This window comes from Strix aluco, chromosome 23, assembly GCF_031877795.1.
Source record: "Strix aluco isolate bStrAlu1 chromosome 23, bStrAlu1.hap1, whole genome shotgun sequence".
Classification (NCBI taxonomy): Eukaryota; Metazoa; Chordata; class Aves; order Strigiformes; family Strigidae; genus Strix; species Strix aluco.
In genome coordinates, this window is record NC_133953.1 from 1,477,864 (window position 1) to 1,545,007 (window position 67,144).

Below are 67,144 nucleotides of genomic sequence, written 5' to 3' on the forward strand. Positions count from 1 at the left end.
GCCAGCACCACCACCCCCAGTCACTTTGAAAGTGTATTTTCATCCTTTCTCTTCCTCTGGAGTACCACAGCAATCACTGTTCTCTACCCCAGGATCAGTGGTTGCAGTGGTGCAGAGCGACTTCCAGACAGAGAGCGAAGGGCCACGGTTTACACCCGGCCGGCAGCCAAACACCCCGCAGCCGCTCGCTCGCCCTCCCCTGCCTGGGGCACGGGGGAGAGAATCGGAGGGGTAAAGGAAGGGAGACTCGTAAGTTAAGGTAAAACCAGTTTAATAATTGAAATAAAGTAAAACAACAATAGAAAGTACAAATGGGTAATGCACAATGTGATTGTTCACCACCTGCCGACTCATATCCAGCCTATTCCTGGGCAGCGATCGCAGAAAAGGGAAGATCCCGAAACCACAATCCTGGCAGTGAGAGAGAACCCCCCCTCCTTCCCAGCCACCCCTCCTCTACACGCTGAGCATGGCGTGACATGATCTGGAATATTCCCTTGGCCAGTCTGGGTCTGGTGCTCTGGCCGTGCTCCCTCCCAGCTTCTTGTGCACCTGCACCCAGGCAGGACACAGGGAGTCGGAGAGTCCCTGTTCTCTTAGCAACAATGGAAAACACCACTGTATTATCAACATTCTTCTCATACCAAATCCCATACTGAATCCAAAGCGCAGCACTACTCCAGCTATTAGGAAAAAAAATAAGATCCATCCCAGCCAAAACCAGGACACAAAGAAAGAGAAAATTAAGTCTTATTCATGCTCAACACCATTCACAATCCAGAATGCTATTAGCTTCAAGGTGGCAATTTAGCTTCGCACCAGAGATCTGGCCAGGATCTAGGCCGCTCCTTGCAAAGGAGTTGCAGTTGAAGGAAAACATTTTGCAGAAAACATGAGTCATTCATTTCCACAAAGAACTGGAGGGATGTATTATTGGTGAAAGAGGAACAAAGCCACTTCCTCTACACCGCATATCCCACCAACATCCTTTCTCAGGAGTTTTGGTTGGGAGAGACACCGTGTCAGCAGGAAGCACAAGCTTTTTAAATATTACTTTATAGTAGACAGGAGAAAAATGTATTTCTTTATCTGGAGACCCAGGTCTACAGCTAAGCTGCTTTGCAGTCAGGAACTTCAACATACCTGTAACTGGCAGCCGTCACAGAGCTGCTAAAGGGGGACTCGGCACACGTTGCCTTTGGAGTTAAAGCTCTTCCTGAAACACCTTTACCCATCGTCATATGACAATTTCTATAGCTAAGCAACAACTCAGGATGGCACTTTTATGAGTTCAACTATATTTAGTCATGTTTAGCCAAATAAAAAAATGCACAGCCCAGAATGGAACAAAGCATTTTATTGGTAATGGCACCAAATCAACAGTAAACTTGTAACACATATAAAAGGAGACTATTTGACCAATGCCGCATACAGAAAGGAAGCAGGAAACAGCAGCTGTTTAGGTATCGGGCAGACATGATCCCACTGCTCTCTGCCATCCACTACTGGACTCGGCTGGTGAAAGAGAAAGCACTCTTTCTTACCGGGCAGTAATGAGGCACGTTTAGCTGCTTCCCTAGAACGGTAGAAGAGAGGAGGAACATGGCTGTCGTTCCAAACACGGATCATTCCTTTGGATACTGCTTGACTCAATGGTTGAGGTAGATGGGGTTAATGTTTCCCCAGATACAGAGTCCCCATTTGCATTTCTGCTTTTAAAAAATTAGTTTTATAAGAATTGTGCTTCACTCCTACAAATAGAAGGAGATGTACCTAGTACTGCAGCTGTTGGACAAATAATAAAAGAAAGAAGGAAAGATAAAACTCAACAATGTAAGGTAACACTACCGCGCAGTCGGTGACTTCAAAACAGAATCAGAAAACAGGAGGAACAAAATTAAGTGGCAGATTCAACCAAGAAATAGTTAAAAAGCAGTAGGTTCTCTTCACTCCAAGACAAAGGATGCCACATACCAACTTAATCAAACAGTTTTAAGTCCTTAGAAGTATGTTCCAAAAAAAATTGAGAAGAAAACATTGTCAATGCCCAATGATGATCACCTTAGAGAGCAGATGTCACTCTGGAGTAGCCTGTGCTTCAGGCAATTCGAATTCAAGGGCTCAGGAAAGGTGGGATGTCACCAATAATAAAGGAAACAAATTTACAAGACAACTAAGAAACAGGCAGTGTCAGACTGCTGGTAGGAAACAGGCTGTACAGCTGTAGGCACTGAGGTTTCTGTAGGCACTGGAGAAGTGAGGTTAAGACATAATTTTTTTCCAATAAATTAGAAAGATTTCCAGAATCATGATTTTGTGCTTAAATAAAAGTGAATTATCCCATTGGCATTATTCTTCCAATCTACCAAGATCTGAGCAGGTCCTTCAATCTGCACTGGTTATCCAGCAGCCTTCATACACCTATCTAGCCAACATTTTCAGTGCTGTAATTTTGTTCTTTATCCATAGCTTTAGTGTTTCATCAGTATGGGTCTTCCTCATCCGTGTCCTAAACAGGGAGCATGGAGAGAGAAATGGAGACTGTGTATGAAGATACAAGTTATGAGTTCAATGAAATGTTGAGCCTGCTAGGCTTCTGACAAGAGCATAAACGCTTTCCAAAATGCTGCTCTGCTCGCATAAGCCATGGGACTTGCAGTCATGTAAGCACTGGCAGGTAAATCTGTTTGACTTATCACAGACACACAGATGAACTGCCACTGGATAACCAACACGAGAAGTGTGTTTTAAGCCAAGTAGCAGCTAAAACTCAAGTAAAACACAAACCATAAAGTGCAGACAGCCATCTTTTTAAAAAGCACCACCAACCCCTACAGAGAAGGTCCGGTGCAGCACAAGTTGTTGTTTTTCAGCTACAACCAACCACATACTTTCAGATCCCCATTGTCTATTGTTTTAGCCACAGGAACCATTTGAGAGCATCCCCACAACCCAGCTCTGCAGCTCTCAACTTGAAAGAAACTCAAACGTAGCAGCTCTGTAAGGGAAATCTCACTAACTTTCCAGCCATTTTAAGTCCAAACTGGCTTTGCAACTTTCATTATTTGGTAATATATTAAGCATGAAAAAGTCCATTACAGAAACCTCAAAAATGTAGAATCAGTGAAGTGAGTGAGACACGATGTTCAGAGACTTGGTAAGCTAAATATTTCAGTATCAGAGAGCAAAGTATCAAACAGCTGACAAAACGCTCAGTATGAAAGCAGCAGGATTATAGCATTCAGATTTGCCTTCTCTCAAAGGATGAGAAGAACTTTTACAATTTTTACAATCTCCACTGTCTGACAGCACTGGTCTGACCGAACTGGGGCTGCCAGCCTTTCCCCACCTCTCCACCTGCAGTAAAGCAATGGTGCCTCCCTGCTCCCCAGCACGCCAGCAGCCTTTCCAGCTCCCACGGCAACTCTCTCTCTTGCGTAAAGCATTGTCTGCTTGCTGCACCTCTCAAAACTCTCTTTCCCCTATACTGCTGCATTGTAACTGCTGTGTCTTATGTGGAATTGTCAATATTTCATACGTAACTTGCATAATTGCTCGTTTTTCATTCTGTATCTAATAAAGTGTAAAACCATCAGCACACACCTGTCTGCATTCAGTACATTTTAAATCACTGGCATTAGAATAGTCTATCAAGCAAGACATTTAAACCCTCCTTACATACTTCCTGACCATCTATAAAAGATGTAAAGGTGTGTCTGAGGTAAGCTTGCTCTGTAGCACATCAGGAAAAAATGAATATACTCTCAAGTTAGGCATATTAGTGAGTTTACTCCAGAATGTGCCACACTTATGGCTGTGGCTGCTAATGCCAGCACAGAGAACTTAAGAGACACATTTTACAAAACAAGTACAGCAGGCGGCAAAAACATTCAGTAGTTCCAGCACAACACATCCCACTAACAGAAGCTTGCTGATAGGGTAGCAAGTGAACAAGCAGGATTAGAAGACAACCACCAGCTCACCAAACAAAACAAACAAAAAGCCAGCAAAAAACAAACCACAAGAGTTTAGCAGGATTATGTTGTGACGAAAACAGCGTAAGTAGGAAGATGTCCAAAAAGGAGGGAAGGCTGCACACTACCATCTTTGCAAGAAACATAGCGGATTGAGGTATCACTCCTGCCCTGCCCCACTGTAGCACTGTCAAACCCCAAGTAGGTTTTGCAGAGCCTTTAAAGAAACTACACAGCACAGTAGCCAGCACTTCAAATTCCGATCTTTCATCTTAAAATGTCAGCTTTGATTTCAATAAAGTCAAATGAAAAATCAATTTGGTGGATCTGAAGACAACCTCCCCTACCAGTAGTGCAGTATTTCTTAGCAACACACCCCATAGTTCTCAGCCCCTATAGCCCATATGTGGAAAACACCAAGGAGCAGAAACCTGACCACGTGGGGCGCCTCTCTGATATCCGAGGTGTTATGACAAGCTCTACCTGCTGCTCTTAGCACCTCCTCTGCGCACCAAAGTTGACAAAACCACTTATGAAAACACCAGCCTTCACTTACCACACAGTTCAGACACCAGCTTCTCAGTTTCCCCAAGCAGTTGTCTGTCTCTGTATGTTCAGGCCTGCAGAAAAAGCACAGGATTAGGTTGGACTTTTCTCGCAACACACATACGAGTATCTCCTACGGACCGTGAACGCTACTTCTACCACACTGAATTGAAGATTTCATTGTGATGAAAAGCCTTCGACTCTGTCCAGCAAACCCAAAAAGAACAGAGTGTCAGGTCCCTTATTCTGAAGGCAGACATTTCACCTAAGTGCCACGAAGAATACAACAAGAGTTGCTATTTGGCTGGCAAATCTTACACCGCTAATCAGAACACTGATTAAAAACCCATTCTGCAAGAAATTATAGTACTGAATTCCTTGCAAAACCAGGTGCAGCTCCAGCAGTAGCAGTGTTACCTTGTTGTTCTCACCACTGAACCCTTCCAGAACAGAATCCTCTCCAGTTCAGAAGGGAATTCAGTCTCCAAGGCTCATTCAGTACCTGGCATCTCTGCGCAGGCCACGGGGGAACCAGTTAGCATTATTCAGTTTGCTTTGCTGTTATGGGTACTTCACCCCAAAATGCAACACATAAAGCCCGCATCAGCAAAATCTCTTGCTGACTTAGGCTGAAATAAATCCGATTACAGAAGTGAAAGACTGTCTAAACCTGAACTGCTTCAGTTCCATGACCTCACACGAATGGCAGAAAAAGAGGGATGTACAGCACTGAGTTTATGCTCCAACGCAGGGATTTTCCAAAGCTTTCTGACCGCTGGCTAAATTAAGCTCATGGAGAAGTAGATTTCAGTGACTGAACTGCAGATGCTGAGAGCTATGAAATGAAGAACAGCGGAGAATCTGTCCTTTGGCCTGTATCAACAGGCCAAAGTAGAAATACAGGCTTTAGGTTCCAGCCAGAACTTACTCATCAGACACTTCGATGGAGGATTTCTTACAGCCAGATTTTTTTTTCTCCTTTAGCACACCAAATTTCCTTCCCATCCTTACCAACAGCAGAACAACCACAATGATGGAAGGGAGAAATACTAAAATGGACAGCAGCACCGCTGACGTTAGCTGGAAGGAAAGGCCTGCAGGAAAGACAAAGAACAGCCCAGCTGTACCACTAGTAAAATATGGCTTTCTGTGACAAATATTCATCCAGGACACAGGTTGCCAGTCTTTTCCTATAAAGCACAGAGCTGGCAGATTTGAAACAGCTTGTCACTGAATCCGTAGGACTCCTATCACATATCCAGCACAGTAGGGTGTTTTATATGCAAAAAATACAAAGGAAGGCAGGTCACGACACAGTTCTATCAGCATGTCTGAGCTGCAAATCTGGGGCAGGTCTCACACGCAGGGCAGATGAGGAAATTAAATATTACTGAGAACATGTGTTTGTGATGTGACAGTTATTTTTGGACCAGTATTTTGTAAATGTTTAACTTGTTCTACTGCCGCAGTACGTGGAGACCGGAATCCCTGAACAAATGCACACTTTTGATTTCTGTTATCACCACAGCTTCCTCTGTTCCTTCCTGCCCTCAATAAATTCAATAGCTCTCAATGTATTTAGCTCACAAAGAAGGGCTGAGGTAAGTTGCAGAAATTCTAACGTGGAACTCCAGGGAAGCCATTTCACATGTGATGCTCAGACTTTTAAGATTCTGAGAAAGCTGCAGCGCAGCTGCACCACCTAGACGAGGACACGCTGTTGAAATGGCGGCTTACCCCTCTCCGTAACGATCAGCACCGTCTGGGGAATGTTATGGTACACGTCTGGAGGGTTCTTCACGCTGCAGATGAACGTCCCGTTGTCACTCATCACTGGGCTTTCGATAGCAACAGAAGCATCACCCCTGGCAACATTCCCAATCCAGGATATCCTGTCTTTGAACTTTCCCACTGTTGCTGGGTACGGAACAGACTGATAGTGAAAAATCTGAAAGGAGGCAAAGACAATAATTGCACCAATAAAACACTTGTCTAAGAAAGTAAAGTAAAGTAAACTGCTTTTTGGGCTGCAAACATAAGGGAATACACATTAAGAAGTGAGAAGGAGTACTTCTTATACAGGAGACCATTTCAAGTTCCTATTTGATAATTCTGAGTCAGTCCCATCTCATTAGATCTCCAACGCTTTTATCTACCAGGCTCCGCTCTCAGACGTCACCATCACCATTCTGACCAACTTGTTCCCTTCTGCAGTTCTTCCGCTTTTGTTTCTTCCACCTTTGCTCTTGCTGTCCTATGAGTAGAGACTTAGCAGACCTCACTTCATAGAAGCACCAACCACCCTTGTGTTCCAGATACAAGGACACTCCTAAGAATTCAAACTCATCAGGCAGCAGAAGTTACTGATAATCCGTGAAGATGTGCATTTTCTGTTTCCACCTTGAATGAGAGATTTCCACTGGGCTTTCAGACATACGTATTTATGCTCAGACTTCAAAATGCTGCCAACAAAACAGCAAGTAGCAGCCCACAAACCTTAGAGGCTGTCATCGCTGTCTTCAGACTGTCATTGCACACATGTTCTTACCACTCCAAGGTGTATCAGCAGTAGACTGCATGACAGAACTACTAGGGTACAGCTGCCTTCAAGAAAGCTACCAATCAAATGCTTTACAGTTGTTCCACACATAGCTACAGAATACAATGCAGCACTTGGGTCAAGCCCCAAAGTTTATCTACTTTAACATCATCATGCTATTATGTATTTACAGAGAGTATTTTTTGCCCAAAGAATACTAATGCAATTTCACATGGGAAAGGCAGCAATGATGAGAGTCCCGAACCCCAAAGCGATGAAGAAGCACAGCAAGGCAAACAGAAAACATATCATCAGATTTTCAGCATGCACAGAGGCCTGGGCAATCTCCTCTAGAAAAGGACTCCCTGTTCCACTTACTGTTTCCATCTGACCACCCGCGAGCGGCCGGTATGTCCAGTCTACCGTCAGGCTCTCAGTGATGGGAGAACTGGATTTGAATGAGCATTTCAGCGATACCTGTTCACCAATGAAAGCTTGCACTTTAGGACTGGCTTTAATTTCCAGGGAGAGAGCATTGCAGACACCTGATGGAAGAGGCACAAAAGGCACGGATTAGACTCTTGTTAGCTGTGAGGTGCAGGAGTGATGATGTCCCAAAGGTATCGATGCATGTACAGCTCAACCACAGTCCAAAGACTGAAGCACAGCAGTGACTACCTCTCCCCTAATGAAATGTAAAGAAACGCAGACAACTTCCCTAACCTATTCTCTGTGGGATTTGAAGTAGCCCCAATTAAAGTATTTATCTGGAAAATACCACCAAGAGCCTACAGATATTTAAATATGGAAATAAAGAGATGAAAAACCAAATCAGCTGTCTCTGACAAAGTGCCAGCTTTAGACTACTTCTAGGCAGTTCTGGCTCTGCGTGTCTTGCCCCAAGTGATACAGCCAGTGACTAGCACACGCAGCGGGTCGAGTCACCCTGCAGCAGCAAGCACTCTTACTTCTTGTTTTCCATGTGTGCAACAACTTCTGTCTCATTTGCCTACTGCGATGCTCCAGCCAGGAATGAGGTCAGCCTGCCCGGCGTTCAGCAGGAGCATCGTTCCGGTCCTCCCTTTCAGGAATCTCCTAGCTTATGAAGATTTATTACGGTGATACTCCGCATGAAGTTCTGCTCTAATTGTCACAGCTGACTCCTCTGCTGTTTCTATTCAGATTCGCCAGCTCCCGTGCAAGTTTCTGGCGCTGCACACCTGCCCCGCAGCTACCAGTGCAAAATGTAGGAGTCTCGACAACACACTTTTTGCTACCACCTGAAAGTCCTAAAACCTGGCGCGCAGCTGAGGTCTCTGCAAAGCAGAGCTGGGACAAAGGTACCCGCGGCCCGAGGGCGAGCGGAGCGAGGGAAGGCGCACGGCCAGCTGCCCGCCGTGCCCGGCTGAAGGGGCTCCCTGCGGCCCCCCCAGCACACCCCCAGCACACCCCTGCTTCTCCTGCTCCTTCTCACAGACCCGCTCCGCGCAGCGAGCTCGCCGCGGCGCCCGCACAGCGAGGCCGGGGCCCGGAGCGGCCCGCGGCCGGCCGGCCGCCCCCCCGGCCCCGCTCCGGAACGGCCCTTCCCGGAGCCTCCGAGCCCGCTGCCTCCCCGCGGACCATCTCCGCTGCGGGGGCCGCCGGCCCCGGAGCCGCCTCCCGGGCGCCCACAGCCCAGCTCCCGTGCGGGACAACAGCCGGACCCACCGCAAGCGGAGCGGGGCACGGCCGGGCCGCTCCCGTCCCACCCCTCCCCACCGCCGCGGCGGCCCCCCGAGGCGGGCAGTTCCACACCCGGAGCCCCCCCCACCCCATTACCGAGCAGCAGCAGGACCCCCCGCGGAAGGAGGAGACCGCCGCCGGCCGCCGCCCCGCCGTCCCGCATCCCGGCTCCGCTCAGGGCCGCAACATGGCGGCTCACCTGCGGGCAGCGCAGGTGAGGGCGGGGGCAGCCCCAAGATGGCCGCCGCAAGATGGCCGCCCCGCGCCGCCCTCGCGACGGGTCGCCTCGTACCTGGGGCAGCCGCGGAGGCCCCGGCGGGTCGTGGCCCGGTCACCGCGGGGCTCCGGCCCTCCTGCCACCCCGGCCCTCCCGGCGTCCAGCAATCGCACCCCAAAAACCCTGGGCGGCTCGTTTCTGGGCCAGCCCGTTGGCTGCGGTTTGGGTAATTTCCGAGCAGAAAAGCCCCTCGTTTGAGGCGTCGAGGGCGCAGCAGGCCCGTGCGTGTACCGTGTCACAGCGCTTGTATAACACCCTCACTGCTCTCCACCAGGCATGTTTATTTGTGACACACATGATAAGAAATGAAACCATACAAACAGATAACGTGGCCAGCACATTACAGGTAGAGTTATAAAGTCATAAAGATACTCTTTAAACAAGCAGGCTGATGTTTTGATTTGGTGCTGGTTAAATACTGTAACACCTCTGCCGTTTCAATGATTTAAGGCTTCGTTTGCCTTGGAGAGATTAAGTCTATGGAAGGACGGGGCATGTGCCAAGCGAGCGCGTGGAACAGGGCGAGATGCCCCGCTGGCGGCCTGGGCAGCGATCGGCACCGGAGAGAAGCGGGATGTTGCTGCTCTTGGTGGAAGGCCGACACACGCCGCTGCCATGCCAGACGGCAGCGGGACAGCGCACCGGGGCTCGGGGCGGCCTCTCGGCTCCAACTGCAGCAGCCGCTGCCGGCCTAAGTTTCAGGGTACCTGCAAGTGCCTGGCAGCGGTGAGCTCCCTCGGAGGGACGGGGAGCGCGGCAGGAGAGCTGAGGGGGAAGGAGGCAGCGCCGGGACGCCCCGGCAGAGCGGGAGTGGGGAAAGGAGAGGAGCTGCCAAAGCGCGTGGCCGCGCTCCGCAGCAGAAGGCGGTGGTGTCCTCAGCTACCGCAGTTACAAAGCTACTGAAGGTGCAAGAGATCAATATGAAAAACACACCCACTGGTAAAGGTTTTCCCTAATAAGAAACAGCATCCATTCCCCAACTGTAATACTTCCCATTTAAAGTAGCGAAGAGATATAAAGCACGTTGTAGCAACCAGCTGCTCCTCTGATCCCTCACGTAGTCAGTCTTCCTTTTCGTGATGTCAAAGAGGAGTTTGAGGGAGGAAAAATATGGCAACACATATGCACCTTGTGGCTTTTAAGGTGCAAGAGTGCATCTGCTCAAATATCTCTCTTCAGTCAGCTATCTTTGCATTTTGTTCAAGTCTTTTGGCATTTTTTCATCTTCAGAGCAGCTTCTTCACATTCAGCAGGTGTGAAGATTAAGGCAAGTTCCTTGTTCATGGGGCAAGTTCCTCCTGCTTTGCTTCAATGAAGGAAATACACAACTTATGCTAATGTCATCCTTTTTCCTTGCAGGAATTTCAGGTTGAGCGGGGATACCACACTCACAGCATGAGGCGTCTGTAATTCAGCTTTGTTCTAGCATACAAAATTACAAGCTTTCACCATCTGCTTTAGAAGTACCTAAGAAGAAAGATTATAAGAAAAACAAAACAGATTCATTACTGAGAATTATTGTTGAAAACACAAACAGCAGAGGCAACTGCTGACCTCAGAAATTGAGCGACTAAAAATTATGCTGAAGCATGTCAGCAAAGCCAGCAAATCTGGAAACAGTTTCAGTCTTCCTGTAGCAATTTTAAAACAATAATGAGTCAAAAAGCAGATTCAAAACTGGTGAAAGGAAATGAATTCATTCCTCTATCCACAAAGCAGGCACGTCATGGAAAGCAGCAACAACGGCTTTCCTACCAATGACGCTCAATACTAGGGTGGAGAAATCTCTTCCGCAGTTAAGAGGCAGTTCTGTCTCCACTGCCTGTTCAGTTGGCAGTCCGTCTGAAGGCTCCTCAAGAGCAAAGTGTGACTGTGGTCTCCGTTTCCGTTTATGGCCCCCATGGCCGTAGAAATGAAATACCTAAGTAAAACTGTCTTGGAAAGTCTGCAGTAATTACAGAACGTTTGAATGGATACCTGCATTGTATAGACCATTGAAAACCTCTAGTCTTCTAATGGACTGGCTTCCTTTTCTTCTCTAATCTTCAGATTCTCCTTTTCTCTACTGTTACGAAAAAGGAAAAAAAAAAAAAAAGAAAAAAAGCCCAAATCAGCATCAGATATTCTGAGCAGCAGAGTCACCTTCTGAGTTACATCTAACATACATAACATATAAAAAGAAGTTATATGATAATAAGCGTGCTACATGCATGGTGACCACAGTGTCAGGTTCAGGGAGAAAAGAACAGAGTGATCATCTGCCAACTACCACCACAACAACTGGATCCTTCTCTGAGTGAGGAGCCACTGTGAAGGGCAAGAGCAAAATGAGGACTCCAAAGCTTGTTCATCCTGGGGCTCTGTTCTGACTGCAAGTAAGCAGCCAATTATTGCTAATTGCGCTGGCAGTTTTGCATTGTAGACACTTAGTGTAGGGTCCAAGCCAATGAATCAGAGTAGCTACAAAGACACATTTGACAAGCTTTCCCAGAAGCCTTTCTCTCTCTCCTTCTGTCCTTACAGTTCAGTGTCTGCCACCTCGATCTTCTTCGCTTGCACTTTCTTCCGATGGTGTCGACAGATAATCACAACTGTCACCACAATGATCATCAGAACACAAGCAGACCCAATGGCCACTGCCAGGAAATGGATTTCTGAAAAATGCACTGCATGGAGAGAAACAGATAAATGAATAAGAGGGACACACAGAAGGCTCTTGGTATGAGGCTGGGAACCTGTATCCGTGAATATAACCTTTCCTCAGGCTCCTTTTTAACTTGTATCCATTAACTACCCTCATGCTTTCTCTTTATAATCCCTTTTCAACCATATATTTTCCCAAATGTGGAGGAAGACCTGCCAATGCTTCACACTGGCTAAATTCACATGACCTCTGGTGGGGTTCTTGGCCTCTCACCTTTCTGCACAACTCTGAGTCGCACTTCACCAATTGTGCCATCAACATCTGGTGGGTTCTTCACCTGGCAGGTGAATGTCCCGTTGTCAGTGGGCTGCAAATTCCAGATAACGATGGAAACATCATTACGCTCAATATTCCCATCCCAGGTGACTCGCTCTTTAAACCGTCCAGCAGACAGCTTGTAGGGCTCCTTCAGATAATAAAATACCTACAAGAAAGAGAGGGAGCTGTCATTCCTACGCGCTGGGCAGTCGTTGTGATAGAAGCAGCGTGTGAAAGTGGAGTGGCACCAGCTGAGGCACATGGCCTAAGCTGGGGAGGGCTGTGTTGGCCCAGTCGCTCTCAGATGAACTCTGAGGCCATTTCAAAAGACAGTGCCTTGTGCATTTCAGCTGTGCCCATACCCACACCTGGAATTTCTGCAGTCACTGGGCTTACCCAGTGCTGGGCCTTGGGACTGGTTTGTTTGGGCAAGTGTGCATCAGTGAAATGGAGCGTGAAGGTCTCACTCACCGGCTCATGAGAGCTCAGGTCCTCAGGCTGGAAGTTCCAAGTCACTGATAGGTGCTGGCTAATAGGGCTGCTGCTGGAAAAGGTGCATTTTAACCGCAGGTTAGTGCCGTTCACAGCATCCACCTCCCCGGAAGTGTGAACTTCCACGGCTGCTGCAGGCCACAGTGCTGCAGGGAAAACAGCAGGGGTTAGAGGTAAAGAAAACTACTGTCTAGGAGTAAGCTCATCACTTCTCCTGATCTGCATTTAGTCTATGCAGGAGCCTGCCTTATCTATCCCTGTCAATGTTTAAGCCACAGTCACAGGCACAGAGTTGTAATTATTGAGGGGGCTGATCCTGCGTATCCAGAATCCAAGAGATCCCCTGTGCTTCACAGATGTTGTCAGTTGATGTGCAAGCTGCACACTGTTGGTTTCAAGGGAGTTTGCCTTGATCTGAACTGCTGGTACAATGCTTTCTTTGTGGTTTTGTGGCTGAGCAGTTAAATGCTTACAGATCTGAGAAAGGACCACTGAGAAGGACTTGCCTGTAGGGACAATAGACTTTGTCTGGGGAGGGGGGGGGAAATGTCTCCCTTCAGCCATGAGCAAACATGACATCTAGGAGCTGCAATGCTGTTGTAGATGCAGCCCCTCCTTAAATACACACTTGCTCCTGATTGGCACTAAAGATGCCATATAACTTTTCATGTGCTTGTCCTGGTCACATTTTCACAAGTGACCACACTCTACTGCACTCAATTCCCCAAGCAGATTTCTTCAGAAAAGCAGTCCTGCCCTTTCAAGTAGGACTGCTGAACCTCAATAAACAATTGCTATTGCCCATGCTAGAACTTTCCTATATATACATTTTGTATTATAAGCCTGAGTGTCATGCACACCGTGGTGAAAACTGCTCTTACTGATATAAGTGTCTGCAACAAGGTTAATAGCCCAGCTGGACAGCTACAGTCAAATATAGTCAGGTCGAGGATCTCTGCAGGAAATCCTCAAGATAAAGCTGTAAGCATTTGTTTGCCAAAGAAACATCCTCTGTTAACCAAACCACCACAGCTGCCGCTTTAAAAATAAGTTAGCATCACTAACTTGATGCTACCCTGAGAGAGAGACAATCAGCAAGAGAGCAAGCATCAAGGCACAGAAAGAAGAAACATGAAAAATAGGAGACCCGAAGGGTTGCTGGTGAGGACGACTCTCGTGCCTGAGCCCCAGTTGTCCTCTGGCTTGCCCTGCCATTCCAGACAGCGTTCAATTGTTCTGGCAGATTGGTGCTACCAAGACGGTGCCGCTCTTAAGTTCTCGCTTTTTTTCCCCTGCAATCACTGTGGCGCTTGCCTGACTGCTTTAGCTCTCTGAGGTAGTGGGTTAGTTTCTGCAAAACAGCAGTGCTGAGCTAAAAATCTTGCTGCTGCTGAAAGGGGCAGTCTTCCCTGTTCCTGATCATGTGCTCCCACTATTTTCCTTTCCTCACTGGTCAAACTAACCCAGCAGAAGAAGAAAATATTAATAATTTCCTTTCACTTTAGGAAGATGAGTTAACTCACCCCACTGCGAGTCAAGCAAAAAAAAGCTTATCTGGGGTTGTAAAATATGGCTTTATAACAAAGACAATCAATACATTTCCTGTATTTGAAAATAATTTATAACCAGAGACTTCCTTGCCAAATCATTTCACAAAGGAGAAAATATTTCAAATGCCAAAACATTGAAGGTGTTCACATTTCAGAAACTTCATTGGCAGAAATCAGGTTTCTCATCCAAAGACTGTGTCAAATCTTTTCATTTTAAACTCCTTTAAAAGAACAACTGTGGGAAATAAGTGTAAAATACTTTTTTCAAGACAGATTACCGAGCGTGGCCGTGTGCTGATGTATTTGGGAAAGGAGGACATGGTGTTCTTGGATTCCAGCTATATTGATATAAACCACTGAGAATTCAAGTGAGTTTATTGTCAGTCTGGAATCGCTGCTGTGTAAAGGATCTAAACCCGGTGCTGCTTAACAATCTCTGATTGTCTAGTAACAAAGATAGTGAAAAAAACATCTAGGAGTAAAGTCCAGATTCCTGGCAGGAGAGGAAAAGATGTGTAACCAGAGCTCAGAATGAGATCAGTGTTCTTCCTCCGCCTGAACACACCTAAACCTGTTTGTCGAAGAAACTCAATCAATTCGTGTGACTTGCAGCAAACCCCGGACTGAAAGAATCACAGCAATCGTCCACACAAGTATCCGAGACTCCTATAAAGTCGCTGCCTTAATGAGGACGATAATTAAGGGATTAGAAGAGGAAAGTCAAGATGGCAACTGAGGCCAGACAGTACCTGGTTTCCTTACCTCGGAGCTGTACCCCAAGGAAGAGCACAGCGCCCAGCAAGTCGGGGCCATGCATCAGGAAGACAAGTCCGTACGCCACAGGTTGAGCAGTGCTGGAAAGAGAAATTTGCTTCAGGTTCTTGATAACCGGATGAAAGATGAGTTTCCCAAAGCCTTCCCAGCACAGTAGAGCAGATTCCTTTCTCTCAGCTTGGCCTGCAAGGCAATGTGCGTTCTTCCTGCTTGAGTCAGAGAGCACTGAAAGGCAAGGTGGGGCCAGCGCAGCTCACTTCTGTGTGTAAACCAGGGAGATTTTCAAGGTAAGATTAATTTCTTCTGCTTCCCATATTCCTTTGCTCTTTTGTGTTGCAATCATCCCTCCTCCCAGATTCCACCTGAAACCACTCCCCTCTTGTGGGAGGTAATTTTGCTCCTAAAAGAAAATTTGCCTGAAGGTGTCTATAAATAGCCTGAAGCAATGAGGGCCATTTGTTTGGCAACACCCTGCAAAGAATCCGAAAAAAGCAATGCAAAACAGACAGTCTGGAAGCAGTGCTGGCACACATCCAGAGGATGGAAATGTCCTAGTGAAACACCAACACCTACGGTACAATGAAGTGATCATTATAATGGAACTTGGTTGCAGCCATCCCGCAGAAGAACTGAGAGACTGCATTAGCTGGTGCTTGTAAAAGTCAAACGACAGTTACACTGGAGATGAGTCCAGCCTGGTTGTAGTCCAGGCCCAGCTGGGGAAACCCCACGGTGCTTAACAAGCAGCACAAGGTACTGGAGAAGCTCAGTGCGACACCAAATATTTTCCTGGTGGCACGTGGCAGTTGTGAGAGCATGAAACTGAGTTGTGCATGTGTGTTGGCAAAATAAGGAGGTTTGCATTTGAAGACCATAAATCACTTTAACACCAGAATCTGCTGCTGGCTGTGGCTGTGTTTGTGTCTGGTCCATGGTCTAGTTCCAAGAAGTCATCCCGGGTTATAAGCTTTCGTTGTGACTAATGCTAAATATTCTTGCAGTGGTGCTAAGGCAGGGACGGGGAGGATGCCCTAATCTCCAGGTGTTTTAAAGGGCTCCCTTCAGCTCTGAGCTGAGGAGCAGAGGGAGGGCACGCTGGCTGTGCAGCAATGTGGGCTCCGATTGGGATGGTTTGGATCACCTGGGACACACTGAGAGGATGTTAGAACTGGCCAGGACAAGGTTTTGGTGGAAAGAGGACAGCAGTGGGACTGTCAGACTTCCTGCTAACGAGCAACCATGTGGATGTGTCTCCTCCCATTTGCTGTTGTATCATCCTTGCAGCAATTTCTAAAGAGTGCTGAATTTATTTTTAACTTCTAAACTTCAAGGTACAAATTTGGCAATGTCAAAAAGCACCGAGGCCATCAGTCTCACGGATTGTCCACAGAACGGCACAGAGAATCTTGTCTCTGCTGATAGCTCTGAGATATCAGATATCTTTTTTCACAGGAATAATTTTGCCTTCTGTTAACCCTTCATCACTGCATCTCCCCAGATTTCCACTCAGTTACTATTCCAAAACATCATCACTGTTTCTTTCATTGCCACCATAAATATTTATCAGGCTGGGGGTTTTTGTTTGTTTGTTTTGCAAACAGAGGATACTTTTGCCTTTTCCAATTTTGTTTCAAGTATCTGTAAGGCAGTGCTCAGCAGTCATTTTTCTGCCACCTCCTAAGATTGTCTTTCTGCAGAGCAGCAACTTCTCCTCCGGCAGCCCGCGCAGAGTCCAGCAGGATGAGTGTGTTTCTTGCTGGAACCGCCCTTTGGCCGCTCTGGCCATGGAGTGACGCTACCGGCTCCCACTTAAGACCACGTGTGTGTAACGCACGGGCCTGGGACGAGGGTCTGTTCTGCTCTTTAATTGGAGACTTTTACTAACCTGCAATATCTTGTTTCAAAATAGGTTGACTCCAACTTTCAAGAGAAGACCATGTCCCTGACACCTTATTAGTAACATAAATTCTCTCATTTTCCATTTTGAAACAGAAATGAGTAAAAGAGAGGTCTGACAGCTAAGGAGAGCACCTCAACAAGTGAAATAAGAGCCCACAAGATTGTGCTTAGCCATGTCATTAGACGGTGGGCTCTTGGGAAGGAGCAAGAAGCCAGGTCCATCCCTCAGGTGGCTGGAGAGGAGTCCCTCAAGATGCGTGCGGCAGGTGCCAGAGGCTCTTGTGGAAGGAGGGAGCCTGGGCTGGCTCCGGACACGTGCCCTCGGTCCCCACCATCCTCACAGCCGCAGGAGCCGCTCTGCCACCCCGCAGGCTTCAGCGGAGGGAAGGGGAAAGGAAGGACGGTGTGTTCCCACTTCGCCCATGCCAGCAGCCCTGCGGGAAGCCAAGCCCGGCAAGTTGGCCCAGGCCCACGGAGGTGTGGAGACCTTTGCTCAAAGCCCCGGGGAGGCAGCGGGAAGGGCAGGAGCCCCCTCTAGTGGGGCCGGGCCATGGCCACTCGTGTCGGCAAACCCGGGGGGACAGGGTGCCCAGATGAGACCCTGCAAAGCCCCCGGGTGGGCCAGTGGCGGAGGGGTCTGGGCACAGGGTCTGGGCTCCTCCTGGCTGCGCCTGGAAGGGTGGCTCAGGCTGCGCCTGGCTTTGCTTCTCTGTGTTCCCTTCTGCTTTTGGCAGCTTGTGAGACAGAGGCTTTCTGCAAACAGCCTTCCCCCTAGCATCTGCCTCTTGGGACCGCTGCTGGGCTGGTGGGTAGACAGCCATAAATGTGACTTAGAGAAATAAAGCTGATTTTATTGTAGGTGCAATTCGTAACACGAGTACGGATGCTGCATGGAAATGTAGAATTGCTTTTGCAGTCTCGTCCTGAAACTGAAGAGAAACAGCAACACAGTTAAGCAAGTTCCCTCCTAACCGGGGAGCACGTCATCGCTCTGTCGGGAGCAGAGCAGCAGCTTCAGGTCAGGGGCTTGCAGCCGGGGTTGCTGTGCTCAGCCACTGCTTTCGCTGCCTTCCTCGCTTTCAGTATGGCTGTCTGGCAAATGCCACTTTTGAAGAGGCAGCAGGAATAAAGTGGTTGTGTTAGAGCAAAATAACAAAAGTAGACTCCAGGTTGCATCATCGGTGACTAAAACCCCCAGGTGTTACAGCCTGGAACTCACAGGCTCGTTTCTGCTGCTGTACAGTGTCTCGAGGTGTTCTTGGCGTGTTTCTGCTTCCTTTGTTTATTCCCTCCTAGGTTAAGTTGCTTGCAGTAGTTTGAACTTCAGAAACACTGGCTTTGAAAAGTTGTTAGAAAGGTCCTGATGGCAAATCTAATCCAGGCTCATTTATCTCTCCTGCTGCTCCTAGGACAGTTACAACAGGTCTGCTGAGACTTGGGCCGGGCTGGGGCAGTGCAGCCACCCCTTGCTGTCAGTGACGTTCTGTGAAGACGTTTGAGCCTTCGCACTTCCTGACATGGGCTTATTTTATCATACGTGTTCCGTGTCTTTCTTGGCTGCTTGCAGGTATCGCTGGAAACAGTGAGTCTCCCCAGCATGGCTCAGTTCGTTGCCGAACACAATTCTAGGAAAAAATCTTGGGCCTCTTTCTTGTAAGCGACAACTTGAACTGCCAATGTGTTCTTTCCTCCCTCGCAGCCAGCCTCACTGATGCCAGTCTGATGTGATAGAGAAGAGCAAGAGGAGGAGGAAGACAAGGATGAGGCTGGAGCAGGCCTTGCCTCTGCTGGGACTCCTGCTCTGTGGGGGTGAGTTCCGCTGGCCAGAAGCCCCGGGGACCAGAAGGGTCTGCAGAGGGGGAGGCACTGGGGTGCGCGACTGGGTTGCAGAGTACCGGCAGCCTCATCTTCTGTGGCTGGTGTGTACAGTGCCCACGGAGCGGTGCCATTCCGGGGTAAGCGTTCCCTTCAGAGTGCAGGCTGCAGGGACAGAGAAACGGGAATCCGACCCTCTCGAGCTGGAGAAAAGAACCTAAGGTCCCTCGTGAATGTTTGCTTACTGGCTGATTCACTAAGGCAGCTGGTCTCCAAACTTCATGCAGCAGGGTTGGAGCCTGATGCACTGTTTTCTGCAGCAGTGTAAACTATCAGGTTCTGTGGGTTTAATTTTATTTTTACGCTTTATTCCCACACTTTTCTTGAACTGTTTTGTGATCATGGGTGAATAACTTCAGATTCACTGTACTATCACGGGAATGTTAGCAATTTCCACGTTACCAGTGTGAACTGACCAGCATTTAGAAATCTGGTTTATGATAAAGTGCAGAGTATCTCTAAAGACTATGAAAAAGCTGATAACTATGAGATAAGTTTGAAAGATAATTAACAGATACTACAATAAGACTACAGCTACTCTGCCAATGTGCTGCAAATACCAACTGCTATTCTTTGAGAAGATTGAAAACATTTGGTTCAGCAATAGCCTTTTTTCAAATTTAAATTTATCTTATATAAGGAAATAAGCCTCAGATCACGTTCTCTCCAGCCAAGTCCTATGCCTGTGGAATTTCAAATCTACAATTTTGTTATAAGTAACTCTTACTGTAAAGCAAGCATTATCTGGGATGAGGCAATAGCGCTGAACACATGAATACAGGTAATTCCTTTATTTACCTATGTTACTTTTTATCGACAAATGTCTTTAAAGCAAATCACAAGTCTGATTCAGACCTCCTAAAAACTGTTTCTGTAATACTCCAGCTGCAGAGGCTTCAGTGGAGCTACTTGTTTGATACCAAGAGAGAAAAATCACAGGGATAAACTGCTCTACAGCGTTAAATCAAGCATCAGGGTCCAATCCTGCAGCGAGTACACTGTTGCAGAGGACCATGTTTCTTACTGCAGAAACCAGGCATGATTTTCCAGCAGTCTTTGGTCCATGATAATAAAGCAAAATTGTCGGGTGTACAGCTTGCAACAACCCTTTTTCTAAACTGGGTCAGAAAATTGTTCAATTTCCATTCCGCGTTAGTCTGTGTTAAAAATGGCTTCCAGAGGCAAAGACCTCATTTCAAAGCAACATCCTGTCTCCGCTAACAGACCGCTCTAATGCCTTCAGCACAAACACAGGAGTATGAACATCTCTCTCAAGCAGCCGAGTTCAGAAGGGACATCCTTGAAGTAGGAAAGGCGTCTGCTATCAGCAGCTAAATTACTTAACACTTATTCTTCTTTCTTTTGTAGTTGGCACCGCAGCTCAGCAGGGTAAGTGTATTTTACGAGCATTCTTAACTATTTAGTATGATAAAAAGACCAACTATGCCTCACAAGTGAGGACTAAAAGTCAAATAGAAATATTTGAATTTTGCAAATATTGCAGGATAGGAAAAATTCCCTGTTCATTTACTGTTTCTGATCTCACTGATTTGAAAATCTGGCTGTCAGGAATTGTCCCTAGTTATTGCTAGCGATCCCCAAGCAGAGCTGGGCATTTTCCAACAGCAACAAGCAGTAAGGTAATAGCAGGCTGAATTGTTAACATTTGTTGTTCTCCCCTTTGCAGATGATATCGAAGCACAGAAGGGTAAGTGTATTTTACTCTCATTCTTAACTATTTAGCAGGATATAAAGACTGCAGATGCCTCACAGGTGAGGACTAAAAGGCAAATAGAAATATTTGAGTTCAAGTGGTATTTTAGAAGGAAAAAATTTCCTGTTTATTAGTTGCAACTGTCATCACCAATCAGAAAAATCAGCTATGAGTTGCCCCTAATTAGTGTTAGTGGTCTCCAGCAGGGTTGGCCGTTTGCAGAGACCAGGAAGCAGAGGGATAAACAGAGCGATGAACGGCAGGTGGCCAGGCTCTCTGACATGAAGTCCAACACTGGGATGGTATTTTGATACTAGTTAGCATTGCAAAGTATCAGCGTAAAACACTAAAGGAAAACACGCGTGCAGAAGACACACACACAGGGAATTTACATTATACCATGAAATGAAAGATTTGACAGAGCAAATTGTGATGGTGGGATCCAGGCTGGGCAGGGAGCCTGCTCAGGAGCTGTTTGTAATGCTGGTTTCCCCTCTCGTTGGCCCATCTTCCAATAAAGAATTCCTGGTGGAGATTTCCGGAACCACGGTGACAATCACATGTCCCTTGACTGAAGGCAGCATAGCATGGGTGTTCAGAGATAAAAAACTGACCAGCGATGACAGGAAGTACATTATAGAGAATCACGACAGCTCTCCTGCCATCGTGAGTTGTTCATCAAGTGGTAAGAAGTATGAAATGCACCTGCATGCCAGAGGTGAGTGGAAAAGCGCTCTGTCTACGGGCTAAAGATAACGGCTACACATTTCAGTGACATATTAGGAGCTGAGACCTGATTTTTAGTGCTGCTGGGCTGCGTGGACGTGGGTCTGCTGAGGCCCTTCCTGATTTGTGTAGGCAGAAAAAGAATCCAAGAGCACATGTTTGGCAAAAGGAATCTCCCTGCACTCTATGCCTTTCCCTTCCGCTGTCCTCAAGCTGGTTGCATGTCAATGGTTCCCACATATACACTGCACAATCTTTTTTATGCCACTTCTGCCATGATACAGGGCAAGAGTAATGTCTCACAGAGGCCAGAGGCACTTCTTACCTTGCAGAGGGGAAACCTCCCATCTGGAGCACACAGCCTGGTTTCTGAGACCCATCCACGAGGAGGAGTTTAGCCCCACCCTGACAGAGTGATTTAAGCCTCTGAGCCATTTGAAATCGGGGCAGCTGCTCTGCATTCAGGACTTAAGAGTGCAGCATAGGCAGAGGGGGGCAATGATCTAGATGTTTTGCACGCTCAGGCCATGCAAACAACAGAGGGTAGTGAAGGAGGTTACACACACACCAGCCCCCTGGCCGTGTCTGCTTGCAGACCCAAATGGCAGGGCGGAGAGAATGGCCTGTGCTGTCCCCTTCCCTTTTGGTAGCTCTTTCCTCCTTCCCACCAGAAGTGTATCTTTTCTGCTAGCACCATGCAGATGGGTGAGGTGGACTTTCCTTGCTGGAAAGGAAGGGTGCCTGTCTCTGAGCGCCTTCATCTCTCCTCCTGGCAGTGTGTGCAAACTGTGAGGAGCTGGATGCCTTGGCAGTGACAGGGATCATCACTGCGGATCTTCTCATCACCTTCGGGGTGCTGATTCTGGTCTATTACTTCAGCAAAGACAGGAAGGGGAGAGCGAGCGCTAGTGCTGGCAGTCGGCCACGAGGTAAGAGCCGTTTCAGGCGTCTCTGCTCTCCACGATGTCTGCTAAGCACTAAATTCAGCACTTTCCCCTGTCGAGTGCCCTCTCTTCCCCCCAGATCTCCAAGATCTCACCAAACAATGCTCCTGCTTGCTGCATCTGTGGCTCTGGGCTGCTCTCTTATATGGGATGGGTGCGGCTGCCGTGTGGTGTCCGAGGCTTCCTGCCCATAGGAAACCATTTCACGGGCTGCTGTGGCGCAGCGCTGGGTCTGTGCTGAAGCAAACCCTCTATGACGGATGCTCACCTTGCAAGTGTAGCTGCAAACCCAGCCTGGCCCCGGCCCACTCAGCTGCTGTCTCAGGCAATAAAAGACCAAGAATTAGGCCCACACGCGGAACATGTGATTAGAAATCATGGTGTTATTAAAACTATAAATTTGAATTTCTGGCTTCTGAGGCCATGGTTTGGTGACCCAGTGGGTCCAGCAGTGGGGCTCATGGGTTATAAATGCCAGGGCAAAGTGAACGTCCCTCGTGCTGTGTTATGTGAATTATCACCTCTCTTTGCCTCTGTTGCAGGTCAGAAGATGCAGCGTCCTCCCCCCGTTCCAAACCCGGACTATGAGGTATGGAGCACCTGCATTTTTTCTATCTCTCTTTGCTGGCTGGGGAGGGATGGCCAGAGCTGGGGATCTGTAGCATTTACCCAATTTGCTCCTTTGGAGAAGTGTCCAGTCAACCTCCAAGCTTTTCCAGGAGCAGAGGAAAAAGGTGGCGAGGGTGGAGCCCCTTCTCCTGGTGCTGCCGCAGGGAGTCGGGAGCAGAACTGCAGCTTCCTGAGCCCTGCGCACCTGCCAGAGCAGCGCCGCGCCTGCTCCCTCTGTTGTGCTTTTCCCCACGTATTGTGGGGACTGGGACCCTGGTGTTATTTGAGGGTGTGTTAACAAGAATTCCCGAGCTAACATCTCTGCTGTTCCCACAGCCCATCCGGAAAGGCCAGCGGGAGGTGTATGCAGGCCTGGAACCGAGGGGCTTCTGAAATTCCCCTGGATGGCGGGCTGGAAAACAGCAGCAGAGGGGATAAGTGCTTGTGCCCAGCTCGGTACCGCTTCTCTGCAGGCCTGCCGAGGCCCAGGTGTTTTGGGGTAAGCCAGGTGGCTACACAGGACAGGCACCCCGCTTCCGTCCGCTGTCCCACCCCGATGCGTTCCTTCGGTTTGACATTAGGGAAAAGAAACAAATGAGCACACTGGCAAGAGCGGTTTTCCTTCTCATTAAAGGACTGCAGCCTCCCTTGTGGTTCCTGGCCTCCTGTTCCCTCGCACTTCTCTCTCTGCTCCAGTTGCATGCTCTGGTTTTCCCTCCCATTTAATTTCTGCCCTGAGTGGCTCCACGTGCTCCCTGTGCCTCCTTGGGTAGCTAGTGGGCAAAGAGTGGGTTCTTCTCAGAGTGACTGGCCTCTGACCTTGTCCTGCTCTCGTGGTCAGAGCCGATCTTCACTTTGCTGCCCAGAATCGTAACAAAAGGAACGGAGGTGGTCAGCATATCAAAAATAAAAATGGTACATTTTCATAAAAAACTACTGCTTTGAATGAAAATATTTAAGTCACAAAGAACAGTTTTCCTTTAAAAAATTGAGAAGCACTTCTACCAGCACATGCAGAGCGACGTGTCCATCCCCCAGCCCTTCTGTAGGAAATGAGTGGGGCCGAGTACCGCTGCGCATGCAGCGACCTTTATGTTTCAGACCTTCGGCAGAACATCCTCACAGGGACACGTGAGGATTTGGCACCTTCCCAAGCCATCTGAAAGCCTTCTCTTAGGAAATTTAAGTGCTTGGCTTAAATCTTTGTTGTTATTAAATAGGGGGCTCTTAGATATTTCAGCTAAGATTTGAACCCCCACTTAGCAATGAGTATCAGCTTTGCAGTCTGAGACAACACAACAGGGATTTTCATGTTTCCCAGCCTGGAACGGAGAGCCTTTGGCTCAGCCCCAGGACTAGCACTCTGCTCTGACACAGCTTGTTTGCTGGAATTGAAATTAATCCATTGGGGTCACAGAGATAAAGCCCAGGACCTACAAAATCCAAGAGAGCATCAAGCCCTTTTGCTAGGCTGCCCTCATCTCAGAGACATCGTGGACTCCATTTGTACTGATATGCTATAGTGTAGTCTGGGATGAACACATTTCTTTGGGTCTGTTGTACCCTAAGGGGTCTACAAGCACATTTGCTGGTGGAGTTTCATCTTCCAGAGCTATCGCTCTTAGAGATTCTTGTGATTTGTCCTTTGCTGCTGCCCTTTCTCTCCCCATTTCAGCTCTGTAACTTGAGTTCTGCCAAAGATGACGGGCTGCTTTGCCATTGGTAAAGATCCATTTTAACTTTTTTATATCCATTTAAAAACTGTAATATATTAATAAAATGGGAACAGCACCCCCAGGTATGCATTGGAAAATATTTCCCCTGTGTTTTTGTCTCTGTTAGAGAAAACCAGTTTTTGTTAAGGGGAGTTCCCAGGTCAGGAGTAGCCCGAGGCAGCGAGAGCTCCTGTGGGCCTGTGTTGACTCACCTTGCAGCAGCCTAGGAGGGGTTTGGGAGCAGACTGTACCAGGACAGGGGACAACTCCATGTACAGAAATACACCGCTGTGCCTAGGAGAGCGGGGCCTGAGAGCAGGGCAGGGGCCAACAGGAGCTGGGCAGTGGGGCTGGGGCTGCTGTCTGGGGCCAAGCGAAACAGCTGGGGCCCCACGCACTCAATATAGGGATTTGAAATCTGCCTGATGTTAAAAGCTGTGGTTTCCAAAGCAGCAGCAAGGGGACAGTAATAAGAAGGGCCCAAAAGATGCTGTGATGCCTGGGAACATTTCTGGTCTAACACTGGCTGAGCAAGCCACATTTCTGTTGCTCTTTGGAGCAGCAGAGCAACAGTTCTGAAGAAAGGAAACAGCAGCAGTGATGGGGGCCGGGGGTGGTTCAAGCCTTGAGTTTCAGCATGGGGAGATGAACACCCAGCAAGTTTCATGCTTCAGGTTGCTGTGCTTACCCTGCAGGATGTGGTTTTAAAGGCAGCACAGCTGGGTTTACCGTACAAGGTGCTAAACATGTAGGAGGGAGATTGCAAGATACAAAGAGCACTAACCCCTGGCAGCTCTAAAAAGACGCTGGGCCATGTTCTCAGCTTCTGCAAAACATCACTGCTGCAGGGGTGCTTGCTCGGGCCAGCCGTACAGCCCATTACCACGAATGGGATGCGAGAAACTCAGACCAGTCTGGGTGTACAAGGTCTAAAGTTTGGTTCAAGCTACACCCCGATGCTTCTGCCACCATTTACGGGGCTGCGTCTTTGCCTAGTGTTTGCCTCAGCCAGAGCCATCCCAGAGTCTCCTTAGCGCAGGGAGATCAGTGTCCATCCAGTGACAACACCTTTCTCCTCTGTGCTTAGCTGCGCTGTAGAAATATTTCTTTGTCCTCCCGAGGGTGAGATGCTGAGGAGCCTCTCACAAATAACCCAGATGTAAATGTTGCCCCTGCTGTGTCTTCGATTTGTGCAGAGCATACCCACCCACTCTGCTCCGGGTTTCTCCTGCTCTTTGCATGTGGTTACCCACCTTTGCTCCCTGCTTCGAGATCTGATGGTGATGAAAGCGCTCTGAACTGGGCAGTCTGCTGGTCACTTTTTTACAAGGTCCTACCCAGATCACTTTGCAGACCAGAGGCAGGTATTGGCATATTCTACCTGCAACAGCCATAGCGGGCTCACCCTTCACTGGAGCAGGTTAGGACAGAAGAACCACTAAGGTATTATTTTGCTCCTGTGAAGAGCAAAATGTCACATAAAGAGCTGACACGATAGGAAAGCAGGTCCCTTTCTTGTTCACCATCCGTAAGGCTGATCACACCCTGATTCCTGTAAGGGCACGTGGGGTGCACCCACAGCTCTGCACAGCCTCTGTGTTGTTTGCTGGGTCAGACGTGTCACAGATTTGCGGCCAGTTTTTACTGAGTGTTAACTCTTTTGGTGCTTACTTTATAGCAGAGTCACAAGGCAATTCACAGCCTGGTGCTCTCTAAAGCCTGCCACACAGATTCTTAGAAAAGCAGGAAAACACAACCTACAGGTGTGTGCAACTGGCACATGAAGGGTGACCTGGTTTCTGAGGTTTCTAACTGCTAGCTGATCCTGCCCGTTATCTGCCTCCCGTTTTGGCCAGTCAGACCACGTTACCTGTTTCTGCTCAGAGCTGGGGAGCGGGGACCTTGCCAGGAGGAGCTGGGTTGTTGTGGGGAGACCAAGTGCTCAGTGTCTGGAAAGGTGGTCGAGCTGGAAAACACTGCAAGTTAGCTTGACTGTGTCCTGTACTCAGCACACTGGGATGGCTAGTGAGCCTGAAAGAAGGGTTGCCAATGCCTGGTCACGAAGGCGAGTCACTGTCCAGTGGGCTGCAGAGGCAGAGGAGGGTGGGGGGAGCCTCCCAAGAACGTCGGAGGTGCGGGTTGTGGACTGCCTCCGGCCTTTGCTGCCTCACCAACCCTGCTACCACGTGTTTTGCAGAGTCTCTGCTGCAGTTTTTGTCCTCTCTGATGCTCCCATCTCCTCTTTGGGCCCAGCCCCCACGAGCTCTTCTGGGGAGCCAGCACAGCTCGCTGCTTTGCTCCCCGAAGCACAGAAGCAACCTGCAGGCTGGCTGGGTGCCAGGGACCCGGCAAGCCTCTGCAGTTTGGAGACTGCGATTAGATGCCAAGCCCTGCATGTGCAGAGAAAATGTCCTCCTGTCCTCCTTCCTGCCAGCCCCCCAGCTCTGTCCAGGGGACCAAGGCACACGGGCATTTTGCAAAGGTGACACAGACCCTGCTGAGTGTCGCTGGGCTCCTGGTGCCCCCGCTGCCCATTCTGGAAGGGGAGTTAAATGAGACAAAGGCTCTGCTAGCGTCAGGGGTGGCAGCCCTCTCCCTTCACAAGGTCCCCCATCCTCACCTTCAGCGACAACCTTTAGGTCCTGGCACAGAGAGGTGGCACAGATGTGGGTGCCTGCCTGCACTGGCAGAGTGGTGTCCCACCGGGACAGGCAGGAACCTTATGGCTCTGCGGGCACCCAGGCAGATCACACTCAGCGTGCACCTTCCCCAGGCCTCAACACAACCCATGGAGCAGCGAGGCTATGGGATTGGCTCGTCTTTAATGAGGAATACAAAAGTGCAAAAGGTCATGGCAAGAGCAGAGCGCTACAAGCAGCCCACCCTGGCAAGGAGCTGGAGGGCTTTCTAGGCAAAAACCTGCACTGTCTTCTGCCAGCAGTGAGCTTACGAAGGCAGTGCCAGGGCAGGGTACCGGAGCGCTTGGGCACTGGCAGTGGCTTTGCTGTAATATCACTCCTGATGTGAAGGAGTCACACGCCCCAGCATCTTCCCACTTCACTTGCGGGCCTTGGCAGGGGTCAGCCGGCTGTACTGTCCATCCTCCCGCTCGCCAAGGGGCTAGGAGGGAAAAAAAGGTGAGACGAGCTACAGCTGTGTCTGTCCAGCCCTGGGAGGGAGGGTGCAGGGGAAGCTGGCCCAGCCCTCTCCTTGCCAAGCTTTTGGCAAGCTTTCCCTCCCTGCCCACAGAGCTTGACAACCCCAAAGAGTAAGAGGCAGGGTGTCTGTGAATGCCCCAGCAGGGAGCAATCCTCACCTCGGCTCAGTGCCTTGAGGCACCGAGCATCCCCCAGCAGCCACCCCCCAGCACACAGAGGTGCTGGAGCCCCTGCACACACACACACACACACACACACACGTGCATGCCCACACTCACCTGGTAGAGCTGCTCGTTGGCAATCAGGTTCTGCCTGTCAGAAGCTAAATGAAGAAAGAAGGAGGTCAGGGATCAGGGGAGTTGTAGGCAGGGTGGTGAACGTTTGCAAACAAACCCAAGCAGCCGGCTGTTTTCAGCCCTCTGCTTTTACTTCCTCTGGGAGGCTTGGTGGAAAGCCCCCGCGAGGCCTCAGATGTCCCTGGGATGATGTTGTGGTTGACCTTGTGCATTCGCTGGCTTCTCCTGGGAAGCTGAGCTAGGGGCAGGAAGGGTACACACAGTGCCCACACATGGATCCCTACCCCAGACACGCTGTGTGCTGGCTGCTGCCTGCAGCTTGCAGCGACTGGGCTCTGCGGGCAGTGATGGAAAGTCCCCAAGTACACACAGCTCCTACAGATGCCCAGGTACTTCCCATCCCCACCCACGGGCAGCCAGTTCTCCCCTCACCTCGTGACATGCGTCCCTTGTCCTGGCCAGTGACGCAATACACAGCAACTGCCAGGAAGACGGTGGCGACAACATCTGCAATCACGATCCCTGAGATGGTGGGAGCGTCCACTTCGATGCAGTTCTGGCACACTGGAAGCCCAAAAGGACACAGACACTGAGAGCAGGGCCATGACCAGGACCCTGCCCCATGGCCACCTTCTCCAAACGCTCAGACAGCTCTGCCAGTCCAGGCAGGCTCCAGCCAGAGAAACCAGGGATTAAGTCTGGCTTGCTGCATGACCCAAGGCGGGGGCACAAGCTGCCACGTGTCCCCAGTGCTCAGGGCAGGCCACAGCAGGGCCAGCAATGAGGCAGTATGAGTGCCAGGTTATGGCACTAAATGAGGCTGGAGAGCTCTCACGGGGACGCCAGATGCAGGGGAACGCGCAGCTCGGCTGTTCCCAAGGACAACCCAGCACAGGGGCTGTCACGACTTTGCAAATCGGTGGAACCACCCTCAAACTCTGGGAAAACAGTAGTTCCCTCAAAAATTTGCTTCAGTGAAAACTCCGAGCAGTTCTGGCTCTAGAAACCAGTTTTGCAACACTTACTTCGATAGTGCACCTGGAGAGGGGGGCTTTCCTTTCCACCTTCCGGTCTACATGTATAGACACCTCTGGGGTCATCGTAAACTGCACCTAAGTCCAGCTGTGTTGTGTTTCCTATAGCATTCCCATCTTTCAGCCAAATGACTTGACCCTGGTTGGCTGCTTCACATTGCAGGAACACCTTCCCACTGGCTTCTTTCACGACTACGTTCTGTCCTGTAAAAAAAAAAAAAAGAGAGCAGAGAGCTTCACAGCTGAGTTCTCAACCCTCACAGTGGTGCAGAACTCGGAGATCTCATTCATGGAGATGGCTAGTGCAGACAGCATCCCGTAAGGCTGTCCCCTGAGCAGCAGAAGGGACACCACAAACAAAAACTCTGGGAAATGCAGACTACCCAGCGGAAAAGTACTCCAGAGTTCAACTGGTGGTTACATTAACACAGCTCTAGGTAGTTTAGAGATCCGAATTCTCTTAGAGTGAAAACTAACTGGAATCAGGCGTCTACCTGGACTCCATTCAGACTGTATGTGCGTGACCCTCATCCTGCACACAGATTGCAGATATTGAAGTGCAACTGCAGCGAGAGACGTTTCAACAGAAAGTGAAATGCTTCCACCAGCAGGGACAGGAGCTGGGCCCAAAGGGGGGGGCAAAAACCCATTTGGGTTTTTACCCAACAGTAAAAAACATTTTTAGTGAAAAGCATGCAAAAACCCACACAGAACTGCTTCCTTGGCCCAAAGGCATCACCTTCAGAGTCTGCACAGGGAGAGTAAATTCCCTGTCTTACTTGCTGAGTGCTGGAGCAGAGTATGGAACACAGCCCCTCCTGCTTGCGTCTCTGTGCCGGGCACGAAGCCTGTGGCTACCTTGGTCTACACCATGGTACTGCCAAGCCCAACTTCACAAGCTCTGCCATCGCAAGGCGGGTCTGAGCCACCACACGTAGCCACGGAGCATCGCGCGCCGCTCCAGACCGTCACAGCACCGGTCTCGGGCAGGCAAAGCCGTCAGAGCGATCCCGTCCCCGTGAACCATTGCCCTGACTCGCTCCCTCTTCCCCATCAGCATTTATGAACCTCACGTCGAGGTACCACGATGGACAATCCCAGCAAGCCGCAGGGCCCCGCTCCCCAGCCACCCGCCACCCCGCAGAGGTGACCGTGGCATTCAGCAACGCGGGCGGCAGGTGCCAGGGCCCGCGGCGAGCGCCCAGCGGGCACCGTTGCTGACCGGGCCCCACCTCGCCACCTGCACCGGGGCTCTCTGCGCCCCGTATGGTGCCGTCCCCTCTCCATGGCGAGGCTCAGCTCCGCGGGCAGCGGCGGGCCCCAAGGACTTACCTCGGACGCCCCAGCTGGCCAGGGCCAGGCCGGCGAGGAGCGCCCAGGCGCCCAGGGCCCTTCCCCTCCACATGGCGCACAGCGGCGGCTCTTCGCCGCGCTCGGAGCAGAGGACGAGGATGTGGGGAGCGCTCCTCACCCGCCCGCCCCAAGGCCTCTGCAGGTACCGGATGCCGGGGGCTGGAGCCTCCCTCCCGCAGCAGCTGGGGGATGTCTGAGGCGCCCCGGGCCTGGCTCCTCACCCCAGCCCCAGCACGACGCCCATGGAAAGGCAGCTGGGCCTGAGGCCGTGGGTCCTCCAGCAGCCACGGGCCCCCAACTCCAGTTGCCACTGGTCCCCCCGCAGCCATGGATTCCCCAGCATCCACGGTCACCCTGCAGCCACGGGCCCTCGGCATTCACGCCCCCCCTCCCCGCCGTGGGCCCCCAGCACCAAGGGTCCCCCTTCAGCCACAGCGTGACCCCACAACCCCCGCTCCCCGCACCCCTGGGTCCCCCCGCAGGCGCGGGAGCCGCCCCGAGCAAGTCTGTCCCTCGGCGGCCGCCGTAGCGGCACCGCGCCGGCGCCGTCCCGTGGTGCTGCGCGGCGGCGGGCGGGCGGCGGCGGCCATGGCGGCACCGGCCATGGCGGCGCCCGCGGGGTCGCTGGTGGCGGCCGTGCTGGCGCACTCGGGCCGCCTCGACAAGGAGGACCTGGGCACCCGCATCGGGCGGCTCTCCCGCCGCGTGGAGGAGCTGAAGGCAGGGCCGGGAACGGCGGCGGGAGGGAGAGGAGCTTTGGGGAGAGCTGGCGGGGGGGCCGTGGCGGCCCCGAGCTGCGCGGCTGGCGGCAGGGCCACGGCCCCGGGCTGGGCGGAGCGGCTGCCCCGGGCGCGGCTCTCCGGCCGCTCTTGGCGGGGCTCCGTGCCGGCAGCCCGGCTGCCTCCTCCGGGCGGCGTTGCCCAGGCCCCGAGGGACCCCTCGCCTCTGCCCGTGGAGGGGCGGCGGCGTCCCAACGCTCCCTCTCCCGCAGGGCGAAGTCTGCACCATGATTAACAAGAAGTACCACGAGTTCCTGCCCAGCATGCAGAGCGCCGAGGACTTGGTGTCGCAGGTGGACGGGCTCTCCAGCAACATCGACCTGCTGAAAGCGGGCATTGAAACCGAGGTGAGAGCGTGGCCTTCCGCGGGGGCGGCGGGCGGCCCCCTCAGCTTCGCCCCACACCCGTAGGGCCCCCGTCTTGGGGTGGTGCGAGGGGACGGACTGGGAACCCTGGATGATGTCACCCCTCAGAAGCGCCTGTAGGTGACACATGCTGCAGAGGTGTGTGTGGCGTCGGGGGTGTAAGGAACCGTCATTAAGGGATCGGCTGTGGTTCGCTCCCTGTGGGGCAGCTGGAAAGCGCCACACGTCTCCTTCAGGAGAGAGGGATCAGCCGTGTGTGTTGGGGTGAGTGTGACCAGCGGAGCGTTGGTCCCGCAGTGATTTCGGGCAGAACGGGAGCCTAAAGCACAGCTGTGCACAGTCCCCGAAGTCTTCACGGAGAATGTGAGCAGCTCCTGCAGGCCGATTGCAGACCCACGCTGGTTTTTGCTTCTCTGATTGATTTTCCAACATCTGGGGTTTTGTAGCAGTATTATTGGAGAATTAACTTCTGGCTAAGTTCAAGCATTCTTGCATTTTAAATGGCTGTCTAAAAGGAACACTGAAGTCCTTCTGACTGCCTTTGGAGACTAAATTGCCTTACACTGCCTTTAAAAAACCCTGTAACATATTAAAAGAGAAGCCAGTTTATAACCATTTCAAATGCTTATAAGGATCTTCCTAGCAAGGAGTAAAATGGATGGAGCCTTTTTCCACCTCACCAGATTATTTTAGTACAGAAATACTTTAAATCTCACATTGTTATCACTTTTAAGAGGAAATGTGTCTGATAACATTTGCTTGTTGTAAATGAACTGAAAAGTTTATTACTTTAGGTTCAGCGAGATCTAAATGTGGCTGTTGCCGAATTTACTGAATTGAAGCAGCAGTTGGAGCGGGACACACTGGTTCTGAGTATTCTGAAAAAGCTGCAGGAGGTGAGGAGGGGAGGTGGAGCAGTGGCTTAAAGTCATCCTCTCTGCCTCTCAGTCTATGGCATTATTCTGGGCTTCGCTTTTGAATAACTGTCTAGTTATTAGAGAGCTGCCCAGCCTCTAGCTGTGTTGTTTAAAAAATTGTAGTCTAATAGCAGATATACAGTGACACGTGAATCTGTTTGGTTGTTGCAGTTTGATACAGCTATGAAAGAGTACAACAGTGCATTGCTGGAAAAGAAGTATGTTGCAGCAGCTCAGCAACTGGAAAAGGTAATAATGACTTCTTGAGCGTATGACAATGTCGTTCATATATTTCCCAAAGATGCTTTTCATTAGCAGGGGCAGCAGTTACCCATGTTTTGTGTTTGGTCTTTACCACCAGGCACGAAGCAGCCTGAAAATGCTGGAGTCCCGCCAGGGCTTTGAGCTGAAGATCCTGAAAGCACTGGGCACAGAGCTCACAGTGCAGACACAGAACATGCTCTACCATCTAGGAGAAGAGTGGCAGAAATTGGCTGTGTGGAAGCTTCCTCCTTCAAAAGGTACTCACGACTCTAGTTGGCTTCACTGGTTTTGCTTCGCTGTTTGAAATGCCTGGGTTCAAGCACCTACAAGATAAGAAATACAGCAATACTGTTGAACTGAGGTTGGTTTGAGGAGCTCTTTCTGCCGTTTGCATAACCTGGTGAGTGGGAGGGATGAGTGGCAGTGTTCTTTGGATATCACTCCACTCCTGGAGTATTTGGGTGCTACCACAAGCAATCCGGTGTAGTCAGATTTTAAACAGAGTTTTGAAGGTTCATCTGCCTCATGTGTGGTATTTCTTAGAAAATGTTGAAGCAGAGATCAAAACAGTTACCAGCCTCGGAGTAGTTTTTGAGTTGTGTGAAACACCAGAAAAGGGATGCTCTCTTGCCGAGTTTCTGCTCCTGAGGAAATCAGCTGGGCCAAAATTTCAGGTTACTTATTACAGAATGCCCGATGCAGCATAGTAGCTGGAAGGGTTTTATGAAATTCTTGTTCAGCCTGAACATGTCTCCCCACTAGGTTAGTTTTAAGGATACTTTTACCTTCTCTGGTAGGTTTTCAGGTTGCCACTTTTGTTGCAGGCAGCTAACTGCAAGAACTGCTCGAGAGTCTGTACATTGGTGTCTTCAGTGAAACACAAACTCTTCCTTTGGAAAAGGAAAAACCTTTTCCTTTGGCTTTGACTTGAAATGGGGAGAAGAGTGGAAGGAAAGCAATTATCACTAAACGTCAATAAATTGCAAGGTGACTGAAATGACAGATCTGGATCATTGTAGGAGACTGATTCTCGTGTCCTGCACTGTAACACAAGGAACTCTGTAGCATCTTCGGATGCTCTTTTGCAAGAGCTGTGTTTTGTGGAGATGGGGAGAGGTAGAACGTTGCTTTAGCTGCCACCTGCGGAGCGCAGTAGCTTCTCAGGTGTGCTGTATCTCAGACCACACTCTGAGGGAGAGATGGTTCTTCTTTTTCTTTAGAAAGCAGCAGCCTGGAGTCAGTGGTGCATTCAGAGTTGCACTTGCGCACAGTGCCATCCAAAGAGGAGGAGATTGCTGGGCCACCTGTTGCTTCTGTGCTGCAGGCGTTTGCCGTCCTGGGAGAACTGCACACCAAGCTTAAAATTTTTGGTAAGACAGACCGTGGATCCAGATAAACATAGCTGTAGTAGCCCGAGTGGATATGAGTTCAGTCTTGTTTTAAGATCGAGATCCAGTTCACTTCAGCAGTACACTGGAAGACATCTTTCTCTCTTGGCTTGTGTTTCCAACTGAGTGCGAGGTGAATGCTCTGCTTCTTATTAATAGGAAATTATTCTTTATTTATCATATTACTTACCTGGTATTAATTATCCTTTCCTGTCACTTTAGTATACTGGTCTGATCTGTGGCTATGTAGTTTCATGATCTGATGTTTAAAGAGTTTTTCCAGTTACAGCCTCCTCATCTACCAAGAACAAGACTGTTGGTTTCAGGCAGTCTCTGGACTTCAGCATTCTCAGGTGCTGATAAAATAAATCAGGAAGTACAGCACATACTAGGACAGGACTTCATGCTTCCAGCCATTTAAGTTGTTTTTTACTTTACGTTAAATATGCTGCTCTTTGTTAGGCCTCTGTATGTGTTTTACATGAGTAAAATGGTCTTTAGTGAAACCAAAGCCAGCATTTTACCTCATTAGCTGTTCCCTGATACAGCTGATCAAGAGAGTGTTTCTTCCACTTCACGCGAAGAATCTCTACATCCAAGATAGTTACGATTGGGCCTCACTGGAGCGAACTGCCTACTTCCTGCTGTTGGAAAACATCTTTTTGTTTTGTTTCTCAGGCCAGTTGTTGCTGAAATACATCCTCAAGCCACTGATTTTGTACCCGTCTCTTCAGCCATTCACAGAGGAACAGTCGGATGTGTTCATCCTACGTTTTAAGTCTGAGGCGCTTACCTTGGATCATTCCTCTCCTATGGAGGTTTTTGACAAGATCAAGCTTATTTTTGAAGTTCTCCACAAATATCTGCTGAGTAGGTAGTTTCTCCCTTTTGGACGGTACCTTGTTCGTGTAGTTGGAGCGGAAGCTTTCTAGACTGTCTGGTTGTTAAGCAGTATTGAATTGTGTGTTAGGTCTAAGCAGCTTTTAATGTTAACTTGCTATGCTGGGCTCTTGGCACCTTGTCAGACCGGACTTAGCGGTGACCCAGCATTCACAGAGCTGGGAAAATGAAGGAGGAGAGTGTTTTGTCTCAAAGGGATCAAGGAATTAATTTTTTGATAAATGTTTTTCTTACGAACTGGTCACTGCCTTGAAGATCTTTGCGTGCCACAGGTCTAAAAGGTGAAAATTGTGAGGCAATGCAGGGAGTTCCCTCGGTCAGGCTGGTCACGTGCAGGATCTTCCGCTGGCTACAAAATGCCCTGGGCTGTGCTGGCATTTCATGAAAGAAACACGCTGGGAAAGCGGGCTCAGTTTGCACATGAATTTAGTTGTCTTTCGGTCGGGTGGGTGATTCCACAGGCCCAGCACAAGGCCTGGATAAGAAGAATACCCCCGTTATAGGGTTAGGGAACAGTTGGTAGATGCTGAATGAACTGCTGAAGGGTCTGGTTCGGGAGGCAGGTGTATTCAAATCCATTTCTGTTCTCTTGAATTCAGATGTGCCTCTTGAGCAGCCTGTGGAAGATAAAAAGGATTGCAGAGTTACGCTCGCAGAACTGCTGGGTGATATGATATGGGAAGAGTTATCGGACTGCCTCATTCAGAACTGTCTGGTGAATTCAATCCCAACCAATAGCAGCAAACTAGAGCAGTACATAGAGGTAGGTCTCACACATCTTTCGGCTCCATGTGGAAATGCCAGATGGCCAGCTTGAACAAAAAGCTGTCTTTTGCTAATCTAGAACTGTGTATTTCTCTCAGTTAAGCTGTGGCTTGTGTTTCCTGTCATGTAAAGTGTGCAAGGTCTCTGATCTGTGGAACTCGGGCCACGTTTAGCTAAGAGCTGAAGAGTTTCAGGGTCTGTGATGTCTGAGCCTCTGTGAGAGGCTGAAGCTGACAATGTGGCAGTGCTGCGTGCCCAGCTGGCTGCCTGAGGACGGATTGCTCTGTTTCTGTTTGTTGTTAATGATCACAGGGGTTTCTTGCATAGGCCACATAATTTTTTTGTAAAGCTACATACATAAACCAGAACTTACTGCTAGTGAAGAATGTCAAAAGCTCCTTTTCCGGGAGAGGGGGCTGTTGCAGAGAGAAGCAGTCCTGCAATAAACCTCCCAGTCCCTTTGCTCCAGGTGGTTCAGTGTAATGAAATTTGATCACCTTGCTCTACTGGTTTTTGAGTTGGGTTGCCAGCACAGTCAGGGGGGACAAACCTGCAGTTCAAACACTGTATTATTGTGTGATCACAGCCCCCAGCTGAGCCAGCTTTTCCCAAAAGATTGCTGAAAAGGCATTGGATGGTTAGTGCCCTCTAAAACCTAGTTTCCTCCTTTGCTCTCAGCTGAGTGGAAGAGTTTATACCCAACTTTAATTTTGTTCTTTGACTTCAGGAAACTATGTTAATGTGGAATATGTGTCTGCTCTTCTCAGGTGATTAAATCCACAGAAGAATTTGAAAAAGCCTTGAAGAACATGCAGTTTTTGAAAGGAGACACGACTGATTTACTAAAATACGCCCGTAACGTCAATTCCCACTTTGCTAACAAGAAGTGCCAGGATGTGATTGTGGCAGCCAGAAACCTGATGACCTCAGAAATACACAACACTGTAAAGGTGACTGTTGATGCAATACACTGGTTTTCTCTCTGGAAAAATAGCTTAGCTGTTCAAGAAAGCTTGTCTAGAACAGTTGAGTCCTTTTTTTTGGTGGAGCATTGAATACTCTTGATTATTTGGGGATCTTGGCAAACAGCAGTTTGAAAACCTTTTTGAATGGTGCTCCAGAAGGTTATTTCACTAACAAAGTGTTTCTTAAAATACTTGAAGTTTGCTTGCATAGGCTTTTCTGGCTAGTGTCATAGGCTTAAGAAAAATTAGAGAATGACTCACAGAGTTGCTTCTAGACATGCAACACCGTATAGACTGTTGTGTGGTCTGCTGTGTCGTTCATAAGCCAGGAGACTTCCAGCAGTCTTAGGGGACTTCTGCAGCCTTGTGTTTATCTTGAGTCTTAAATCTCTGTCATTCAATGTTTTGTAGTCTTGCACATTCTCCTTTCTGTGGGCTCTAAATGATATTATACCTCTCTCTTGTTTTCCCTTAGATCACACCCGATTCCTGTGTAGCCCTACCGAGGCTTCCTGATCCTGGGGCAAGAGATCACTTAAAAACACAAAAAACTTCCAAACTTGTGCATAACAACATGGTGAATTTGGAGAATGAGACTAAACTGAGCCAGTACACGTTTTCTCTGCCCACATGCCGCATCAGTTCATCGGTGGAGAAACTGATGGAGCTGGCTTATCAGACACTGTCGGAGGCTACAGCCAGCACAGATCAGTGGTAGGACCTGTATATCAGCGGGTAACTCTTGGGTGTCAGATACTTATTGCCTTTGGCAGCACCAAATGTCTGTTGATAAATTAAAAGAACTTTAAAAGAATGGAAGATACTTGAAAATTAGAATCAGTCATGAAAGTTAGTCTGTGTTTTGGCTGGAGGATGCACCCCTGGGTTCGTGCAGTAGACTGGTACAGCAGGAAGAGCTGCAGACTATGTTCCCTGCAATAATACTTGGGTGAAGCAGCCTTTGGGAGTTACGTTTTCAGGGAGCATTCAGGTAGACTTTATTGTATTTTAGCTATTAAAGCAGTGAAGACATGGTAAACTCCTTACTGTGCACAACATAATTCATGGCTTCCTCTTAGTTGGGAGAAACACTACTGCAGTGTTTGCTTCAATGTTTTATCATATGTTAGCTGTCACTTGTTTAGAAAAATCAATAGCATCTCTTTTTTCAAGCCAAATGGTAAGTGTGATGGCAGCCATTCTGAGACGAGTTCTTGCTTTCTTTGTGCTGAGTGAAAGCAAAGAACTCCAGCTCTGCATCTGGCAGGGCTCTTCAGAGAAAACAGTTAAACATTTTGAGGAACAGCATACAGTCTGCTTTAAAAAGTGGAGAGCACAACCCTGGAGAAGGAGGGTTGCCTGGGTGCTAAATGCCCTTCAGCAGGCCGTGGCAGAGAGGGCCGACTCTTTCCGCACACCTGGTGGGGAAGGGACACTGTCCCCTTTGTGCCTGGTCTTTCATAGATCTCCCTTCTGACATGTGGTCTGAAGCTTGTCTTTTCCACACTGAGCTTACAAGGTCATCACAGCCTTTGTGAATTTTCCAGCATGTTGCCTTTGTTGACATCACTGTAATTGATCCTGACAATCTACTCTTTGTGCCAGTGCTTCCCTACTAATAAAACCTTGTTTGGGAGAAGGTTGAGGGTCACTTGTGAACAAGATGCTAATTCCTCTGACAAACTAACGTGAATCTTATTTTCCTTGTAGCTGCATACAGCTCTTCTACTCTGTACGGAATATATTCCAGCTGTTCTATGATGTAGTGCCAACATACCACAAGTAAGTGTGTGTGTATTACCTAGGGCCTGTTTTGGAGAGAGAACGATGCTGTTGGAACAGCCCCACTTGTCCCCAGTTTGTCCACCACAGCCAGAGATTACTAAGGGCTTCCTCCAGCAGCAAAAAGTGGTACTCTTAATCTGTCATTACATCGTACTTGCTGCAGAGTAGGTGCTTGAGAGTTTCTGAGTTGGGAGTCTTGGGACCGAGGAGGTAGTTGCAGTTCTTGTAACAGTTGTGTTTAAGTCCAGCCACGTAACTCTGACCCCAGGTCTGCTGCACAGATTTTTCATGATGTTTTTCCTGTAAAAAAGAGCAGCAATGAACATTGGAAGTCTGCAGTTCTGTCAGAGAACGCTAGGGTATCGCTGGAAAGCACTTCTCTCTCCTTTCCTCACCATAACTTTGCTGTAACGAAGTATCTTCCTGTTTGAAAGTCCACTGCTAGAGACACTGTGGATGTAAGACATGGTTTGAATGCCGAAGGGCCTTTTCTCTGGCCATGCAGCTCCTTTCCTGTTAAGTTCTTGTGTGGATGGGACAGGAGGTTAAATGCTTTTATTCTGACTGATGTCTTTATCGGGTGTTGCCCACTGTTACTTACTTGAGACATCTGTCTGAGACAGACCGTGAGTTTCTCTAGGGTAGGCTTGACAATTGTGTAAACAGAGCCAGGTCTAAATAAAGACATTTCTTCCTTTTCTCTTCCTCCTTCCTGGGACAGGGAGAACCTTCAGAAATTACCCCAGCTGGCAGCCATTCACCACAACAACTGCATGTATATTGCCCACCACTTGCTCACCCTGGGACACCAGTTCCGATACCGCCTGACCAACATCCTGTGCGACGGAGCAGCTACTTTTGTAGATATGGTACCGGGTTTCAGGAGACTTGGTAATTTTACCTTTCAGTATTGAAATACATTGATGGATGATGTAGTAATTAATCCTAGCATTTGTTGCTGAATGGTTTAACGTGTCTACTGACTGAAGCAGCAGATTGTTATTTAAGAGTTCTGGACAAGTAGCAAGGACGTTTTCTAGATTGGAAAGTCTGACAGAGGATTAGGACCCAAGCAATAAGCTTGACTCTTTGAAACCCAGCTCTTCTTGTCCAGCACATAGTTCCAAGAGCAGTTTGATTATCCAGTGAGGTGTTGTGGCACTCGGATATTTTGGGATCTGCTGCTCAGCCCTTCGTATGTTCTTTATGGAAACAAATTCTGCAATAAGTTTGATTGAGCCTAACAGGAGCCCATCATTCATAGCTAATTCTGCTACTCAGCTCTTTTTCAGAAGTGTTGTAGCAATGCAAGCTGTGCAAGAGCTTACTGAATACGTGATTGGGCCTGGTGAAATGTGCTCTGTGAGTCTGTTTAGAGACTGCAAATTCCTTTAAAAATAAAACATTGTAGCAAGCTCATTATTCAGCACTTATGATGTCTAAATTGGCAGAGCAAATTTAGTAATTGCTTAATTGCTTCTCTCTGTTTGTTTGTGCTCCTAAAGGGATGGAGTGTTTTCTGGCCCAGATGCGAGTGCAGAGAGGAGAAATCCTGGAGAGGTTGTCAAGTGCCCGGAATTTTTCTAATATGGATGACGAGGAAAATTATTGTGCGGCAAACAAAGCGATAAGGCAGGTAAGCAAGGCAAGCAAAGCCAAATATCCCACTGTCTGTAGATGTCCTTGGGAAGGTACAGTGTGTAATCTCAGTCCTGAGGACTGTGCAGTGTTTCAGCAGAGTGGAACTTTTCCAAACAATTTTCTGGCATGACTTCTTTTTCCTGGGCTGTATCTTTTTGTAAAATTGAAGCATGCTGAGTTCAGTTCCTCTTGCTCCAAATTGAAATGAAAAGCTTCTTGAACTTTTGTTAATAGTACATTTATAATGTTTTTCATTTTTCAAGGAAAAGATCTGTCACGCTGTTGATGAACCCTAACGCAACCTGAAACGTGGCATTTTTTCCCAAGAACGTCTGCTCTATGCAATAGCAGGATGCTTCATTGCCTTTCGCTTCTTTCAGACCGGTTTCTGACCGTATGCAGTCACCTTATTTGGTGCCTCTCTTAATGTTCTTTTTGATAAGATGTAGATAACACTTAGCTGTTACCTTCCAGGTATTGCATCAGTTGAAAAGACTGGGAAAAGTCTGGCAGGATGTCCTTCCAGTGAACGTATACTGCAAGGCCATGGGGACATTGCTGAACACAGCTCTCACGGAGATTGTCACTAGGATTGCTGCCCTAGAGGTAACTGCCCGAGGTGGACGTGCCAGGCATAGGGTGCTGTGAACAACTAGTGCTTGGGACCTCTAGAAGTTCTTTCCAAGGTCAGGTTTCAGGGGAACAGTTACCTTTCACAGAAATTATAGTTGTGATCCTGTCGATGAGAAATGTTCAAGATACCAATAACTTATATCCAGCTGAGACCATATATGCTCTTACAGCAATTCCATGACTCTGTAGTCAAGGGCAGAGTCAGGGAAGTGGCTGTGATTTCATCTTAATTTGGATGTAGGTGTGTCACTCCTACTCTAAACACTTCTGTGAACTGATCTCTTTGTTCAGGGCACAAGATTTAACTTGAGTTATTTGGATATATTTTCAATCTGTGCATCTCTCATGAACCTCTCCATCCCACCAAGGCACCAGATGCCGAAATACCTGTGGCATTTCAAACTGAAATTCTTACCTGTTTAAATCTCCATTTGGCTCCCAGTACTGTGTTTAAGTGATTCGTCAGGTTACCTTGGGTCAAGTACAACTATCCTATTACATTTCTTAAGTATAACTACCCACCCTATTACATTTCTTAATGAAAATATGTTTTTGCAGCAAATGATAGAAATGTATTATGCATCTGTTCCAGTTGTAGTCTACATCCAGAGAGCCTTCTCACTCTGCATTAGGCCAGTAAGTCCTCTTTTCCCATAACAGGTAGTTTACAGGGCACTTGCTTAAGCTGTGCCTCCCAAAAACCCTGGCTTTCACCCTGGGGCTGGCAGTGCCCGAGCACTTTCCTTGTGGACTGCGCAGAGCATCGTAACGCCTCCCCCTCACAGTGAAGCGCTTGCTGCTGCGCTGAGATACCTGGTTAGAAGCACAACCAATGTTCTGAGGCAGTCGCTGAGAACTTGCTGAAGTAGCTATTCATGAAATAAGTTCTATCAGCTTGAGAACATTAAATGTGATCTAAACCACTGCTTTCATCTTCACACACCCAGCCATCTTTTTTCATTTCACTTACTGCTTGGCACTCCAAATACGTATCTTAACTGCTCCCCTGTAAACATTTGTTCAATTCTAGGATATCTCTGCAGAAGATGCAGATAAGCTGTACTCCCTCTGCAGGACCATGGTGGAGGAAGGACCCCAAGTTTTCACTCCACTACCTGAAGATGACAAAAATAAGAAATACCAAGAGGAAGTTCCAGTCTATGTGCAGAAATGGATGACGTTCAAAGAGCTGATGATCATCTTGCAAGCCAACCTCCAAGAAATAGTAGATCAGTAGGTGTCTGTCTGCCGGGCTTCCTTTTCAGTTAGTTCTTTACCCCAGTAACAGGGAGTGGTCTGACAGCAGCAGGGCGCTGCACTCAGGGGCCTCTCTTCAGATGAAAGGCAATCACTGTTACTAAGGATCAGGTAACCACTCCCAGGGCTGTTTCTTGGCTGCGTGTTTATAGTCCATTTCAAGTGCGCTCATAGATTCAGCTGCCTCCTGCAAAGGAAAAGGCACCAGTAAAAAACCAAGTGCCACGGGAGAGCCAACCAGAGAGTGAGGGCGCATCCCCTTGGCTTCTCTAAGTGCAGAAGCATTTCACGGTAAGCAGCCTGACATTTTGCCTGCTGCTTTTGATGTGAGCTGTGCCTTGCCGCTGCATCATTCCACATGGTTGGCCTCTGCTTTTTAGATGCTGGTTCTTGTTCTTTCAACTTGCAAGGAGGATTCATCTGAATTTGCATAATTCCTTCTGTTACTTTAGTTGGCACACGTTGTCAGGAGCTAGACATTCCCTGTTCACAGCTGCCTCACACACACGTCTGAAGGGCAAGAAAACTACTGTCCTCAGCAGGCTAAACTGGAAAGGTACCAGCCCTGGGGAGAGCACAGGGAGGGCAGTTCCTTTGCTGCACCCTGCTCATTGCTGCTCTTGGAACCCTGTTGGACACCAAAGGTTCCCAACTCTACTTCAACCTGGGCATAAGCCACTTTTTTTTTTTTTTCCTGTTGTTTGGGAGGTGAATGGGAATTTTTTAGAAGGCTTTAGGCTTATTTTGGAGAAGGAAAAGGTACAGTTTGTAAGGAGTGCAAAAGTCACCTTCCAACCTTTATAGACCTAGCTAAACAATTGTGGGCTCAAGCTGCATACAGCTACTAGGCTGCTAGCTGGATTTGGTTTGCCTTCAGACTTACTACTGTAACGCGTGCTCGGAAGGCTTGTTTTAACATGACATTTCTGTGCAGTTCGGTTAAATAAAGATCTTTCTCTCCCACATAGGTGGGCGGATGGGAAGGGGCCTCTTGCAGCTGAATTCTCGGCAGCTGAAGTGAAGAGTCTGATCCGAGCCTTGTTCCAGAACACAGAAAGGAGAGCAGCAGCACTGGCCAAAATTAAGTAACTGTGTTTACTCCTCCATGGTGCATCTTCTGATAAAGCAAGAGCAAACCGAGTCTTTCAGATGTTTTTTGGATATGACCCTTCTTCTTTGTACTGGTATAAAAAAGCTTAGCATTAGGTAAGTGCTTCCTGGAGGCTTGACTGAGGGAGAAGAAACATTTCCTAGCTCAACGTTTGTAGGGCAAAGAGGATGGCTCTGTGAGTCCGGGACCAGAAGATCAAAGGTGGGTAACACATGGACACTAACTGCTTATGCTCCATCTGCCAGGCAGATGGAGTTTGGGCTTGAAAAATTCCATCTCCTGCCATGCTCCCCCCAGAGGGGTTCTGCCCTGATCCAGGTTTTCCTTCATGAGCTGGTGGGTGTACAGTCCTGGTGAAGAAGAGATGCTTTTTGTGATGTTTGCTCATTTCCATTCTCGAGGATTTCATCTCCCTGTTAAGCCCAGCGTAGGGAAATACATCGAGTCTTGTATCCAATCTCTTTGTGAGAACAGACACCGCTGTCCGATGAGCCTCTCGTGCACGGCGCTGTATGACGTCATCTCGAGCTTGCTTGCTTAAGGGGCTTATAGAGGGATTTTTGTTTCTCAATAGTGACTCTTATCTATGCAGTTTTACATCGGGGGGCATGTGGCCCCTTTGTGTCTTACCTCCTCTGTCCCTCCAAATTCCACATGAAGCCCACAGACTGCGATAGCTTTTGATATCCTTCTAAGAATGCTGAAGTGCCAAACTTTGCTCTTTCCCACCTCAGCTTTCCCTGAAGAGCAGAACCTCAACACAGTGAAAATTCAGTGGGGGGGGTGGGGGGAGAGGAGATCCTGTCCGAGTGAACTGTTTATCAAGTCACAGGGTTTTGCACAAGTGGCAAAATTCCTCGTGGCTTTATTTCTCATGGAAAATACCTTAAAACTGACTTAGAACTTCTCAATCTCACTTTACCAACTGTAGAAACCAGTTCAGCTCCTTCCTTCACCTTTTTGTTATGTGTGAACAACTCTGTTGTCTTTCTGGTAGTAAATTTTCTGTCCTTTAAAGCAAGAAATGTAAATAAATATAAAAAGGGAATGAAGTGTGCACTCATAGCATTATCTTTTAAGTTACAAAAGGCTATGTTTGAGTCTTTGAGAAATGTACATTTCTTTTAATTGAAAGAGCATTAAAATATAGCTGGATGTGCCAGTTGTGAGGAGCCCCTTCTGTTTCTGCCTTGAACTGGCATAGGGAGGGGGAAATGCAGTCAAAGTGGCAGTTCAGCTGAGTCCAGCACATGGGAATGCAGCAAGGGAGGGAGATACTGAAGCAAAATCTGACTGCCACTTAAAACCCTAGTTTTTTTATTCCTCCTCTAAGTAACTTATCAGAAGGCTGAGAGTGCTCCCATAACCTTGCATCTCATGGGATCCCCTGCCCCTTTACAATCAAAAAACCACATGTTTTGAAAAACACCACTTCTCCCATGTGGATTGTTCACAGAAATGTAATTTGCTATTTTCTTTAATAAACTATTTATACTGAACACATTTTCTAGTGTTGTCTGCAGATTCTGTTAGGGTTATAGTAATACAGTATGAGTTAGTCCTGGACTGCTCCCCACTTAGTACGTGGAAAGGGCAAAGTCTTGCTCTGTGAAGTCTCTCCTTGCCTTATTTCTAGTAGATCTAGTCAAAAAACAAAAAGAAAACAGGAATCATGACTGTAAGAGAGGTTGTCCCAGGGGTTCACACGTCAAGGGTGAGCATAGAGCAGCGAAGGGAAGAGCTCAGGCAGGATGCTGGCATTGAGATTTGTCCGTGCAAGATGCGTGGCCGTGGGTCAGGCTCCAGCTTACCTCGGTGACGCGGTAAATCCACGGCAGGAGCTGAGCCACGTTGGTGTAAACCCCAGGGCGGTTGGGCTCAGCACAGCCCTGGCCCCAGCTCACGATGCCGACCAAGCGCCACGCGAAGTCATCCCGGCAGACCAGGGGGCCCCCGCTGTCGCCCTGCGGGAGAGCGAGGGCCGGTGAAGCAGCTGAGACGCGGGTGCAAGCGGCAGCGGGTGCCTCCCTGCAAGGCTGCCACGTGCCTTCCGTAAGCGCAGCTACCTGCCAGCCCGACAGCGCTGCGCCGGGGCAGCTGCCATGGGCACAGCTTACCCTACCCAGGCTGTTTACCACAAGCTACCGCCGCGAAGCGCAGCGTTCGCTGGAGTGCCACGGGGACGTACGACGTTCCGGCACAGCCAGCAGGCAGCCCTTGCCCCCTCCTGTTACCTGGCAGGCGTCTATTGTCCCACGCAGGTGGCCAGCACACAGCATCCTGGCCGTGAGCTCGCCCGCGTACACGCATGAGCTGTTGCACCTCTTGGTACCGATTAAGGGAACGAGCGCTTCCTTCAGCGTCTCGGTAACCTGCGCTGGGGAGGGAGAAAGAGAAGCCAAGAGAGGAACAAGATCTGCAGGGAGCAAGAGGAAAGAGCAGGGCACCAGCTGGAGAAGTCAGAAGATGGGAAAAAATGGGATTACTTTATGGGATTAAATAGGGAGCTGTGGGTGGGGGGTGCAGAGCTGCTGGAGCAGGGGTGGGATGAAGGCAGGATGGGGCATTTGCAAGATCACATGTGGCATGGAAGGGGCTGGAGGGGACCAGTGGGGAGCAAGGGGAAAGCCTCCACTCAGCGCTGAGCGGTGGGGACAAGGTGGGAGCTTACCTTGGTCTGGTCTGGTATAGCCCCAGCCTGAGACCCAGCACTGCGTGCCCTGGAAGAGGTCCTGGTGGGAGGGGGGCAGGCACACAGCACGGATGGCATCTGGTAAGAAGGTGACAGGGGTAAGTGCCAGCCCAGCGGGGATGGCTTTGCTCTGTGCTGAGCAGTCGGGAAAGGGCTGTGGAGCCATCGGCCTGCAGAGCCACAGCCTGGTGTGTTGAACCGAGAGGCTTCGGGGCCAGGCGCTCCCGCAGCCTCCTTCCCGGTAATTCGCAGCTCTGGTGTAACCGAAAACACCGCGCTGCTGCGCAGCTGCCTCCCGGGTGCCAGGCTGGGCATCCTTAAAGAGCCGCTCTGAAACGGCAGGTTCAGAACAGGCTGGTTTTTGGCCAATCTGTTAATTGTGGGATAAGACAGACAACTCCACAGATGGGAGGACACAACTGCGTCACAGCAGCATCTTACCTGTGAAATTCAGGGGGACTTGGAGCTTCATGAGAGCAATGTCATAGTCAAGACTATTGTCATTATAAAGTGGGTGGTAAATTATTTTCTTTACCGATAACCCGGCCTCCTGCTTGATCGAGCCATGGGTGATAATGCCTGCGAAAACCAGCCAGGCAGAGGCTTGAAGCCGCCTGTAACTGAGCAGAAATACAGCGTGCTGCTTACTCTAGGGCAACACGTGCCAAGGCAGATCTGGTAAGACACAGGTTGGCGCAGACACGCAGCGCCCCTGAGTCTGGGCACAGGACAGCCCAGAGGTACCTGTGCACGCAGTGAGCCGCTGTGACGATCCAGTCGCGTGCCAGCACGGAGCCCCCGCAGCGGTGCTGGGAGCCGTGGTACACGCTGACCTGCCAGGGCCAGCGTCCCGGGGGCACGTCCGTCCCCCCGACCACCCGTGCAGTGCCAGGGCGCAGCCCGCACTCTGCAAGGCAGCCGGGAGCACGTCGGAGGTGAAGCTCCAGGCACTAGATCCTCATGCTGGAGCGTGAGGGAAGCGGGTGGAGTGGGAGCAAAGGCACTGCTAGATACAGGAGGGGAGAGGCACTCACCTGAGCATTTCAGAGCCACAATTCGACCTGATTCACAGCTGCTCCTGCACAGGAATAAGCCTCCAGTCAGAACACACATGAACCAAAATCCCCGGGGCACTAGGGTGCTCCAGGGCAGCTGCAGCAGCCCCCAAAGGGGCTGCTTACTGCCCAAACCCAGGACAATTTTCTATGCCTGAAAAAAAGGCCTCTGTTTCAGCCCCACCAGCAAACCCTGCTTCCCCCAGAGCTGCCCTTACCTGACCTGCCACACGTCTTCCAGGCTGCCTTCCTGGTGGGGTCTCACCTGAACAAACTCCTGTGTGTCGTTCACCTTGACATCCGTCAGGTTCACTCCTTTCTGATGGGTCATTCTGCAGAAGCAACAGTGTCCCAGGAAGGGGCTGGGGACCTGCTAGGGGATCAGGAATGTAACCCTGCCATGGGAACAACAGGCCACAGTCCTGCTGCTCTGGCAGCCAGGAATGAACCTCCTTGGCAGGGAGGATCTTCTGCAGCTCCCCATGCCAGCCTGAGCCCTGCTTTCCGCCCTGCATTCCCCAGGGACCTGTGAGATCTGGCTCTGCTGCCCTGAACAACCTCCTAGCCTTCAAGCACCTGCTCTTGCCAAATTCATTCCCCTCAGAAAAGGGTGAGTAGGGGTTGAAACAGCCGCCTCTGCCATACCCACCTGAGATACCCAAGCTGCCGGCAGAGCAGGGTGCCCAGGGAGAGACTCCAGCGCTCATGGCATGCCAGGAGCCAGCCAGGACGGCCTTCCACCTGCGCTTCCAGCAGGGAGTTTGCCATGTTTATTCTGAAAGACACTGAAGTCATTCCATTAAGGACAACTGCAAATTCCTTTCCTTGCAGTGTTTTGCACAGTGGATGGTCATGCACATCCAAACCGAAAAAAACCCAAACCCCAAACTCCAGAAAAAGCCACCTGAAGCAATTAGAAACTATACATGAACCTATTTGCATGTTCTCAGTGCCCACGTGGCAGCTCTGCCGAGTGATCACACGCAAAGGAGTCCTGCAAGAGTTGCCTTTGCCGTAGGATCACTCCGTGCAAAGAAGCCGTGCTGCTGGGGACTGCAGCAGGACTTCAAAGCTGAGCGAAACAACCACAACATGCAGCTGAAAGAAGGTAGTGGATCAGCAGGAGATATTTATTATTAAAGAGCATCTTTTCTGTTCTTGCTGGGCTTGGCAGGCACCGTCCTGCACAGCGCTCCGCCCTCCCCATCCTCTGGCAGCAGACAAAGATGCAAACCTCTGTTGGGAGTCCCCCGGACCACAGGGTCTTCCTCTTCACCGTCGCTGCATGCTGGGATCGCATCCGGCTCCTGCAGCAGGGTGAAGTCCTGGTCTGGCTGAGGCTGCTTCAAGTGCTTCACTTCAGGAAACAGAGAAGGGATGGAGGTGGCCTCACACAGCCTGGGCAGCACCCAAGGATGCACAACACCGGGAACAGTCCCACGCTGCCCACTGGAAGAGGTGATGAGCCTCTCAACGGGTACAGCTGCAGCTTGCTGCTGGGACCACAGCAACCAGCAGCAGAGCACACACCAGCCACATCCCCCCTCCCAAGCTCGCTGACCACGGAGCTCCCACCACCAGCACCTCCGCTGCTGGCACCCTGGACTCGCTCGCCCGTTGGCGCCTGGGCTCTGCCCGCAGCGGCAGGGCTGTCCCGGAGCAGACACTGACCTAGGAGCCATGTCCCAGCCGCTGTCCCCGCCAGCAGCCCGGCAACCCCGAGCAGCAGGAACAGCCTCCTGATGGTGCAGAGAGTTTTGAGAGATGCATTAGCAGAATCTTTAAGAAACAGAGAGGGAGAGAGGATTAACGTAGTCTTGTCCGTCTCTCACAGCACTGCCAAGCCCCTGGTGAAGCCCCTGGGTCATTATATACCTGTTTCAAGGACTCACAAGATCCTTTCCCTGCAATGCCAGGAGGAGGTGAGCTAAGGCCATGAATTCTGCAGGAGGTCAAGACTCGAGGGGCCCCCCCTGTTACCAAAGCCCACAAAGAGCTCACCCACCATGTCCCGGAGAGGCCCGTGTCCTCCTTGCTTCCCTCCTCGGCTCTGCTGTCGGGCTCTTGTAGCTCTGCATGGCACCCTCAGCGCGAGGTGCGTTGTCAGGAAACTGCTCAGCTAAGGCTGGGCTCTAGGAGAGCAGCGGAGTCCTGGGGAGCAGATCAGCACCAAAGAGCAGGTCTTGTGGAAGAGGCCAAGCTTCAAGTGATGACCCCGCTGCCCAGGCTGGCTGCTACAGCAGGGGGGCAAGGCGGGGAAGCGCTTCTCACCGTGACAGCACGGAGCTGGGCAGCTACTGGTTTGGGCTGCTGCTGAGCCACGGGAGCCCAGCACACGGGTCTCACGGGAGCCAGCTCAGGTTTCCCTCCGCACGCTCCCGGCACGACGCCGTGCACACACCGCACAGCGCCCGCCGCCGCGCTGAAGGGAGTCCTTGTGTCGGGGCCCCCCCGCTCTCCTGCTGACGGGGCCCTTGCAGCCGGTGGGGGCGATTGCTCAGCAGCCCTCCCCCTGCTCCCAGGAATGTGCTGCTCAGGCTGGGGAGCCCCGGGGGGAGCGCTCCCGTCCCTCCCCAGTGCTGTGCCGAGCACGATCAGCAGCTGTCGAGCTGCCTCAGCATTCAAACCCATCTCCCACCTGCTGCCCCCTCCCTTCCCCTTCCCAAGGGCTGCTGAGGAGCAGTGGCAACCCCCGGGCTGTCGGTGCGAGCCAGGGGCTGGGGGCTAGCAGCCAGCGCTGGGCTCCAAGGCACGGACAGACCCCGGCACGGGCGGCAGGAAGGCTCCAGACCAACCGCTCCGTGTTAGCAGTTACGTTCAGAGAGACAAGATCTTGGGGAACAACACGTCCTAAGCTGGGAATAGATCAGAAAAGACAGCCTGCAGCTGCTCTTTATCACCCTCACATCTCAAGCCAAGCGCCTGCCAGCTGCGATGCGTAAAGCAAAACTTTTCTGCCCACAAGCTGCGTTAGGCATGTGCTGGCAAGGGGTGGTGGGCCCCCGTCACTCAGCGATGTCCTCCCCACCCTGTGTGCGTGGAGACCTCCAGGGTCAGCCCCACCTCCCTGGGCGCTGGGTTTTCCCCGTGGTCTTTTGCCTCTAGCACACAAAGAGCAATAAAGGTCAAACAGCAGCTCTCAGTTCAGCTTTGGATTTTCCTTGTAATTTCTTGTGCCTGAAAGATGCCTGGCTGGCACCCTGTGAGAAGGGAAGACTTTCTAACCCATGGCTTGGGTACCAGCTGTCCCACGTTGGGGCGCGAGACGCTTCTCTTACCAATGCAGAGCTCTCGCAGCAGACGTGGAACAGAAATTACTTGCGCTGCTGCACCCGCTCTGGTCCCTCTGACCCAGCTCCACCGCAGTCGTCGCACCCGAGGTCGGTGAGTGCTGCCAGTCCCCAGCTGGCACACTGCCCTGGGCAGGGACCGGGCAGGGACGGCACCAGGATCACCTTCGTTGCATCGCCCAGGAAAGCGAGGGGGAAACCACGTGGAAGCTCTGGGAGGCCCCAGTTGCAGATGAAATAGCCACAGCCTGCAGCAGAGGGGAACACGGATGCCCCAGCAGAGAGCAATCAGCAGGTCCCTCCTGCTAAGCCATCCAGCTGGAGGCAGAGGCCGAGCTCAGAGCAGCACCGGCACCTGCAGGCACAGGGCAGGGGAACACACAACTCACCCTGCGCATAAACCTGCCTCTTGCCCCCCCTGGCACTAGAGACCATCCTGACCGTAGGCTGCTCACAACCCCTGCTACTCACTACTAAACAGAAACGCTCCAGACTCGTGGCCAAGGTCGTCAAATTGCCAACACCCAAATACAAGTTCACAAGCTGCTATGGAGATTAGACCCAGGCAGTGAGCTGCAGAGTCGGGATCATCACTGCTGCTGCAGATCCCCAGCGCGGCAGCAGCATCCGGAGTCCCTGTGCAGAGCCCCAGGTTACCGGCACGCCCCACCGCCTCGACTGCACCGGCAGTTCACCGGCTGGCTACACCCTAACCAGAAATATTAAGACAGTCTTCTCCAATTAAGCGAGTTAGAAGCCTAATGTCCCTTCAGGAGAGATGAGACTGAGTACAGATTTCAGCGTGTCTCAAAAACAAAAGGCAGCTGAAGCAGACTTAAATAGCTGCTTCAAAGAAAGACTTTTCTTATTTACATACTTCTCCATCCCCGAAAGATACAGCTGATGTCTTGTTGCTCAAAATATCGATGAATTTTTAATGCTGTTTACTCAAGGAAACTCCTATGAATATTTCATGACAGCCCCGTCTTGACGTTCGGGCTGAGGTTCCGCGCTGTCGCTGAACAGCATCGCGTGTGTCGCGCCACGGATGGACACGGTGCCAGGCGTGGCCGTCGGCTCGTAGGGAGCAGTCAGACACGCCAGCTCCAGGGGAGCTGCAGCACTGCTCACGACCTGTGCGGAGACCGGTTACAAATTCCCTGAGGTTGGGCTCCTTTGACAGCCTGACGCCTTGCAGCCACTCAGCTGGTGTGAAAACTGGGGGGGAAGTTTTTGTTTGGTTTGGATACTATTTTTCTCCAGGCCCCCTCTCTCATTTAGCGATTAGGCCAGAAGGCTGAGGCAGCAGACAAAACTGCAAATATCCCCCAGATCACCTTGGCTCAGCAACTGACCCTTTCCTGGTCCCCGTACCTGGTGGCACTGGAGCATCTCCTCAGCCTGCGGGCGACTGTAGATGGTGCTGGAGGACCAGGGAGCACCAGTGGGAAACAGGAGGCAACGGCCGAGGGTGCAAAAGCAGCCAGAGGGTCCTTTGCTGACAGCTGCCCTGTTGGGGGGCTCAGAGGAGGGGAAGGGCTCGCCCAGGCCTCTCCTCCCTGCTGCCCAAGGTCACTGCCAGACCAGTTCAGGTCATCTCCCCTCGGAGCATCCCATGCCCTGGGGCTGCTGGAAAGCCGACTTTTGCCAAAGTTAAAGGAAGACGCAGGCTGTGACTGCAGCTGGCAAAATGCAAACACCTTCGCCACAAGCACAAAAACCAAGTAAGTACCAGCCTATGCAAGGAAAATAATAAACCAGAGCTAATTCCAAGAAGATACATCAGTAGCAGTTAAAAAATAAGACCCATCAATCAGTCTATACTACCTCGCTACTCTGAGTCATGCTCATTTTTTTCTTTTAGAACTCACTAAAAGAAGATCAATATTTCTCTCAATTCTGCTTGCCTGCAATAAGAAAATAGCGACTAAAATGAGAGTGCTTTCAAAATTAAACATTGACACAGATGTAAAAAGTAGGAAAGAGAACAGCATTGTAGCTTTTCCCTCCCAGCTTTCATCATTTCTCTGTGGTTCTTTAGAAAAATAAAATAAGAAAAGAAGCAGCAGTGATTACAGACACTGAGAACCACTGAAATGCCCATGTGTTACGTGGATACCTGACAGGTGGCAGAGATGCTGTGAAGCATAAGACATTTCCTTTGTCATTTTTCTAACTTATTCCCACTGAAAGCCTTCCCCGTCCCACCTGAGCAGAGCACAGCTGCCGAGCAACAACCCAGATGTTAGTAACACCAAAGCTGGTAGAGTCATGGCTACGCACGGCAACTGCAGGTTGTCAAATGACATATGTTGAACTTGTGCAATAACCAGGAAAACTCCCTCCAGTTACTCAGTTCTGCTGAGATTAGCAAGAAAGGGTCACTTATCGGCAAATAAAATTGCATATTGAACACCTGACCCGGATGCATTCTCCAACCTCAACTCCGAGGGGGCTGCTGGGCATTTCCAAGTCGGGATTCGACCCAGAACAAGCCCAGAGCCGGGCTCTTCTCGAGCCAGCCACTGCTCACCAGACGCCCCGCTGCCCAGGGCTCGCAGCCCGCGTCCCAACAGCGTCTGTTACAGAGCGGCCTGGGAAAGGGGCTGCCTGGCTGTGGCAGCTCTTCGGCTCTGCGTTACCAGGACCTTTGGGATATGGGTTGTGGCTGCTGCCTGGGGTTTTGTGGCAGCATCACCAACTGGGCCCTTTTGTGTTGGGTGCAGGACAACTGAATGAGAACTGGTCTCCTCCCCACACGCTTTCACCTGGGCGTGAATTTTAGCCCATAAGCCCAACACATGAAGTTTTCAAAGCAGCTTTAACAGCCGGTTGTTGAATAGCACTTACTTTAAGCCTTTGTTTTAGCCTGGGCTCAGATTGCTCCATCCTTTCCCATGCAAAAGCTGAGTTCCTCCTTGGGGGTTTAGCCAGAGGGACCCAAAGCCTCCAAAAGAGCGCTAGAAAAAAAAAAAAAAAATCACTCATCAGGATTTAAAGCATCTCTCCTGTAGATACAGGTTCAGCCTCTCGTCTCAAGAAGCCATTTTAAAATCTGTCCTGCAGCCTCTGAGCTCTCCCATTCAGACTGTCACAGCTGGACAGCCTTGGTAGGAGCAAAACAGTATTTCAGTTTTAATTAGGGCTGGGAGCTCCCAGCAATATTTGCTGGATTCAGTGCCTCAGACTGCATATCCAAGCTGATGTGTCTGTTGCTTACTAGGTGCCAAGCGAGCTTGCCTTTTGAAAAACAATATGTGAGCTTCTGTTCTGTGCTCTGAGGGGGATCCAGTGTTTAAGTTCTTACATATGAAGCAGCGAAGTGTGAAGTTGCAGACTCCCAGTGCAAAACCCTGGAAGCCTGAAAAATCTGTACTTACCCCAGGGGAACCCAGGAAGAGAAGACCCAATAAAAAGCAGTCAAGTAAACATCAAGCAAGGCAGGACAAAAACACATTCAATCTCATACTCCTAGACTGCTAAAGCAAAAAGCTCTGCAATAGCTAGGGGCAGGGGGTGGAGGGGAGCAGTAAATGGGAAACATTTATTTAAGCCAGTAGCTGGAATTCACAGGGTTTCCTACCTGTTCCATCTGGTCGGTGTAAATGGCGGCATAAAACTGTGCAAAGGGGGGGGGCTGGCGCAGTGACAGAGGGTGTGACAAGAGCCCAGTGCTGGGCAGAGGCAGCTCATCACTTTCTGAGCAAGTACTGCCTTTGAGAGGGACAGCAGAGGCGTGCCCCAGCGCAGCGATGCGGTACCGAGCGGGAAAAAGCAGCAGCAGCAGGTTGTGCTCCTACGGGTTAACCGAGGAGCAGGAGAAAATCAGATGTTCTGAGCACACGAGTGCAACAGCAGGACCTCCCACCCAGCTCCAGGGGTCCACTGGGGCAGGAGACCACCTCAGCCCCGCGCTGCCAGGCCACAAGCAGCAGCCTTGCAGAGGAGGTTTCACATCGGCGGCTTTGAAGAACGCTGAAGAGTCCCGAGCTCTGCGGAGGGAAGGCTGGTGTCTGCCTTGCCCTGCCCAGGGCTGCTGCTGTGCACAGCACTGCTGTGGCTTGCAGGTGCTTGGTGTTTCTTTGCAGGAAAGCTGACCAAAATCCCCGGATTGCTCCCACCCTGGCCTAAACGGGGCTGTGCCCAGAGCTCTCCAGGGCACTCTCGCAAGACGGAACAAGGCAACGTGCCCACCACCTCAAGACATCACTTTGTCCGGGCCTCTTGCCCTCTGTTGGATCATTTCCCCTCTTACCTCATTTCTTCTCTTTCTCCCTTCAGTCTCCTATCTAATAAAAGTGCTTCTCTGTGAGATAAGGCAGCTGCTGTAAGCCTGTAATGAGAGAAATGGCCAAAAGCAACAGCCTAAAACCTGCCTAATCCTGGCCAAATCTCATAATGGATAATGAGTCCTGGCTGTCCAGATTGTGTTTTCCCAGCAGTGATGCTGTAGTCCAAAAAAAAAAAAAAAAAAAAATTAATAATAAACTCCCAAACAGCCTTCCAGCCCCCATGCCCCCCAAGTGTTTCCCAACCCTTTTTCACCACGATTTGCCTGTCCCCCATCCCCATTTATTACCATCTCTAGAAAGATTTAGATACCTCTGAAAGGAGGGTAAAACAACTTGCCCTAGACCTGCCATCGCAGTCATGGCAGAGTTTAATCTCAGACTCGCAAAACATCACACGTCACCATAAGAAATAAGACCTGCCAGACCAGATCTGACTAACCGCCCCTCTCACCCTGCATCTTGTCTCCAAGAGAGGCTGATATCCCAAACCTCATAATGCGAAATTATTCACTAAGACTCCTTTTAACCTCAGGCAGTGGGATGTACTGACATGAAGGAAGATACTTTATATCCTGTATACATTTACCCTCTTTAGTGGAACCGCACATCTTTCCATATTTCATACAAACATCCAGTCCTATTTGGACATTTCCACGGAGTAAGAAGCTGTTACTCCAAACTTGACACACTGTCACCATAGTGCCCACTGTAATAGTTTATTTCATACCCTCTGTTGTTGAACTGATCATCCCAAAGACAGCAAATAAAGTCCTGCACAAAATAAATTAAGAAGCTGAAAACTAGCAGAGGAAGAGGCTGGTTCACATGACCACTAATTAGGAAGGATTTCTTTGCAGAAGGGGTTGTTGGGCGTTGCAATGGGCTGCCCAGGGCAGGGGGGGAGTCCCCATCCCTGGAGGGGTTGAAGAGTTGGGTTGAGCCAGCGCTGAGGGATCGGGTGGAGTTGGGATCTGTCAGTGCTGGGTTAATGATTGGACTGGATGATCTTCAAGGTCCTTTCCAACCGAGATGGTTCTGTGATTCTGTAATGCTCAGAAGGGAAGAGTAGGTCACCTCTGTCAGAGCTGCCAGTTCCCAGTGCCCGCTCTGGACCACCTTGACTAGTGGTTTGGCTCTGCTCTGAAACATGGCTTGAAAGCCCAAAGGTGCTGCAGGCAGGAGAGAAAAGGGAGACCTAAAAGTTTCCACAAGTGTCAGCTCAGCCCATCCCTCCCTTCCCACCCAGAAGCGTGGGCAGACAGCCCCTTGCCGGGAGCAGGCAGGCTGTCAGGCTCGGAGGCTCTCTCCGAATGAAGCGGCCCGTACTTCAGTCACAGCTGTCAGGGAGTACTCGCCCACTTCTCAGTCTTGCTCCACTCCACCGGGATGAAGCTGATACGACTCGGCTTTCGGGCAGGGATGGGTAGTGTGGGCAGCCTCACTTACTGAAAGCAGCAGAGTTTTGGGGAGCCACCCCCCGGGTGCCACTGAGCCCTGTGCAGCCTCTCGCCAGCCGACTGCCACCCAGTGCCAGACCCTCTCCGTGAGCAGGACCCTGCTGCCCCTCGGTCCCCCAGGCACAAGCGCCCTGGTCCGGGGGGCAGCTGGACACAGATGTGCCTGAAGAACCCCCCCCGCCCCCACTGCGGTACGGAGGCGCACGGAAAGCAGAACCCAGCCCTGTTCCAGCCTCTTCCCGAGGCAATTTGCTATGTAATGGTTATAGAGAAGGTAATTTCAGGAAAACGAGTTTCTCTGTAGAAGGAATTGAATAGAGGAACGACTATAATAACCTGATACAATCATTTATTTAAAAAGCAGCTGGCACCATACGAAGCCAGCAGGACAATTTAGAGGCAATTCCCTGCAGACTGTACCACCTTCCCCAGCCCTGGGGCACGGACAGAGGCTATGCCTCGCACTGTGGAAACCAGAGGCTCTTGCTCCAGATCAGCAAATACCAAAACTTCTCAGGGAAAGGGTAACAATTCACCAATCCTGTGAATGCACATCTGCCCCCACCACATCCCACGTTCCCATGCCTTAGGGAACACGAGGTCTCCTGACTGCTGTTTCCTTCTGCTTCCCGCATAAGACCAGACATCCTGCTGGATGTAAAGCAAAAGGCCAGAGATTAACCTAAATTAAAGCCTGGAGAGGAAAAGTACAGTTACAGCACAGAAATGCAATGAGCCAGTCAGATCTGCAGCTTGTTTTCTCATCTCTTGCTTCAGAGGATTAGAGAAACGTGCCCCGACTCCACTTGATGCTGTAACTATGAGAAGCGGTGGGAACCTCTCGGTACTAACCTTGAGCGGGGTATTTGTGTTCTGTACCTTGCAGTTTATGACTGCCATCCTCACAGGCGAGTTGTAAGGTGCACTGTTATTTGATACTCGTGTTTTCGTGCTTCTTCAGAGGACTGACAGTCAGAAGAGGGCTGGGCCCTGGATTCTCATCAATCACCTAATAAATGTAGAATTTAAAGATGTCAGGGATAAAATGGTTTCATTAGCTGTATCATGTTTCAGTGCAAAGATATCCTGAGGGATTTCTTCTTGGAGATGAGTCAAAGAAGAATAACTGTTAAGGAGCAATTAATATTATGTTCATTCTTTTCCATTTCCAAACACAGTTCGTTTTGTCACTTGTTGGCTGACACTTGCTCTTGCAAGCTGCTGAGGATCTACTAAACCCCAGAAAAGGAAAAGGGAAAGACACCTTCAGGAGGCGCATCTCTCCCTCGGTTGTACCCGTACACCCTGCAGTAAACCAAAGCCTTGGTGCAGCTCCAGGGAAATTGCCCCAGGGGTGGCAGTCAGCATGCGGGACAGTGTCTGGGACACGGGACAACCCCCGGGACATGGGACAACCCCCGCGGCACCGCGACCTGCTGCCCTGAGCGGTGCAGAGCCCAGGGCGCGGCTGGTCCTGTGCTGAGCTCCACGCTGCTGCCTGACAGCTTAGCTCTGATCCCAGCTTGCCTGAGCTGGGAGAGCCGCTGCTGGCGAGGCCCTGAAACACGAGGACGTGGTGAGCAGAAGGGAAATGTGGAGCTTGGCCCTGCTGCCGGGCTCTGCTGCATTGGTGCAATATGCAGGAACTGATGCTGGAGGCTGAACCACGGTCTGGCCTTACTCCCACTCTTTTTTAGGCTGATTCTTGCACCACGAACACGACAGGGACACGGGTACCAGCTCAGTTAGAAAGCCCTGTCAGTAGAGCCCTGTCGTCAGGCCACAGCCAAAGGAGCCTGCGCTCCGTTTGGGTCAGCAAGGCACATCAAGGACACTTTCTTACAGTCTCTTACCTTCACAGGGAAACGGCCCAGCATCACGATTTCCATCTGCAAGCTGTAGCAATTTGACACAGAGAGAGGACCAGAAGGAGCCCGGGCAGAGACGAGCTGTGACCCGGGCTGGCCTCGTGTCCCAGCCAGCGGCTGCAGCCTGGCCCAGACAGGCAGCCTGCCACGCGTGCTGTTAAATACGGCGGCCACTTGCTCTCTCCTAGCAGCCCAGATGAAGTCACTGGCTGACGTAATGGTGGCTAAAGCGCTGCCGCGTCTCGCCTGCTGCGGCACAGCGCTACCGTCTTGCTTCAGCAGAGAGCTGAACCTGTTCTACCCGACTCCTTCCCCCATAAAAAAACCAAAACCGGAAACTAACCCAAAAATAGAAAACACCCCAACTCTGAAGTCTGCAGCAATTTCTTAGACTTTGACTGGCCTGAGGTACACCAGGGAAAATATAAGTAATGCTCACGTTCTGCCCTGCCAAGGTTTGCAGAAGACAACTGAAAAGGAAATCCAGATGTGTGAAAGTCCCCTACAGAGCAGCTATCCCAGAGCAATCAAGGACCCTACAGCAGGATTAGAGTTTAGCTAATGAACCCTTTCAAAAGAGGCCCTACGAGCCACGAGGAACAGGGTGGGGTTGTACAGCTGGGCACGTGTTACTGTCCCATGAGAGGACAGCTAAACAATCAGATATACTTCTCTACATCCTAAAAACATCCTTCAACATACTGTCTGCAGGTACTAGGATTGCATATACTTTTTTTTTTTTTTTCCCCCTTTTCTTGTGCCTGCTGTAATTTAGGCTCTTGGGACCCTGCAGAACCCATTTCGGCCATGGGAACTGCATGGTGTGCTTTTCACCACATGTTTGAGCACCAAGAACACCCTTTCCCCTCAATGCTTTCCAGCATGTGACACTACACTCTTTATTTGCACTGACAGGACGTAAGGCTTGTGATAGATTGCCTCTTCGGTTGCAGACATGCCTGGCTTCAGGATAGAAAAACAGATATTGGAGTGACAAAATGTTCCTGAAGAACCCTGCTTGCACCCTGGTCAACATGGGACTTTGTTTCAGAAACTTCTCACTGAAAAGCGCTTTCTGTGTGCTCAGGGGCAGTCCTGCCTTATCTCTGCTAATCAGCATATCATCCTCCTCATGCCTTTATCAAATATCATCCTTAAATTGTTAGATTTCTGATTCCCAAGACTCCAAGTTAGCAAGCTGCAGCAGAGCCTTAGAGTTCCGGTGGTTCGTCATGTCCTAATTTTCTTCTCACATACACATTATATTGGAGTGTACTTGTGTCAGCATAGCTTTTTCCTTCAAGAACTTATTCCTCTCTGTGAAGTTTGTTCTTCTCCTTTGAGTCCTTCTAAGTGTGTTTATAACTTGCAATCATTTCTCCTCTTGGCCTTCATTTACCTCAGCTAAATAAGCTAAACCAGTCTTGGGGGAGACTATTCCCCCCCTTCTTTTCTAGGTCGAATCCAAGTGAGCCCCTCACTTACTGAAAATGTTATTCACTAAATACATGAACTATTCTTTGCTCCAATCAAAATAATCTCCTACATTTGTAAATAGCTTAATTTCCTCTTGAAACTCAATTGTTGGGGGAGGCAAGGGAGTATTTAGTATTTGTTTAAATCACTTAAAACACAGCTGTTGCTTTAACAGTGGAAGAGATGCCCTTCACAAACCTGGAGAGTGCAGTAATCTGATAAATTGTATCCCTGGACTCTGACACCATATGTTAAACCTGCTTTGAAAATTCTCCTTTTGGGCCAAATTTGTTCAGTGCAATTACACAACTATTAATGCCATTCCTTCCGAGTCCAGCCCTTGCCAGCACATTGATTTTTCCACACCGATTCTCCAGTGTGAATTTCCACCCTTTCCTTTCCACAGCGAGTTCATCCCCTGCAGAAAAGTCATGAAATTGAAGCCATTTTAAGGCAGCAAATACCACAGCAGCACTAACTGCGTATCTCCATTTCCAGTTTCTTCCACGTCATTACTCAACTAAAGAAGCAAAGCTGAGAGTTGAATCAGAACATGTTCTGAATAATGAACAAAAAAGGGAATAAACTTGCTCTCTGCCTGTGGGCTTTGGGACTCGGGGAAAACAGCAGGTGCAGAGGAGGGTCTCTGGCCCAGCAGCGTTAGATGTCTCTGTGGGCTGCTGCTCCTGTGCGGTGCCCGAGTGCAGATAAGGGGCACAAAGACGCAGCGAATCTCTGTTCCCAGCTGCCCTCTCTGTCCAGCAGAGGATGCCCACTGTGCCAACTGCATTGCACATTGGTGGGCTGCAACTGGTGAACATCTTCCCCAGGGCAGGAGATGCTGCAGTTCAGTGTCATTAGGCTAAAGTTCCCTTTGTCAGTTAACTGGGTTTTAATGAACACAACTCATTGCTCCTGCAGTCTGCAGCCGTCAGAGATGTAGAACATCATACCAATAAGCAGACTTCAGTCTTTCCAGAGCAATTCCGTTGTGACTGACTTCTCATTCTCCCTTTCTTTCCTTTGTCATCTTTTTTTTTTTTTTTCCTCTGCAAAGCACATGGCAGTTATATGCTGGCAGCGACCCCTCTCCTGGCAGTCCTGAGACTACACAGTTCCTCAGCACCAGAAGCAGATGATGTGCATGTGTTTTCTGTTTGTTCAGTGCTGTTTTGCTAAAAGCTTTTTCTTGCTACCAAGAGCATGTTTACTTTTGCCATTGCTACCTAGGGGCTGAGCACATTGGGTTATTCACTGAGTACTCCATGTGGCTGGCTGCTAGTTCTAGCTACAGTGGGTCCAAAGCTTTACAGACTTGCCTTTGAGAGGAGAGATGCTCCAGTCCTGTCTGTAAGATGCACAAATCCATCCCATGAAGCTGCAGGAGCAGGAAGAGAGACTCCAGTACACAGTGAAATGGATTTACTCAAAGTGAAGGAGTGAGAGGTGAAGATGATGCTTGCAGTGACCGCTTGTCACGCACGAGCCGCTCCTCCTGGCCGCCCAAAGGTGCTCCCAAAGCAGGGTGCCAGGGGAAGCCTGACTCCACTGGCTCAAGGCCAGGGAGAGCCGCTCTGCTCGTGCTACCACCTGCATGTCTGTCCAGGCAGACAGGAATTTCGCAGTCTCCACAGCCTACATGTTTTCCCGCTGCAGGGAACTCCACAGCCTGAACAAACTCAGCAGCAAGGCACCCGCCTGACCTGCTGAGCCCTGGCCTGCTGGTACAGAGTCTTCCACCCCATTAGTTTCTCTTCTCCCCAAGTGGCATGGGAGAGGCAAGGGCCAGCAAGATCTTAATTGGCTGTCAGAGCCTGCAGTTCCAGCAGATGCTTTTACTGAACTTCTGCCCCTGCTCTCTTGCCTTCATTCTGTTCTGCAGAGGCTGAGTTGGGGGTGTCTCTTCCATGGTTTCATCCCAGCTGTTGAACAGTCCACATTAGTAAAACAGGTGCCATTTCTGATTTCCTCTAGAAATAGCTCTCTCGAATGGGCTTGTTTGGAACATAAGCATTTCTAAGGAAGGCGGTTAGCATCGGCCATTTGTGGACAGCAGGGTTCCCCAGAGCCAGGCTGTGCCCACTTCACCCTCCTCTCCCTCCATAGCACCCACACAGGCTAACAGTGCTCCCAGCTGCAGGACACAGCCTTAACTGCAGCTGCCCAAAAATCTCTCCCTGCTCTGCTCTTCAGCTCCCAGAGTCACTGAAGTCCATGCCAGGGGCAGCAGAATTTTCCATTTCTGGTTCTTTCTAAAGACCAAGGAGAGAAGTGTTGAATTTACAGAACCTTTTTGCATGGAGTGCTTCCCTGGGGATCCTTGGCAGGGCTTTGGGTCTATAAGGTGTAAAAGCTAGTTGCAATCAAGGTCCTGCCAGGAAGTTATCCACCTGCAAAGATATATAGGTCTCTTGGTTCTCATTAGAGCCTGCTAAACACCCGATAAAAATCAACTCTGTGCACTCAAGGGGAGCTTTCACTTTTTCTGCGCAGTTAACTTGACAGTATTCCATGTAAATCTGTCATTGTTCAGCTCAGCAGCTTCTCACTCAGCAAGAAAAAGGTGCATCCAGCAGTAGGCAGATATTGCTGCCAGCCTTGCCTTGCAAGATGTTTGAGGCTACTAAAACTGATTTCCTTCTTAGGGAAAAAAAAAAAGGTTTCCCCCAGCCAGCAGCGTCATTTTTTCAGTACTGTCTTCCTGCCTCAGAATAACTTTCTTCTGCTCCATAACAGAGGGACACAAAGTCATGGCCAGTGCTGTTAACCAAAAACATCTGCCTTGAAGCTCACTCATACAGCCCATTTTTTAGTCCACATTATGGAACCTAATTAACTAATTATAGTTTAATTAACTGTAATTACGGTCCATAATTATGTAAATAAACACGCTGACTGTAATTACAAAATTATGAAAAGCTGTTATGAAGTATAGATTCGGTTAAAGAGAAAACCACTTCAGTCCACTCAGTAACCACCAAGTGGGAAAACCCAGGATACTCCCACAACTAAGAATCAGTCCAAGCAGCATCGCGGGAAGAAGCGAGTAGCAAGGATGAGGACAGAAAGATCATGAGGATGGGTCTTACTATGCTCTCTGTTCTTCTGGCAGCACCAGCAGGGTCTGCTACCCTGGTCTGAACACGTGAACGATGCTGGGGGTGACAGGAATCCCTACAAGTCTCAAGACCTTTACATGCCTCTGGACCAGCTTGCAGGCACACACAGCTCTGACCTGTGGCAGCCTGCTTTCCCTTGTCCTCTCGCACCCCGACATCTCGTTTCGCACCAGGAATCCACTTGCCCACAGGAGCTAGTCTGCACTTCTCCGGGCTACAGAGTGAAAAATCTCTAATGCCTCTAGACACAGAAATGAGCTCCCCCTTATTTAGCAATGCTAGGGCAAGCAGCAATGCTCCAAGCCATGATATTTAGGGGAGTAAAATTTCAGAGAAGCTTTTCCTTCACCTTTCTTATTTATTTCCTCCCTTAAATTCATGAGGTAGCTACTAAGCTCTTTGCTCTAAAGCAGTGGCCTTGATTCCTCACCAAAGGTTCACCTAAAACTCAGACAAAAAGTTTCCCTTGTCTCCTGCTATGTTCTTTCTGCATGCAGGCAGTTTGGCAAATGCAGCCTTCCTCAGGGCAAGCAGGCTTCCTGCAGCACAGGAATTAACAGATTTGCAGAACAGTGGCTGCCAACTGGGAAAAGAAAAAAGAAGGGGGGTTCACTTAGGAACTGCTACTATAGCTAATTATTAAATCAGATGCATATCATCCCAATTCACTCTTCTGAAATAAGAGACTCAGCTGTTTTCCAGAAGAGAAAATACTCTTCAGAAGTCGCTGCTCTCATTGAGTGCAAGAATTGAAGGAAACAAGGATGTTTCTTTACATGACAAAACCTCTTTGGCGCTGACTACTTCCATGTGCCTTTGCAGATCTTATTGCTATCTTCCTTTCGCTTGTTAGACATCTTCCATCTTGATGGCTTCTGGATGCAGACCCTCCCTCTGAATTGCCCATTTCTGTGCTCCTAAGCACTCATTTTGCAGCAAGGAACCTGTACTGGGTATTTCCCCTGGATGCTGCGGTGTTGCCACTGCCTGTGCCGAGGGGCTGCTGCAACCTGCCCCACAGCCACGCGTGTCACAGGTCCCACAGCCGGCAGGACCAGCCTCAGCCAGGGGCTCAGAAGAGGCTCCCAGTTCCCTGCCCAGCAGTTGGTGCTCAAGCAGCGGCCAGAGGGCACCCACAGCCAGCTCAGCCTCCCGCTCCGGGGGCACAGCCTGCTCTGCCTCCTGCTCCGGCAGAGCTGCCATCCCCCTCGCAGAGCACCTTTGCCTTCCCTCTGCTGCCCCAGACAGTCCCTGGAGTGACTTGCTCAGTAACAGTTTGGGGAAAAAAGCAGGGCCCACATTTTTGCTAGAATCAGCCCTCTTTCACGTAATAATGCACCTCATAACCCTGCAGTCGTAGTCACAACTGGTTTTATACACACAGAAGACGGGGATTTTTCTTTCACCGCACAGTTAAGAAGGGAAAGAGAAATTGTATCACACAGCCTGCAGAGGTAAAAGAGCACATCATTCTAGAAAAGGATAAGGAGCTCAAGTCTGTCAGCTGGAAACTCTTCACACAGCAAATTGGTCTGGCATTGAAATATGTAACTTGTGGATGTGACTAATTGCTCACCTCCAATCTACTCAGGTGCATGGCTGTACCCGAGTGCAGCTGAGCCCCTTCATTCCCTGCTGAAATGGAGTCTGTGCTACTGGGCAATACATCTAGGGGAGGTAGGAATCGTCGAGATGCAGATGGCAAATATTAGCAATAAGCTACAGCCCTGGATAAACAACGAGCAACTTTCCTCTTCCCTCCCTGACTCCCCTGGTAGTGAACAGGCTCAGTCACTGTCAGAAGAGTCAAGGGGGTGGGGCGGGACATTCCCCATCCCTATTTAGTCTGTATCTTGTCTTCATCACCACGAGCCAGAGCACCACCGTTTATCTTCTCAAACACCTTTTCCCATCACCACAACAGCCCCAGTCCAGACAGTGAGACACCCTCAGCATCTCTCCCAGCAAAGTGTAGTTCTTGTTGTGGCATAAACAACACAAGCGTAGAAAAACGGGCTATTATATCTACCCTATTTCCAGTGTGGCTCATTAGCACGTTTGTTCCAGTAGGCACAGTCTGGTAACAAAGCTTTGCAAATGGACTAAAGTTAGAGCTGCATTAGTAATTAGATTTTAAGTGCTTAATGACTTATCAGCAAGTGCCTCTGCTGTGCCCAGTCTCTAGCGCTGTTTCCTCTCCTGCTCAGCCCGAAGGTGCCACGGGCAGGGAGGGTCGGCGTGCCTGGAGGGAGCCGAGGGGGCAATAAATCCCAGAGAGCGTTACCGTGAGTGACTTCATGGAGGATGCGCTCAGCCAAGCTCAGAGCTGAAGTCCTGCGTGAGGGGGAGGAGGGAGCCAGGCAGCATTCCCAGCAGCAGGGGTGTGCTCACCCCACCGCTGGCACCGCGGGGTGGTGGGCTCACTGCTGGTGGGCAAAGGCGGCTGGACAGCAAGAGGCTTGCCGAGAGCATCGACGCCTCTGGGGATGCCTCTGGATGTGGAAAAGGTGCCCAGCCCTTTTGCAAAGCCTAGGGCAGACAGTGACTCTCCTGGAGCCTGAGCTATCAGCCAGGGAAGGGCTCTCCAGCAAAAGTGACAGTTATTCTTAAGTAAATGCATGAATGTTACATGAAAAATATTTTCCAATGTTTCCAAGTTCAGGCAAGATTTTAGTTCTGCTTCTTGAAGCCATTTGAGATCCAATTAGTCAAGATTACATCGGGCTGACAGACAGGACAAGTCTTATGCTTCAAAGACCACACAAGTGACAGCATTCAGTAGGAGCAGCAAAACGTCCAGGACTTATTGCATGGGCTATGCACGTTATTCCGTAATCTTTCCTCACACCACTTTCTCACGTGGAAAGGGAACACATCACCTCATAAAAGGTTAACATTTCCACGATGGATATTTAACATTTTCCACAAATATTAGTGATGACACCACACTTATAATGAAAACCTCTGATAGATTTTAATATTAATAATTCTTATCTATTTACTCCAAGAAGTACTGAGCTAAGGAGAAAACCAAACTACACCTGTGAGCATCAACCATTTCCCTCTTCTTTTTTTCCTGCTTGTTTGACATAACAAAGGAGAATGATCCTAAACGGGAGCGCTCAGGCACTGCTGCAGTACGGCTGCACTGTGCAGTCCTTCGTGGCAGAGGGCAGCTCTTGTTCGGTGCTAATAAGGTGCCTGACTTAACAGAGTTGCCGTCTGTGACCCACCTTTTAGGCACTGTAGTAGTCAAAAATATATATAATACGTTATTAAGTCCCAGTAATCCAGATATTTTAAATTTTTGAGCCAAAGAGAGAGTTCTAAAATTCAGCGTCGCTGTACGAGCTCACAAGCTGCTGTGCTAATGCACACGTCATACCTGGCTTAAGCTTCTTTCTGGAGTAGTCCCAGTGTTACAGCTAGCCCTGGCAGCTCTGCACTAGCCCCTGGGCCTGGAACCGGGCAGCTCTTCATGCCACTTGCCTCTCTGCATCTCGTACCAGTCCAGCACGAGGTCCCAGTCCCACAGGCTCCGCACTGCCCAGTGCCCAGCACTCATTGTTTTGAAAAGCAGCTTGCTAATAAATCACCCCTAACAAAACACTGGCACAAATTTGCTGTTATTCCAGCTTAAAGATTGTTTTTCTTACTGAATCCCTAGTATCACAAAGAGATGGTTTGCACATGCAAGAAAACATCATTTTTCCCAATGCCAGAGAAAATTTTGCTTTTGTCATCTGTGAGATTATGAGTCAGCCCCATGTTTGCAGGCACAGAAAGAAAAAAAAAAAATTCTTTATCCACACTTACAAATACTTTGGGGAGCTGCTCTTTTCTGTGGCAACGCGCAGCAAAGAGGCATCGGCACAGATGAATTCCAGACGCCCCTGTCCCTTTGCCACCCAAGTCGGTGTGCTACCACGGCGTCACTGCTCCAGGGTCAGCTCTGACTCGGCACTCTGCGGTCAGTAAGGTTCCCGAGCTGCAGCTGAGGGCTGCCTTTACTTGTAAACAGATTCGTCTCCTTCCTTTTCACTCTTGTCAATCTTTGTGAAATGAAAGGGAGGCAGCAGACAAAGACTTTTGATATTTGTCATGTTTCCCACAGACCAGAGCTGATTATTGTCCCAAGCACCCCAGGGAAAGGGGTAGCAGCTGGTGTTACAGGAACACTATTATTTTCACCCTTTGAAAAGACATTTCCATAAGGCCAGAAACCACAGCACGTAAGACCACGTATTTCTGCAAAGTCAGTTTTGCCTCCTAACAGGGAAGTACGTGTCTGTCAATAAGGTGCCCATGGCTTTTTTTTTTTTTTTCCTTCTAGCATCGATTAAAGCTTTGGAGCACCTTCTCACCACCTCTGAGGCTGACCCCGAAGCCCCAGGGAAGCACAGCTCCTGACAGCTCCCCACCACAGTGCTGGGCAGCGCAGACCCTGCTGGGGCACCCATGGGCTCCCACGCAGCAGTCGCAGCCCTCGGCCATGGGACAGGAGGAACTCGAGGGCAGGGGTGGCAAGAGCAGGCGAGAAGCACTAGAAGGGTGGCAGGAGGCCCCGTTTCCCCATCCGCAGTGATCCCAGTGCAGTGTCTAGCTGAGGACCAGCAGCAGGGACTCATCCCCCAGCCCAGGCAGTGCCCGGACACCCCTGCGCCCACCTCAGCCCCGCAGAGCACACCCCACCTCAGCCACTGCACTCACCTCTGCCCGTGCCTGAAAGAGAGTGAGTCCTTCTCCCTCGCCTCTTAAAACTCAGGTGCAGCCCCAGCTGAGGGCAACGAGCATCTCAGCAGCCCTGCCACCTGCCCTGCCTGCAGGCACGTGCTGCTCTCGCTTGCCTGTCTTCCCTTCAGAAGTCAGATTTGTTCCATTACATCCTGCCAGCAACGCACAGATCCCCTGGGTAAGGTGGCAGGGCTCTAGGGATGATTTACCCCCTTCTCCTTGCAAAGACAGC

At 49.9% G+C, this 67,144-nt stretch overlaps 6 protein-coding genes across 7 annotated transcripts; 2 read left to right on the forward strand and 4 right to left on the reverse strand.

The window, feature by feature from the left end:
• Positions 1-1,339: 1,339 nt before the first annotated feature.
• Positions 1,340-9,015, reverse strand: MPZL3 (myelin protein zero like 3). The gene is made up of 6 exons (XM_074848979.1): positions 8,878-9,015; positions 7,438-7,604; positions 6,258-6,468; positions 5,449-5,614; positions 4,531-4,594; positions 1,340-2,509 (listed from the first exon to the last, which is right to left on the reverse strand). Exons 1-6 carry the CDS (start codon positions 8,942-8,944, stop codon positions 2,483-2,485), a joined length of 702 nt encoding a protein of 233 aa, XP_074705080.1. The 5' UTR covers positions 8,945-9,015; the 3' UTR covers positions 1,340-2,482.
• A 303-nt stretch (positions 9,016-9,318) lies between these two features.
• On the reverse strand, positions 9,319-15,179 carry MPZL2 (myelin protein zero like 2). The gene is made up of 7 exons (XM_074848728.1): positions 15,094-15,179; positions 14,825-15,042; positions 12,492-12,658; positions 11,976-12,186; positions 11,580-11,724; positions 11,036-11,123; positions 9,319-10,525 (listed from the first exon to the last, which is right to left on the reverse strand). Exons 1-6 carry the CDS (start codon positions 15,177-15,179, stop codon positions 11,063-11,065), a joined length of 888 nt encoding a protein of 295 aa, XP_074704829.1. The 3' UTR covers positions 9,319-10,525; positions 11,036-11,062.
• A 3,011-nt stretch (positions 15,180-18,190) lies between these two features.
• CD3E (CD3 epsilon subunit of T-cell receptor complex) lies at positions 18,191-24,416 on the forward strand. Of its 2 annotated transcripts, none has more exons than XM_074848873.1 (8): positions 18,191-18,317; positions 18,435-18,544; positions 19,979-19,999; positions 20,298-20,318; positions 20,845-21,042; positions 21,827-21,979; positions 22,537-22,583; positions 22,940-24,416. In XM_074848873.1, the coding sequence occupies exons 2-8, from the start codon at positions 18,496-18,498 to the stop codon at positions 22,994-22,996; spliced, it is 546 nt and encodes a 181-aa protein (XP_074704974.1). In that variant the 5' UTR covers positions 18,191-18,317; positions 18,435-18,495; the 3' UTR covers positions 22,997-24,416. The 2 variants fall into 2 exon arrangements, with proteins under 2 accessions (XP_074704974.1, XP_074704973.1); XM_074848872.1 differs by having other exon boundaries at positions 18,201-18,302.
• A 2,705-nt stretch (positions 24,417-27,121) lies between these two features.
• LOC141933882 (T-cell surface glycoprotein CD3 gamma chain-like) lies at positions 27,122-30,554 on the reverse strand. Its single transcript, XM_074848983.1, has 5 exons — positions 30,139-30,554; positions 28,798-29,010; positions 28,205-28,336; positions 27,755-27,798; positions 27,122-27,438 (listed from the first exon to the last, which is right to left on the reverse strand). Exons 1-5 carry the CDS (start codon positions 30,209-30,211, stop codon positions 27,376-27,378), a joined length of 525 nt encoding a protein of 174 aa, XP_074705084.1. The 5' UTR covers positions 30,212-30,554; the 3' UTR covers positions 27,122-27,375.
• Positions 30,555-30,738: 184 nt separating this feature from the next.
• ZW10 (zw10 kinetochore protein) lies at positions 30,739-44,432 on the forward strand. The gene is made up of 16 exons (XM_074848701.1): positions 30,739-30,879; positions 31,151-31,285; positions 32,098-32,199; positions 32,392-32,469; positions 32,582-32,741; positions 33,705-33,854; positions 34,551-34,742; positions 35,372-35,535; positions 36,305-36,487; positions 36,978-37,216; positions 38,213-38,284; positions 39,009-39,178; positions 39,793-39,923; positions 40,403-40,534; positions 41,592-41,794; positions 42,787-44,432. Exons 1-16 carry the CDS (start codon positions 30,748-30,750, stop codon positions 42,905-42,907), a joined length of 2,364 nt encoding a protein of 787 aa, XP_074704802.1. The 5' UTR covers positions 30,739-30,747; the 3' UTR covers positions 42,908-44,432.
• A 23-nt stretch (positions 44,433-44,455) lies between these two features.
• Positions 44,456-47,471, reverse strand: TMPRSS5 (transmembrane serine protease 5). The gene is made up of 9 exons (XM_074848893.1): positions 47,326-47,471; positions 46,895-47,008; positions 46,656-46,699; positions 46,366-46,528; positions 46,063-46,241; positions 45,601-45,699; positions 45,164-45,306; positions 44,741-44,893; positions 44,456-44,570 (listed from the first exon to the last, which is right to left on the reverse strand). The coding sequence occupies exons 1-9, from the start codon at positions 47,469-47,471 to the stop codon at positions 44,562-44,564; spliced, it is 1,050 nt and encodes a 349-aa protein (XP_074704994.1). The 3' UTR covers positions 44,456-44,561.
• Positions 47,472-67,144: the final 19,673 nt, after the last annotated feature.

What these genes read in the sequence shown, in the direction of transcription:
- MPZL3 (XM_074848979.1), bottom strand. Translation starts at nt 8,944, where the DNA reads ATGCGGGACGGCGGGGCGGCGGCCGGCGGCGGTCTCCTCCTTCCGCGG. An exon ending in GCTGATCGTTACGGAGAGGG is followed by an intron (nt 5,615 to 6,257) that starts GTAAGCCGCCAT and finishes TCTTTCCTGCAG; the next exon opens with GCCTTTCCTTCCAGCTAACG. An exon ending in TCCATCGAAGTGTCTGATGA is followed by an intron (nt 4,595 to 5,448) that starts GTAAGTTCTGGC and finishes CTTTTTCTGCAG; the next exon opens with GCCTGAACATACAGAGACAG.
- CD3E (XM_074848873.1), top strand. Translation starts at nt 18,496, where the DNA reads ATGAGGCTGGAGCAGGCCTTGCCTCTGCTGGGACTCCTGCTCTGTGGG. An exon ending in TGGCACCGCAGCTCAGCAGG is followed by an intron (nt 20,000 to 20,297) that starts GTAAGTGTATTT and finishes TCCCCTTTGCAG; the next exon opens with ATGATATCGAAGCACAGAAG. An exon ending in TTCCAAACCCGGACTATGAG is followed by an intron (nt 22,584 to 22,939) that starts GTATGGAGCACC and finishes CTGTTCCCACAG; the next exon opens with CCCATCCGGAAAGGCCAGCG.
- TMPRSS5 (XM_074848893.1), bottom strand. Translation starts at nt 47,471, where the DNA reads ATGACTTCAGTGTCTTTCAGAATAAACATGGCAAACTCCCTGCTGGAA. An exon ending in CGGCAGCTTGGGTATCTCAG is followed by an intron (nt 47,009 to 47,325) that starts GTGGGTATGGCA and finishes TTGCTTCTGCAG; the next exon opens with AATGACCCATCAGAAAGGAG. An exon ending in TGTGGCTCTGAAATGCTCAG is followed by an intron (nt 46,529 to 46,655) that starts GTGAGTGCCTCT and finishes GCTGCCTTGCAG; the next exon opens with AGTGCGGGCTGCGCCCTGGC.
- LOC141933882 (XM_074848983.1), bottom strand. Translation starts at nt 30,211, where the DNA reads ATGTGGAGGGGAAGGGCCCTGGGCGCCTGGGCGCTCCTCGCCGGCCTG. An exon ending in GGCCAGCTGGGGCGTCCGAG is followed by an intron (nt 29,011 to 30,138) that starts GTAAGTCCTTGG and finishes TTTTTTTTACAG; the next exon opens with GACAGAACGTAGTCGTGAAA. An exon ending in TCTCCAGGTGCACTATCGAA is followed by an intron (nt 28,337 to 28,797) that starts GTAAGTGTTGCA and finishes TTGGGCTTCCAG; the next exon opens with TGTGCCAGAACTGCATCGAA.
- ZW10 (XM_074848701.1), top strand. Translation starts at nt 30,748, where the DNA reads ATGGCGGCACCGGCCATGGCGGCGCCCGCGGGGTCGCTGGTGGCGGCC. An exon ending in GAAGCTTCCTCCTTCAAAAG is followed by an intron (nt 32,742 to 33,704) that starts GTACTCACGACT and finishes CTTTTTCTTTAG; the next exon opens with AAAGCAGCAGCCTGGAGTCA. An exon ending in CAAACAAAGCGATAAGGCAG is followed by an intron (nt 39,924 to 40,402) that starts GTAAGCAAGGCA and finishes GTTACCTTCCAG; the next exon opens with GTATTGCATCAGTTGAAAAG.
- MPZL2 (XM_074848728.1), bottom strand. Translation starts at nt 15,179, where the DNA reads ATGATTGCAACACAAAAGAGCAAAGGAATATGGGAAGCAGAAGAAATT. An exon ending in CCTTGGGGTACAGCTCCGAG is followed by an intron (nt 12,659 to 14,824) that starts GTAAGGAAACCA and finishes TTTTCCCTGCAG; the next exon opens with CACTGTGGCCTGCAGCAGCC. An exon ending in GAGGTGGCAGACACTGAACT is followed by an intron (nt 11,124 to 11,579) that starts GTAAGGACAGAA and finishes TTTTCGTAACAG; the next exon opens with TAGAGAAAAGGAGAATCTGA.